Consider the following 71616-nt stretch of genomic DNA (forward strand, 5'->3'; position numbering starts at 1 on the left):
TTAATACATACTTTTTATATAGTAGATTCATTCGATATCTCACATTTCATATTCCTGAGACGTCTCTAATTTCTAGTTAGTTCAAAAAGTAATACTTGAAGGATGTATATATCAATTAATGATCTGATTTTTAAAATGTAGATTAAACTTAAGAACTCTAATATAATGATTGCCAACACCAGATTAATGGTAATTAGAACATTTTGTGGTTATAATTTGATCTTGTATGTACTCCCTCCGTCCACAATTATTTGTCAGGGTAAGGTCATGCACATCCCTCAAGGAAAATTTAATACAAGGTGTAATTTGACTAATATAACCCTACTATATCAAGAATTCCAAAAGTCCACATAACTTTTCAATTGAACTACACAATCATTAAGGGCAGAATTGGAAAAAAAGTGACTAATTATTTCTTGATTGTTTAAATTGACAATTAATCTTGGACATCTATTTTTAGTATACCTGCCAAACAATTGTGGACGGAGGGAGTACCACTTAAGTGCACGATTCCCAAATCACCTCAAAGATATTTCCCATTCTTTTTATTTTACACTTCATATTATAACATCAATATCAGAATTTTAATTAATTTAAATTTACGTCACGTAAAATATATTTAGGAAAAAATGATTTTTATCATGATTTTCTTTCATATATACCTAGAGAGCTCAACTTTATAATCTCTTATTAAAAATGGATGAGTCGTATCTATCATAGACTAGAAAGCCTTGGAAATTTGTTAAAACAAATAAAGTTAATGTTTTTTTTATATCAGAAAACAACCACAACAACAAAAACATACATGGTGTAATTTCATAATTAGAATGTAAAATTGATTTTACCAAAACTTGTCCTCATTACTTAATTAACAGAAATATAATTAATTTGTCTCAAAATTTATCATAATCAAACTTGCAGTCAGATAAGAGCGGATGTATAATTGAAAGTTAAATATGATAATTCACTGGATAAAACAATAATTCATGAAAAATATATGCACTGAAAGTGGCAAAAAAATTCATTGTAAAGCTATCCAATTAGACAGACTTTATTCTTAAGGATAATATCGACAAAATAACATTCCCTTGAATTATTGTGATTGTCATCAAAGATGAGATAAGAATCCAGAGTTACGATAATATTGACAAATTAACTTCGTAAAATATTTCAAATTATGGAAAACTACTAAATTTGCAGACATCAAACATTACAAAAGTTACTTATTATTAAAATTTTCAATGTAATGTTCATACTACGACTTATTTTTATTTTTTTGTTTTTCTATTCGATCTGATATTTGATATTCGATATAAAGTGTAATTAATTTAGATTCGCACAGAGTTTCTCGGAGAAGCTCTTTCTGTCCAATATTTTGCATACATAAGGCTCAAAATCAAAATTTTTGATTAAAAAAGTAACAGTTGTATTTGTTGCGCCATATCAAAGTTTTTTGATTAAAAAAGTAACAGTTATATTTGTTGCGCCACATCCTTTGATAATGTTCATCGGAAATTTGAATGGATGAGTATGATATAAATTCTATCTATTACAATACAAAAAAGAATGTACTATATTATTGGTCTATTCCCCTTATCTGGTGCTGGATATATATTACTAACACAACTAAAGAGCAAGTAGCCTTCTAGAAAAATATGGAATTTCTATCTTTGTAGTCCAAATTAATTTGAGACTTTATGCTTAGCACACTCCAAAAGAACACCTCAAGGGTACACATAAATTGCAAAAGTTTCTTTGTTTCATGTTTTTTTCTTTTTTTTACTTATTCCTCACGATGAGGACGTAGTCAGTGATGACATTTTGTATAGCACCCTTTTAGTGCAAGGCAAAATCTTTTTTTTTCAAACTATATAGTATAAAAATAAATCTAGGCTTCTGCCTTCTGGATCTATTAAATTATTGCCATATAACAAACAGAAATGAAAGAGACAGGATGGTTATTCAATTCACTACTCAATTATAAATGATGAAATCATTAAAAATTTGACTTTTTCGAACTCAGTTTCTAACTCACCAAAACAGATCTCTTGGTTTTGGATTTTCAAAAGAACAATATTTATGTTGACTCATATGAGTTTTCTGTATCCATTTTGTTCTAACAAGACCACCCACAAAGCAAATAATCCTAATTAATATACTGCTGGTCTTTTCTTTTCTTCTCATTTTTTGTTCTATTTTGGATTGGACCTAGCTAAAAGATTGAGCAATGTAATTTAAATTGTCCAAAGGAATTATGATCAACCATCTACGCCAATGCCAGGCCATATAACAACGTAGCTAGTGTGATCCCACAAGTGGGGTCTGTGAAACGTAAATACTAAATTGTATGCAGACCTTACACCCCTGCCTTTGTGGGTTGGAGGTTTCCGATAACCAATGCTAGGTCCTATGATCATGGAAAATGCACATTGTATCAGAAGATTGCAAAGGAGGAGTGGAGCCTCTTATCTATTTTGGTGTACAATTAAAGGTCTCATAAAAAAATGACTAGGTGTTCATCTTTTACTACTACTACTAACAAAAAAAGTTCAGTAATGAGTAGATACAGGCACTCGAACGAACAAAAATGATCGTTACAAGTTACAACCTATCATACATTAGGATAATTAGTTTCTGTAAGATGCAGTATTTAGAGATTTTAGACATACTATTTTGTTTCACTGTCCTTTGTCATATCAACGTCTTCATCATCCTTTATGTATTTCTCCTGCACAGCTGCAACTGTAAAATTGGAATGTCAAGGCCAACCATGTGAACCAATCAGCAGAAAATCAAATCAAATATATTCCACAATTTATATCCCTAAGAATCTCTTTTCGTTTATGAGGACCCGCAGAAATAGAGCTAACAACTGACAGGCCAAGATAGGAAAGTACAAGCACCAAATTGATCCTAAATGTTAACATTTGGTTCTGGACAATCCAACAAAAAGAAATTGGTTTTGGGAAGTGTAGAATCATGAAGAAATGAAATAAAATCTCTACTTCCTTATTGGGATCAAATGAATGATCTATACTACTCATAAAACCAAGTACAAGTAGAGGGAATTGATGAGTTCAAAGAATGGTATTCATTTATATGTTAAACGGCGTGAAAAAGGATATCGGTAGTAGTCCCAATCAACAGGACCAACTGCAATTTTGCTGAATTCAACAGCACTTGCATCTATGCCAACAAATATGTATCCATTGCTTTTGTCAATTAGCTTAACTAGATTCCCAACACTCTCTTTATCCTGAAATGGTAAATAAGCTCAAAAAGTTAAACACTATGCTAACAAAGAGTATAGAGGATATATCTCAAAGCCGTGAAGTTGACACTCTCAATCACATCCTACCTGGATATCTAAAGGTGTGAAGTTGACGAGTCCATAATCTTCTATCACCTCACAAAGCTCCTTTGTAAGCTTTCTGCATTATTTAAGTATCAAAATAAAAACACAATGTTAAGATAAAATCTATTTCAAGCTTCTGCATTTTCTATGTATTAAACCCGAAAACACAAAGTTTAGATATAAAGATCCTTTCTGGTTATTTCCATTATGTCAAGCACTATGATAAATATCCAAATCCATGTCTTATTATTTTCAACAATCCATACTTGTAGCAATGAAATCCTATATATTCCTCCACCAAGTAATAAATTTAGGATATATTTTTCTTTTCTCTATAAAGATTAAAGGCCCAGAATTACCCTTTGTTTACGTTCATTGAAAAGTACATTAACATAAATACGACAATAAGAAGTGGCAACACAAAAGTGTGTAAACTATAAAAATGGGTCAAAGTAGATTGTTCCACACTAGCAATTCAATGACCACCCACCTTCCGATTATAAAAGAAAGTGAAGGGAATGACACTTAAATAAGGTGATGTAGATGCAAAAAACTCAGCACATAATAAAGAAGACAAGAAAGAAAACTGTGTTTTGCTTTTATTCTTCTCCCTCCATTACCCTCCCTTAATTTCTGCCAAAGATAGAGAGGTTCAACACATTAAACTGACACAACATTTACAAAAACATGAAACGCTCTCAAAATTGTAGTAGTACAGCATCAAGTGCAGAAGTTATTTACTCATCAAGCTTGTAGAATATATAGAAAACCTCACTCCAGCAACAAGATTTACTAAAATTTCTGTCCTAGTTTGATTAGAACAGTTAGAAACTACAAAGTAACGACAATGTGTTATATTGTGCCTGCAAGAATTAAGAAGAGTTGAAGAGAAATCAGCTATCATTTGACAGTGTGTTCTAAAAGGAAGGTTGAAGCACCTATACTTAGCAGAGCGAGGATCCTGACTGATCTCATTCTGCAGATATGATAAATCTTGGACATCTGTGTAGAAGTCTAGGTTAAAAGCTGCAAGAACAAGAGAAATACAGAATAAGCACTTCATAGTAGCCACAAAGGTGTTTCATACCTATAACTCATCTCCAACAGAATATTCCATATTCCAGAAAGATATTCTCCAGAAGAATATGATGAACTAACCTAGCTTTCCGTAGCTTTCAATTAGATCAATCTTTGACAAAACATTGACATGAGGAAGCTCCAAGTGTAACATGGTGGATAAAGAGAGGAGCAATGCACTCACGTATTTCCCTGGATCACTGCAAAGATGGGCATCAACCAAATGGACTGCAGTCAACTACATTAAACAAACCAAACAGTTAGCAATTTGGCTTTAACGAGAAGCATAATAGTGAAGGATGAAATAGATGAGATAACTCTAAAAAAGAGACTAACCCTTAGATCTAACTTCTTTATAAGTTCCATAATCATATTCTTCGCATTGTCATGAAGGAAAAATAGTTCCACCTGACCCGGAAAATCAAAAAGTAAATAGTGCTCTGCAAAAATAAATAGATAAAAGTCAGAACAAGCTGAGGTGATTGCTCAGACCACTGCAGTTTCCACATAAGACGATGGGTATACTGTGATTTCCATGAATGTGCTGAATCTCAAGAGCTCGAGGTGCTCAAACAACTTTGCTAAAAATGCCAATACTCGAAATTTTTCTAAGAGTAACTCATCAAAAGAAAGTTAGCAAACTCAAGCAAGTAAAATATTGTTGTAAATGAGCATATATTAATAGAGTTTTTTAGCCCAAGTGTGTGTTATAGCTCCATTACATTCAACACGTTGACTCAAGTTTAGATTGACAGAAACCATTACAACTAAATACATAAATTATCAAATCTCTGAAATCCAAGATGTATATTGTAATGCCAGAATAGGAAGGCAGTTAACGTCATCTATGTTTTTCTTATTTACAGTATTTACACTATCTATATTGGTTGTGAATTAAAAAAATTCCTGGAAAATTGGAGGTTAGGTAAAACATGGTAAGAGGTAGGTAATAAAAGGAGCAGAGAGGAAAGCAGACAGATTAGCTGAGAAATATGGTACCGATGCAAAAAGACTGCTCTTCCCACATGGAACTGAAACTTTGAGACAGTTGTAAGCTCCCAGATATACAGACAACATTAAAGTGGTATAAACACCTCCATGATGGAACAAATACCAAGCCGGTTCCAGATAAGTATAAAATGATTAAATGATAATAAACGTTGATCTCAGTCAAAATTTACTAACTTCAGATTGAATTGTAACAACCTTTAAGGAGAGATTTTAACTTAGACTCCAACCAGTCAATATTCTTCTCGAGATAGTCCATGCAATATACAAGCCCTACAAAAAGAATAATAAAGCTATGAGTTAGAAAAACAAAGTAAGAATTGCATGAACATAATAACAATTCAAAGCATAGAAAACATCATCTACATAAGGAACAATATTTCTGCACCAAAATTAGATAATGGAGGTAGTCCAAGAATCTGAAGCAACATATTGTAATGGCACAGGTCTAATGATATGGTGGTAGCATCTACAAGTTTAGCCACTTGGAACTTATTTATTAGATAACTGAAGGAAGACTGATCTTAATAGAAGGGTGTAAAGGCAAGCTTACCTCCATTGGGACCAAGAGAATGTTCAACCATTACATCACTCAGCTTAATTAGATCCTCAATATTCACAGCACACTCATATCTTTATTAGATAAGGAAGAAAATAATCATATATACTGGTTTCCTATTTAATTATAAATGAACAATCTTCTCGAATTAGACATCAAAATATGTTATCCCGACATGTCAAAGAAACACAACTTAAGTGGATACGGTAAAGCATCATTAGCGGGATCCAAATTGATAACAGCAACTTTCCTGCAATTTAAACAATCAAAAGAGATAATATCAATGTAAGAGATCATATTACAATTAATTCTAATGTCTGCCGCCAATATCTGGCAATTACCTACAAATCAATCAGTCAACTACGCCTCCACTCCCAACTACATGAACCCAATAAATCCATTCCACTCTAGTCCTATCCTTTCTTCCAATATTAAGTAATTATATTTTACTCTTTTCCTTACTGACAAAGAAGTTTCTAACCACACTAAGAAGTCATATAAATAGAAAATAACCTGTTCTTTTAAATCATAGAAGCATAAATTACTACAGTACCATTAGCACTCAATATCAATAATATTTCTGGCATTGATATAAGAAATCAGATACTCATAAAACTGTTCTTTAGAACAAAGACTACAAAAAAATTCCAAGAAAGCGTAGAAGATTGTATAAATGAGCAGAAAACAGAAAACCCAAAAGGTTGAAATACGTTACCGTCCGATCAGTTGGAGGAACTGAGACATTCCGTTGCAATAAGTGGTTTTGCCGGAACCAGGGGGGCCAATCACTACTTGACCAAACACCATTCTTCTAAGTTCTAATTCTAACACTCAAAGCTCCTGCTATCTGAAGAAATATTCACTTTGAGAAGTAAGATATAAAGGGGTTACGATAAAGGTTAGTTTGCGACGGAAAAACACAACTACTAAAGCCCAAAGGTGGGTTTCAAGAAAAAGACAGGGTATTGAAGTTATTTAGATTCGAACTCGGAACTCTAGTTACTTCTGCCACCAAAGGAGAAATCTAATTTCTTCTAGATGGGAAAGCAAGTTCTCTTGTACTACAACATGTAAAATTTATTTTAGATATTTTAATAACAAAAAAATATGATATGTAATTTTTCTTTTATTTAATTTTTAACTATGAAAATTATATTGAAATGTTAGAATTAAGGTCAATTCCCTCATAGAGAATTTTGATACACTGGAGTTTATTAACTTTCATCGAATCCTAGTTTAGTGGTAGCAAGCTGAGTAAATAAGCTACTTCTAAAGATAGTGTGAGCAGCAACTCCCAGTATTAGGGTTCCAAGCTTATCTAACTAATAAGTGGAAATCAGCAACCCAAAATTGATTCCTAACAAATTGTCAATTTTGCTTTTTTTCATAAGGTAACAAATTGTTTAGCTTTTCATCAGCTGTTGCGTGCTAGCTTAGAGCGTGCAGTGTCTTAGAAAACAGGAAAAGCGATAGATTACTAATGACCAATGGAGGTCAAAGATTGAATATGTACTGAGTATAAAAACATTGATGAATGGATGCACCGACCCAAAAAAAACACCCGATGAATAGGTGCATTGACAACAAAAAAATTTCTCGAAATTGATAATCAATTACAAGTATCCTGTCATCTACAGTAAAGCTAACACATTTATGGGAAAAAAAAAGAAGGAAGGTATGAAACAACACACAAAACACATCAAGATAATGTCCTTCATCAACAACTACTCCTTGATCAACCAAACAGAGCTCACCACCAGAATGTTTATGCAACGTATCATTCAACATTGCATTTAGCTTCTTAATTGCTAGAAAACTTACATCAGAATTTCTACTATCTGTTAACTCTTGCGCAGAAAGTGCAAGGTTTATCATGGAATCACTCGCAAACAAAAGCACGTCTCGTCTCTCCACACCAGCTTAGTTTCACAACAGCAGTAGCAACAGGATTATGCAGCTGCTTTCTTATAATCATCATCAGTACATTATTCACAATAGAAGCTCCACCCAACCATGTAAAATTTTGAACTCAAAGCATGAGATGACTAAAAACTTTATACAACTTATGCAGGTTTCCAATATTTTCCAAATTCACTTCATTCCGAATGTCATTAATGAATCTACTTGGACTTACATGTAAGTCCAAGTAAATTCAATTTAGTCTCTTTATTAAGCATCTCTTTTTATAACCTACCAGCTTTCACGCAACTCGATTAATTTCCGAGATATGTGCCACCTAGGTATCAGATAACTCTATTGAAAAGAAATCACCTAGTACTTTTGTCTCTAACATGAGACCTAATGATTCTCAACACACTTCATTGGTCACACCTAGAGTGTTTTCTCTTTATTAAGCATCTCAATAGAATATTATACTTGAACAATATCATCAATGCCTAGTGTAGTTACTAATTAAACTTCAAAAATTAGGTCGAATACCACAAATAAGAAGCAATTTCAGAATTTCGTACAGCTGGAAAATGATTTTCGCTAGCTTTAATTTACACTCATTATAGGTTCTCTTTTTCTATCAACAAGCGAGCAAAAGGTTAAAAAAAAAACAAAGGGACAGAGAAATCGCACCAGCTTCAAGTTTCGTGGAGTGCAGCCTGAAAGTGGAAGGGCTTCGCCGCTGCCGGCCGCCGGGGACGAGAGGATTTCTCTGTATTTGTGCGTAGAGCGTTTTGACTTGTAGTGATTTCTCGAACTGCAAATATACCTGGTGACCCTCTCTTTTCATACGCCCTACTTATAATTACACTAGAATTGAATATTTTAATCAACAATTTTTTTTTCTATTTCAAAACTATATTCAATTTATAGTTACGGTATTCCAATCCAAAACTACACACTATAATATTTAATTAAAAATTACAATATTCAATTTGAAACTATAATAAGTACTAATAACTATACTATTCAATTCAAAATGCGGTATTTGAACCAAAATTATATAACATTTCATTTATAATTATAATATTCAATTTAAAAATGTAACATATGATCTAAAATTAAAGTGTTCAGTGTAGAAATAGAATATTTAATTCAAAGACAATATTCAATCCAAAACTTTCAATTAATAAAAATTGCAAATTATACTTCAAACTATTATAATTATAATAGTCAATTCAAACCGATGATAGTTGATCAAAAATTATTATATTCCTATTTTAAGTATATTCAATTATAAGATCTTTAAATTTATATGAACTTATTGTGTAATTACATAGGGTGAATTTTATGTTGAATAGTCCTCAAAAGTTTCTTCAATGAAGATGTCAATACTAATTATACAAGTATGCTATTATATAGCTCAAGTGGGAGCAATGTGATATCGGATGTCCATTATGTAGTTTTATGATTATAGGATGTCCAATATGTAGTTTTATGATTATAGGCACTCATACTCAATATTATCGATACCAGGAGCGAACTCACGTGAGCGAAAAGTGTTAAGTGACAATCCTTCCTTGATTATTTTTTGACTATATATTAATATATAGCAGGAAAGACCAACCGCAAAAACAAATTAAAAGTGATTCTCATATTCCCCCAGATAGCTACAAGCATAAATCGGCTTTATGAATAGAGAAGCTGTGGAAGCCCAAAAACAATACAGTAGTTGTACACAATCAAGCACTCATATTCGGTATTGAACACAAAAACGCATTAGTATTTAGTGATGACTAGTAAGCATCGACTGACTTCTTACTAAAAGATAAATTTTCAACAAAGATTTGTTGGGGTTTCCCTAAAAGAGAAAACCCTCCAAAAATTGGCGTATGCCACTTGATGCAACGCGCACACGGTATTCTTTAGTAAAAGGCGAAAGAATAGTTCGCTATGTGCTCATTGCGTGGCTGCTTGATTTCAACAAATGGCTGAAGCAAACTTTAAATATTGGGCGAAGATGTTCGCTTCACTGCTCGTCCCGATGTGGGAGCAGTTCTGCTAACAGTCTTGCTACCTTTGTTCTTATAGTGTTAGTACCAATGGTTAATGATTCCTATTTGAGTTTTCTAGTAGTTACATATCAATTTATGTCGTATCATTTTTCTTAATGCTTATCAAGAAAAAGAGTGATACACTTCTATTAAAAAATGAGATTCTTTGTCAAATTCGAAACAATTTGTTTTCCTCTTTTGATTTTAACCTTAATAAAAAGTTCTATACCATTATCGAAAATTCAAATATCATTGTCATATCTAGATCAAGAGTTCTTTTGTTTGCTAGTGGCCGACGTCCAGTATTCATATTGATTTACGATTATATTCAGATTCTTCGCATTGTGAAGTTCTACCTCGGATAAAACTCGCTCTTGATTCCATACTCATATGAATTGAACCCCAAATTTTGGATTAAAAAAATACTTTAACACTCCATTAAACAGAACATATTTGGTTTATATCACTTATTATCAAATGAGTCTTTTTGCAGTGACTAGTATGTCAATTGTTTGTAATTAGTTGAATCTACTACACTCAAAGAATAAAGTTCTTTTTTTACCAAACTTTAGGTTCTAAGGAACAATGATTTATTAAATGATTGTATTTCTAAGGGACCTCGACTTCTCAACGTATTTAGATTTATATCTGGAGATTAGACTTGTAAAATTTCAGAAAAATATATTTAAACTGCTCAAAATTGACATTTATGAATAACACATTTCAATAAAATACTTTACAGCTATTACTTATTTTCTACTCTCTTATTGAAAAAAAAAGAAAAGAAAAACAGTACAGTGGGTGGCTATGACAGATCAATAATATGATTATGCCATGTGACAGATCCCTTTGATGTTTTTCTTTTTTTGTGTGTGAGAGTGGGGTTAAGTTCCTCCGGTATAGGAAATTGAATTTGAAAATCATGTCTAGCATAACTCTAGATGGTCTAGCACAACTTTCTTTTAGGTTGTTGATAAGTTTATGGTCCACCAAATAATAATATTTTTTGAAAAAAAAATCAAAGCTTTTAGAGTAGGTTTGAATTGACGTATTTTAAGTGTTTTTCAATTAAACAAGCTTCTAAGTAATGTTGTAGTATTTGGATATATTAAAAAAAGTTTATTTTAAGCCAAAATAATAAAAGTAAGCCAAACGTCATAACTTAGAAATCCTAACTTGTAACTTTTAACATAGGTTATAATAAGCGCATCCAAAATATGTCTCAATTTATAGACACTCTTTTCTTTTTGATCGATTCCAGAAAAAATGTCAATCTTTCTCTATTTGACAACTATTAATGACATCATCCTCGTTTTATTCTGATTGGATCTCATATAAAACTTTATTATAAAGAAAAGTCAATTAAAAGTAAGCACTAAAGTGACTATAACAAGGGCAATTTGGTAAACTTAATAAACTCTTCCCTTAATTCTTAAATTTCATTATTTGTTCAAATAGTGTCATATAAATTGAGACGGGAGAGTTGTGCATAATTGCTTTGACAGCAAATATATATTCCATGAGAGTGATATGATGATGATTCATGTGGTGCTTGCTAATATCAATAGAGCAAAGAAAAGATCTCATTCTACCAAACTGGGCTCCAACAAGCATGTGAACTTTGATGCCTATGCAAGTAACAATCACTTATTTCATTCCTTTATTTTCACTGTTTTTTCATCCTTCACCAATTATATTAAGGTTTTCACCAAGCAAAATTTGATAATTTTTGATATTTTAATAAGTAAGCAAAGAAAATTGTCTCTATAAAATTTATATACTCCACAATTTAGGCAAACACCTATAAGTTGCGGAGGAAAGGAGAAGACAATCAATATAGAATCTCACTTATCAAACTTGTTTTCTACTCAATAAGAAAAGTCACTTTCTTGATTTATAAGGAACTTATTTTCTCACTATATTTTACCAAACAGGCAAACACCATATGTCTTAGCATATACTGCAAATGAAATTTTTTAACCTCAACTTTCTGTAGTTCCAAGAAAAAAAGTTAGGAGTATATATATATTTACAGATAAGAATCTTTAAAAAATGATAAAAATATTGGAAATAAAGAAAAAGAAAAAAAAGTCTGCATAGTTGTTAGGTGATGTATACTGGGGACAAGATGATAAAATGTCTATTTCTCTAATTACTTAAATTGCTGTTCTGAGCATCATCATCATACTTTCTCAGCTGGCTTCTCATCCTTATCTTCCATCCATTCCTCTCTATTTTTTCCTCCAAACACCAAGTGCTTTGCTACAGAAAATCAGGAAAAGAAGTTGATTATAGCCATGGCATTTGCAGGAACAACACAAAAGTGCATGGCTTGTGACAAGACTGTCTATCTTGTTGACAAATTAACTGCAGATAACAGAATCTATCACAAAGCTTGTTTCAGATGTCATCACTGCAAGGGCACCCTCAAGGTTTCTTCCTATGACTCTTTGCTTTTTTTTGTTGATAATTGTGGTGTTCGGATGAGTTTTTGCACAATTCGACTAATTCCACATGATACCTGCTAGCTAGACAGATAGGAAGAAATCTTATAACAAAAATACTATAGATTTTTCATGTACTTCTAGCTTCTATTTTGTCTTTCATGGAAATCCCATAGAGATAATCTGTCTGACATAAGAATTTCTTGTTCAGCTTCAAGTACTTTTCTTCTTTTCCTCCTGTTCCATACACAGGTTTTGGATCAAACAACAACGACAAATTCAGTGTAATCCCACAAGTGGGGTTTAGGGAGGGTGGAGTGTACGCAGCCTTAATCCTACCTTGTGAAGGTAGAAAAGTTGTTTTCGATAGACCCTCGGCTCAAGTAAAGCAAAGCAAACAATATGTAAAGTTAAAACAATGAAGAAGAGAATAATAGCAACAACAAATAGTACGGTTACTGAAGCAATCATCAGGATCATTTTATGCAGAAATTACTATAACTCTGTAAATTGGTCTCTGAATAGGTCTATGTGACTTGTTCAGAGTCAAAAGAAGTAGATTTGAGTTTTCTATTCAATATTACTAGCTTTATATGTCTTATCCACTCTGGAGATGCTATAAGTTTTATCAGTTTCTGTTAGACTTTTAATATTCAAAGCATTGGAGCTTAACTTTTACTGTTCTTCAACTGTATCTAATTGGCAGCTTGGCAACTACAATTCCTTTGAAGGAGTTCTTTACTGTAGACCACACTTTGATCAGCTCTTCAAACAAACTGGCAGTTTGGATAAAAGCTTTGAAGGTAGAGGTTAACATGGATTATAATTCCAAATAACTTTTGCAAACAGAAAACTTATTGACAATTCAAAATGTTACAGGGACACCAAAAATTGTGAAGCCACAGAAACTCATTGACAGTGAGGTAATTGACAATGAATGATCAAGCTTACTGACATAGAACATTTATGTTGCTCGGACTCTTCAAAAATGTCAAGGGGTGCGTACTCTCCAAAACTTGTGCATTTTTGGAGGATCCGACACGGGTGCAGCAACATTTTGAGAGTCCGAGCAACGTAGCAGAGTATTACCTTCACTTACTAAATGCAAGTTGTATCTTTGAAACAGAAACCACAGGTAGCTAAAGTGACAAGCATGTTTGGTGGAACAAGGGAGAAATGTTTTGGCTGCAAGAACACTGTCTATCCAACAGAAAAGGTAACACCACCAATAGGCAATAAGTAATCTTTTGTGTAAAATTTGTTACATATTCCAAAAGTTCACAGCTTGTATAGTTAACACTATTTCATGCTAATGCTGTGCAATAAATGTTATATTAAATCTTGATTGTGTGTTTATAGGTATCAGTTAATGGTACACCATACCACAAGAACTGCTTCAAATGTAGCCATGGAGGGTGTGTAATTAGCCCTTCCAACTATATCGCACATGAAGGACGCCTCTACTGTAAGCATCACCATATTCAACTTATCAAGGAGAAAGGCAACTTAAGCAAGCTTGAGGGTGACCATGAGACGATCACCGCAATAACAACAGAAGTTACTGCAGAATCATAAACAACCGAAACACTTGATCATTCCTTAGCTTTCCGCTATCATGTCTACCTGTCTCCTAAGTTCAAGAATCTGTATGTGCTAGCGTTATTTCGCTGAGGTCTTCAGCAGCGTCCATTAATGTGCTTCCATTCTGCAGCCTATGTTTTCTCTCATCTTCCATTAATTTGATGCTGAACTATAATCTACTTCTGTGTTAAGATTTTTGACCTTTGTTTCTTGTGCTTCACTTGTATCGTGTGGATGTTAAATGAGATTGAATATAACACAGTTTTTTTGTCCAGTGCCATGAAAATCTTTGCAACATACTCTTTCCTCCTCAAACTAGATATGGAATTCCTTGAATCGCACATGATCCAGATGATGGAAGGCGATTCTTTTCCAATTTGACTGCACTTATACAGATCCTTTTGAAGAAATCTAGGTAGTAAGTTTCTCATTTTAAAGGCAAGAAAAGATACCTCAACAGCACAGATCCTAACCCAAGGAATAGAAGAAACGTTTTACCTACCATTTCTCCATTGCCGTTTTTTCAAGGCTAGAGTGGTATAGCTGCTAGTAAAGTAGAAATGTAGTTGGTAACTAAGAAATAAACTGAAAAGTTTCAAAAAAATTCGACAACCTTACCAGGAAACAGCCTCTCTACCTCCACGAAGTAGGAGTAAGGTTTGCGTACACTCTATCCTTCAAACTCCACCTGTGGGATTAAACTGGTCACTGGGTATGTTGTTGTTGTTATGATGTTGCATTTTGCACCCTGCTTGAAACGACTTTTCAGCCTCTTCCATCCTCTCTCCTACTTGATAATGTCATGGATGGCAATTCATTAAACTATTAGCACTCTGAAAACTTGACAAGGGAGAAAGACAAAATTTTGTAAAAAGAAAGGCAAAATTTGGCACAAGAAAGTACAACTCTTGGATATCCTTTCCACGTAAGGCAATAGATTTTGAAACAAACATACAAGTACTTGTGAAGAATCAGAAACTTCTCAGTACACAACAAAAAGAAAAAGTGAAAGCAACAGTGATCAGCAAGATGTTTGAAAGTTCACAAAATTCACCAGCCATTCAATTCAGGAAGTCCTTAAGAGATCTATCGTGAGACAGAAGCAGCCAGTAGCTAACCAGAAACAACAATAACACATCCAGTCTAATCCCACAAGTGGGATCTGGAGAGGTAGATCATACACAGTTACAAGGCCATTGTGGGGTAGAGATATTGTTTTCAATAGACCCTCGGCTCAAAAGGAATGTTTTCAAAGCAGAGTTGCAAAGAAAAATATGATAACAAAAATAGCAAGATACAAAACAAATTAAGCAATCCTGCTAATAGCTAACCTCAAATTACAATCAACATCGTGGGAGAGGTAACAAAGATATAAAATGCTACACACAGAATGAAAACTTTAAATGCTGATTAATGAGTAGATCAAAGTTCAACATGATAGATAATCAAGTATCAGCAAATTGTCTTTACACCCTGCCATGTCAAAATGAAACTGAAAGAATCCAAATGGGAAAGTATAAATAGTAGGAAAGGAGTTGAATCCATTCCCAGAAAAGGAAGCTTGAGAATACCTAGGTTACATTGCAATTAACATTCTACTGTCACAAGATGTTACAACAGAACCACAATTTTCCTAACATAAAAAGCCTACTAATATGTACAAAGAATATAAATAGGAACTCCTGCTGCACTTTCTCTCTTTTGTCTATTAATGTACACAGCAAGATCATTCACCAGAAATATCTGCTGCCTCCATTATCCGACCATTCTGAGCAATACATCTCAAGTCTATAACGTGATTGTCTCGCAGAAACCCAAAACCAAAGGTTCCATTTTCATACTGCCAAATCCTTCCCTCCGCCTGCCTAGGATTAACGGGGCTTCCTGCCAGATCAGGAATAACCAAGTCGTAGCTTGAGTTCATGCAAAGCATGCACAAAATTACTCTCTTATCAGCACTAGGCAGAATCTCACATAAGTCATCAGCTTCAGCAAGGGGCTGAATATGCATGCGACTCTCATATATGTTTTCTTCCTCTGAAGATAAAGGTGACTCAATGAATGTGGTATTCAAAGTCCAAAATACTGGGGCATTGGCAGAAAGAGGTTTACATAATTCAACAAGCCTTCTGCAAGCAATGCCACCAATATCATCATATGAGACAAGGAAGAACTCCAAAGTTGTTTCATCGCGGAATCCCTGCAGTGAAAAGCAAAGCCAAAACATCACATGAGCAGGCCTTTTGCAGTTAAGCATTCCCCAATTTTGCGTTTCAGCAAAAGGGAGGTACACAGTATGTACAAACTGGCAAACTAAATACTCTGCAATTCATGCAGTTCAAACAAAGGTCAATGGAGGTTACCCATGACTCATGAGGGTGATGGGTTGATCTATTATAGAAATTATACACCTTAACTGATAAGTATTTAGTAGCACAGTAGTTTGGCTAAACAGAGATAATCAGAAGAAAATGATCACGCGGGGATGTACATCAGACATAGTCACATTACCGAAATTAATCAAAACAGTTCAACTTTACACCCTATAAATTAGCTAGAACGAGACTCATAGATGATAGAACATGATAGCTGAAGGAATCTTTAAAAATCCTGCAAAAATTGATACATCATTGATTGGAAATATTAGTAAACCTATATCTTTAGGGTAAGGACTAGAAGGGATACAGCCGCAAGCACTTACAGCTGAAAACCTCCAAATAGGCAGTAGGACACTTGAGCCATCAAGCAAGACCAGCATTTAATTTAAATGTACAAGTCCAGATCTATGTCTTGGTTGAGAAGTAAAATCACTTGGAATTTCGGAACCGGAAGTTACCCTTCAAGTTCCGGAAGGATATTTGGAACTCTTACTAGTAAATTGGTCAAATGATACTTCTTACCAAGAGGAATAAGCTGGAATACAGAAGGACCACAAAAATACCAACTATGATCAACCTCCTTCAGGTCATTGTCTTAGAAAACAGAAAATATAATAAGGATATTGGTAAAACAAGTCAGAAATCACTCTTCATGTACATAATGGTTAGTGGCATCATAATGTTAGAACTAAGATAACTAGAGCAAATTACCAAAACTTAGGGGGTTTAAAGCACAGCTCCCCTGCTTAGAGTAATTTTTAGTGTCATATACCTTGCTCAAACACTTTATGAAGATTAATACTTTATATCAATTCGACACTCAGAATAAATACATGCATATTACCCGGTTTACAATCACAAGCACTTACAATCACAAGCATTTACACCTACTCAGAATAAATACATGCTACACATGTTTAAATATTTTTTTTCTCCCAGGCACTAATCCCGATGTAATTTTTAAAAATCATCTCACTACCCAGAAAACCCACCGGTGGTCCTTCTGACCATCGGAATTCCATCTCTCTCTTTCTTTCTTCTTCCAAATTGCCTCCATCACAACCTCCTTCACCCTATTGCGACCCTACCCCAAAAATACCCATCCCCAAAAAACATCTCACGCGCTCCCACGCGCCTCCTTTCTCCATCAGAATCCGACGCCACGCGTCTCACGCGCCGTCGCGAGGGAACCCAATCGTTTTCACAGGTCATCAGAATCTTCTTTTCCGGCAATAACCTTTTCATATTTTGGGTATTACCAGGCACGCTACTCCAAATATTTTCTCTTCCTAACGAAGGAGGGCAGAACCCCCTCCGGCGACCTTCTGTCACCGGAATCCTCATTCCTTTATTTCTTTCTCTTCCCTTTTCTCCCACTCCCAACCTTTCCTTTCCCTCGTACTTCTTGAAATGGAGGAAGATATGATCTTTTTCGCAATGGGTTTCAAGTCTTTTGATGTAGCAAGAGATGTATCTCGAGCAGAGACATGGTATGACTGGACTGAGAGAGGAAGAAGAATGATGAGCAGAGCAAGCTTTAGTCAAAAAACGATGGAATGGATTTGTTCGATTCTCAAGGAAGCGTCAAAGGTGAAAGGAAACGTAGTCAGAAGATGGAAAAGGCAGGAGCATGTGTCAAATGTATTTTGTGCAAGGAACTTTAACAACAAAGGGAGATATATAAGCATTATCAACATACAAGGAAAGAACAGAGCTGTAATAATAATTCCTGAAATCACATTCAATGCTGGTTGGTGGGACTTGGCCACCAAAATTGAAAAATTCATTAATGGCAAAGCTTTTAAGACACCTAGTAAGAATTACAAGATGTTTGATAAAGAGATATCATATGCAGAAACTATCAGGAGGAGCAAATGGTCTTCTAGAGAGATCGAGACAGCCATCATAGAGGAGGAAGGAAACACCATCATTATTGACGGAGAACCCGACCAAAACCAAAATGAACTCTTAGGGAGAAGTCTCGTTGGCAAATTTCCAGAAAATGGAACTGAGAACCCAACCCTGTCGGAAGTTCGTAGATGGGTGAGCAAAAACTGGACCCAAACTCATGGCATCAACATCTACGAGATGGGACACAATCACTTTCTTTTTGAATTCTCTTCCATCACTGTTGCTGAGCATATTCTCAGAGGAAGATGGCTATGGATGAACCAGAGCATACGGCTACAATGGTGGACGCCGACCGTGGGTGCAACTCAATCAAGAACTAAAATCAATCATTCTTGGATCAGATTGGTGGGCCTCCCTCTACATTTGTGGTCACAAAATGTGTTCAAAACAGTAGGAGATTTTTGTGGGGGTTGGGTGAAAACAGAGGAGGAGACGGAACTACGCAACCACCTCAAATGGGCAAGAATTCTTGTCAAAAACAACGAAAAGCCCATTCCGAAGGAGGTGAAGGTAGCTTTCGGGGGACATGGTTTTATCTTACAAATATGGGATGAGACACCGATGAGGTTCTTCGTCGAAGAAGAAGACCTCGAGGTCGTAGGTGACAGGAGGGCCAAAGTCTCGATCCAGCAGGTAATACCCAAGGGAGGGGCAGCGAAATCCACGCCCTTGACAGCTGGGGGCAGGAATAATCACGTGGGGTCTTCAAAAGTTTTTGAATTCTTTAAAGGGGCACGTGCCCTGGAGGAACATAAAGGAAAAGGAAAAGAAATCAAAATGTTGGGCCCAGACCCACTGGCCCAACATGCTGCTCAGTTAAATCAAAAGAAGGCCAATAGCAGTGAAAGGATTTCTGAGCCATTAAACGATGAAATAGAAGCAAATCGCAGATTCCTTATGGAACAGAACAGAGAAGGCGTCCAAATTCCACTTGAATTGGCAGATGAGGGCGGGATTTTCGAATTTGGTGCAATCCTGAGAGATGATGATGATATGTCCATCATTCAAACAGAAGAAAGAATAGATCAGGAGATCCAAATGTTAAGTGACATGCAACTGGATCAGAAGGCAGAGGGGGAAGGCACAATTGAAGACATTCTACCACTAAACTCTAACGAGCTTGGAACTGATACATCAGCAGAGAATGAAATTTCATCATGGGTCCAACAAAATATAATCAGACTTAGCAAAGAATTTGGGGTACATTTCATTGGATGCGAAGAAGTGGCCTTGAACCTCTTCATGGCGATCGACAATAAGAGACAAACTATTGAGAAGGGCGTGGGAGCCATAGTTCCTATAACTCCAGTAGGAAAGGTCCCGAACGAACTCAAGAATTTGGAACCAAAGAGTAATTTTGTGAGCTATGGAACAAGGAGTAGGGGGGGTTGCTTTATAGACGATTTAAATGAAAGTTAACATAGTTTCATGGAATGTGAGGGGCCTCAATGATCCAAGTAAGAGGCTGCAAATCAAAAACTTGATGAATAAATGGAGGGCAGATGTAAATTGTTTCCAGGAGTCAAAAATCAAGGGAGATATAAGCAGGATTGTAAAAGATTTATGGGCAAATAGGAAAGTGAAATATGCACAACTAGAGGCACGAGGGACAAGAGGTGGCATCATTATCTTGTGGGATAGTAATATATGGGAGGGGGAAGTATGTGAAGTAGGGGCTTACAGCATCACTTGTAAGTTCACAGGGAAGACACAAGACTTAGGATGACATTTTTCTGGTGTTTATGCTCCAAATAATAGAGAAGAAAAAGAAGAAGTATGGGGAGAGTTGGGGGCAGTGAGGGGTCTATTTAATGGACCTTGGGTGGTGGCTGGGGATTTTAATGTAGTGAGGTTCCCATCTGAGAAGAAAAACTGCAACAAATTCAATAGGGAGATGGAAGAATTTTCTGAATTTATGGAGGACATGGAATTACAAGATTTACCACTTGTAGGTGGCAGATTCACATGGAGGAGAGGGGATGGATATGATATTGCAGCAAGATTAGATAGATTTCTGATATCTGAAGAGTGGGAAGTAGCCTTTAGAAAGATTAAACAATCAATCTTACCTAGAGTAACTTCTGACCATAACCCACTATTGTTGGAGTGTGGCAACTGGGAGAGATCAAATTCCTTTTTTAAATTTGAGAATTGGTGGCTGCAGACTAAAGACTTTAATGAAAGAGTTAAAGAATGGTGGAATTCTGTAATTTATGTGGGAAGGCCGGATTATATCTTGGCCTGCAAGTTGAGATTACTGAAAGATAAGTTGAAAGAGTGGAGCAAAACAGTACATGGCAACCTAGGTATGCAAAAACAGAGCATCCTTAACCAGCTAGCTGAGCTGGACTTGATACAAGACCAGAGAATTCTATCTGATGATGAGTCCTATTTAAGAGCAGTGTTGACAGTGGAGTTTGAAGAAAATGCCAAGAGAGAAGAAGTGGCCTGGAGGCAAAGATCTAGGGCCCTATGGCTCAAAGAAGGGGACAGGAACTCAAAGTTCTTCCATAGAACTGCTAACTGCCATAAAAGATATAACAATATTGACAAACTGATCATCAATGGCTCCAGTGTGATTGAACCAGCTGAGATCAGAGATGAAGTTATTACTTTCTACCAAAAACTATACACTGAGACAGAAGTGTGGAGACCCAAGCTCAATCCTAGAGTTCAATCTAGGATCAGTGAAGTAGACAATGCAGCTCTGCAAGGCCAATTTGAAGAACAGGAGATTAAAAATTGTGTGTTTTCATGTGCAGGGGATAAGGCACCAGGCCCTGATGGTTTCACAATGGCTTTCTTCAAACAATGTTGGGAAGAGGTAAAACAGGAAGTGGTGGCTGCCATTCAGAATTTTCATGATCAGAGCTACTTCGAAAAAAGTTTCAATGCCACTTTCATAGCCTTGATTCCCAAAAAGGTGGGTGCAACTGAATTGAAAGATTTCAGGCCAATCAGCTTGATTGGAAGTATCTACAAAATCATTTCAAAGGTTTTAACAGAGAGACTCAAGAAAGTTATGCCAAAGCTAGTAGATGAGCAACAAATGGCATTCATAAAGGGCAGGCAAATCATGGATGCAATCTTGGTGGCTAATGAATGTGTGGACATGAGATACAGATCCAAAGTTCCCGGAATTCTATGCAAGCTAGATATAGAAAAAGCTTATGATCACTTAAATTGGGAACATATGTGGACAACATTAAGGATGATGGGTTTTGGCAACACCTGGATAAAATGGATGAGATTCTGTATGACTACAGTGAAGTTCTCAGTTTTGATCAACGGCTCCCCAACTGGTTTCTTTCCTTCCGAGAGAGGATTGAGACAAGGAGACCCCCTATCTCCTTTTCTCTTCATCTTGGCCATGGAAGGTTTAAGTGATATGCTGAAGAGTGCTCAGGTGAACAATAGAATAAGGGGTTTCATTGTGAATGAAGAAAACTCTCTGGGAAGTTCTATATCCCATTTACAATATGCTGATGATACTTTGGTATTTTGTGATGCAGAGAAGGAACAACTAAAGCATCTAAGGGTTATCTTCATATTGTTTGAAGCAGTTTCTGGACTTCATATAAATTGGGGAAAGAGTTTTATCTACCCTGTGAATGAAGTCCCAGAGATTAGTACTTTGGCAGATATTTTAGGTGGTAAGATAGGGGAACTTCCCACCACCTATCTCGGAATGCCTCTGGGAGCTAAGAGTAAGTCCATGAACATATGGAACTCTGTGGTGGAAAAGTGTGAAAAGAAGCTAGTTAACTGGAGAAGTCAATATTTATCTTTGGGTGGCAGAGTCACCCTTATCAATAGTGTTCTTGATGCCATGCCAACTTACATGATGTCCCTTTTTCCAATTCATGGAAAGATCATCAAAAAGTTGGATGCTATCAGAAGAAACTTTCTTTGGCAAGGTAATGGTGAAGGGGGGAAGAAGCATCACTTGATCAAGTGGGAGATTGCTATAACCAACAAAAAAGAAGGAGGTCTAGGAATAAAGAACTTGAAAGCACAAAACAAGAGTCTTCTGTTAAAATGGCTATGGAGACTGGCAGCAGATGAGCAGGGCCTGTGGAAGGACATCATCATTGCAAGATATGGTAGGGAAGGACCATGGACTACTCAGGAAGTTAAAATTCCTTATGAAATGGGACTATGGAGAACTATCAGAAATCAATGGCCAAAAATGTGGGGTAATACTGTGATCAAAGTGGGCAATGGCAGAAAGACCTTGTTCTGGAATGATGTATGGGTGGGGCAAACACCTTTAAGGCAACAGTTTCCGGACATTTATAATCTTAATCAACAGAAGCTAGCTACAATTTCACAGATCAAAAATGCACAAGGCTGGAATCTGTCCTTCAGAAGATTCCTCAATGACTGGGAAGTGGAGAGAATGATCCAATTCTACAATACTTTGGAACAAGCTAAGAGCCTTAATTTTGAGGAAGATAGATTGTTGTGGAAGATGGATAAAGATGGCAAGTTCAAGGTGAAATCAGCATACAAGCTACTGGATATCTCAACTGAAACTAAGGAAGGTTGGCCATGGAAGATGATCTGGAAGGGGAAGATACCTCATAAGGTGGCTTGTTTCACCTGGCTAGTTGCACATCAAGCAGTTCTGACTCAGGACAACCTTATGAAAAGGGGAAGGCAGTTATGCTCCAGATGTTTTTTTTGTGAAGCTGAAACAGAGACAGTAAACCATCTTTTTTTACACTGTAAAGTGACTGAAAAATTATGGCAATGGTTCATTAATCTCAGGGGTATTAGATGGGCCATGCCAAGACATACTGTAGAAGCTCTAGCATGTTGGAATAGGGATGGAAATCAATCAGGACACAAGGAGAGATGGAAGATTGTCCCTGCATGCATCTGGTGGACAATTTGGAAGGAGAGAAATCAGAGATGTTTTGAGAACAAGAGCATTTCCTTCCAAAGTATGAAGATGAACTGTCTAGCAACATTCTACTTTTGGTGTATTCAATCTGTACCTAAGGATATAGGGGACATCACTCTGTTTTTAGATAGTCTATAATGGATATAGGTGATAGATTTGTTTTGGATGTTCCTTCATATTTTTGATGTAACTACTTAGGAGCACACTATTGGTGTACTTCCTTCTGTTTATAATACCAGTTAACTTTCTCAAAAAAACTCAAGGCTCTACCTAGTCATCTCTATAAAGTTTCATTCTTTACTTACTTTTACTTATACTTATTAAGGTCAGCCTTTGATTACACCTTAACCAGCTACCTAGTTGTCTCTACAAAGTTAGAAGCTTTACTTCTACGAATGTAAATCTTTAAGAACAAAATCAAAGGCCAAACCTTAATTTCATAAAAGAACTGCTGATAAAGATCAAGTTTTTCTCTAACAGAACACTTCCACGGGCAAGAAACAGAAGAATAAATTTGCAAAATTATATATAAGCAAAAAGTATCAGGAACAAGACCTTCCACAAGCCCTGCAAAGGCCTGGCTGGCGTAGGTGAACAATTCACTATTTTCACATAATTTTCAGGCTCCCACTTCCTTCTTCCCTGCCTTTCCCTCTCCCTCCTTCTCTGCCTCCTCGCCGACCCATTTCCACCAGGACTTGTCTTGTTAGCAAAATATTGATAAATATCAGACATCAACCTGTCCGGCAAACTCCCAGGGGACACACATAAATCCTCGTACTCCTCTTCCTTCATATTCCCTGAGCTTGAAACTTTCTTAAACCCTCTATTCTGTGGAGAATTACACGAGTACCCAAATGCAGTACCATTTTCTTCCACAACAACATGAGTTCTTCCCACGAAATTCACATTCACTGGAACCAATTCACTCTCCACAACACCCAAATCATCTAAATTCATGACATTTTCCGATAACTCCACCTTCCCCACAGGGTCAAGATAATTAACAATTTCACCCTTAGAGGTAATACCCATCCATAAAAATGGCAACTTTATCACTTCATAAGTACCAGTTCTCGAGGGTTTCACCCTCGAACCAGCTATATGAAACGGACCCCACTCAAAAAAGATCAAAGGGGAATCAGATCCAGCACCACTCCGGCGCCAAAACCCAATGAGATTCTCATACTCCAAAAGAGTATTGTAAAGAAGCTTGTACGAGATCTTACCGTTACCCCATTTGTTAATCTGGGTTTTGGATCCCCATTTGCGGTTACACATGGAAAACCAGAGTCTTGGGTCATCACGGCAGAGAGAAACGAAGCGTTTTGAAGTACAGGCGAAATTGGAGATATCTGATGGAGTGAGGAATGAGAGGATACAAAGCTGCACATCTTCTGGGAAATCAGTGAATGATAAAGAAATGGTGTGAATTTCATCTGGTTTTGCCATTTTTGTTCGAATTTGGTACTTGGATTTTCTTTGAAATTGGTGATTTGGGGGTTTTCTTGATGAGAATAGTCTTGGTTGAGAGAAGATTCAGATGATTAAAAAAAGGAGAAGATTTTGATGATGGAATTATTCTATTTGGGAAATGGGATTATTCTCTTCTGAATGTGTGGATTCAGCTTTGAAGGAAACTTGCACGGAAAAAATGAGTAGTAAATTCAGTTGGATTTTTTCATTTTTTTACACAGGTTACCAACTACATTAAGTTTTCAATTTTAGATATTACCTCAATTTTTTTAAAATATTATTTTTGAATAGTATAAGGGAAAAAACTCAAATATGCCATTGAATTGGAGTAAACACTCATTCATGTTATTCGTTAAAAGTTCTGTTTATCTATGTCGTTTTCGTTTGAAAAAAATGACTCATCCATTTTCGTTAATACATAATGACATGAATGAGTTTCTCAAACGGAAATGACATAAATGAGCCAAACTTTTATCAAAGTTCAATGACATATTTGAGTATTTATATATGAGATAAACCCAATTTTTTGACTTGATTTTTTAAGTTTTAAATATTTCAACTAATGCAAAAAATAATAACTTGATAATGTAATTATGATATCTCACTTTACTTTTACATCTCACGTAGATATTGAAGAATAAAGTCTTGATTCAATTGTGCGAGATTTCGTAAATATTTTTTTTCTTTTATAAAAAAATTAATTAAAGAAGGAAATTATAAGATGGAGGAATCAAACCTATTGTATATTCGTATATGAGATACATAAAATATATATTTTATGTTTGGATAGGAAATGTAATTATTTTGATCGATTGGCTAAATAAATAACGTTGCTCTTCTTTTTAAATTGAAAGATTGCACGACATATTTATTTAACTTTCTCATAATTTGTTACATCTATCATGTTTGTGACCCTTTTTTTGTGGTGGTAAGCTTAACACAAATATTACCAAGAAAAATATTTCCATAACATTTTTTCAAATAAATGGTTGTCCTTCAAGTTACATTACTTGAAAAGTCTTATCAGGTATCAATGGCACTCGTCTTGGACCTCCTGAAGTCTTTGCTCCTGTGAGATTGTTCGCCTGATAATGATTTACTACCATCCGAAGGATCTCTCATTTGTCGCGGTCTCAAAGATGATTTTCCAGAGCTCTTATGATGATCAACAACCTCAAACATCTGATTCAATGTATCTTCTATGTATTCCGGTGAAGGATAAGACTTGACATGTAAAGAAGACGCGAAATTGTTCAAGAATTCGGTATATGCAGGCACAACAAGCTTCATTGTAGCTTCTCTCATTTGCTCTCTCAAGTCTGCATCAGGGATGTGATAAAAGCTTTTATGTCTTTGAGTAATGTCGTCAAATCCTTTAGTGAACGCATCCATTTTCCCTCGTATCATAGCAGTAAGTCCGTCTTTGTCAACTCTTTTAAGTTCTTCTTTGTCCAACATTCTCACTAGAGGACTCCAAGCTTGTTTTTGATATGAATAAGCTGATTCTTCAGCCACAATTTTGTATGTCTTCTTCATATACTGATCTCCTATGAGTTTTCCGAGTTCTGTACTTCTAGTCCTCATGTAAATGTACCAATATGTGTTCATGACAAACACGTGAGGCAATACTTTGTCTTTGTACCTCAATTTCTTAGATTCAACATTCCTCCGTATGGCATCCACAATGTTGAACATGGCGTCTTTGAGCAAGTTTTCATCTGTTTCGGGGGTTGAAAGTACTCCAGCTTTCCATATTTGTTCAGTCCTGAGGACTCTGATCATTGTCGCGCTATATGCATCTGTTAGAAGGTATTTTAGATAGTTAATTGCATAACGAACAAGTTTTGGAACCGAACCATCTTGAGGTGGAAGAACATCCTGATTAGCCTCAATTTGAAGGCCAAGCTCAAAGAAAACTTTGGTAGAGGAATGTACAAGCAGTTTCTCCAGTTCTCTAAATCGCGAACAGATATCAGCACCAGCTTCACCAGCAAAAATCTCTGAGAACTCGGGCTTTAACTTTTCTAGTGATTCGAACATGTCTAGCAGTTTAAACAGCTTTTGAGGTTCTTTCTTGCTTCGTGCAACCCCTTCCCCGAATCTAAAGAAGACAGCCATTATCTTGTCTGCTATCTTGACGAAACACTCAGGCCATATTACTCCATCCATTATTGTGCCTAAGACTTGGCAGCAGAGTTTCTTTTCCGATACAAACACATTCTTGATAGCAAGTTCAAAGTGTTGGATCCAAAGGGATATCGCGGTCTCTAGGCACGCCCATTCCATCTCATCAATTTCTTCCAGACTGTATGTTTTTAGGTACTCCGGGTTCAGTCTCATCAATGCTTTGGCTGCTCTTTTATATCTTACCTATGGGATGAAGCAGAATACCATAATCATTATTAGTAGCCATACATTAAATCTTAAACCATTGAGCAAACTCCAAAACTGTTGGAATGAAATAATACTCCCTCCGTCCCAGTGGCAGATTCCGGAATCACCATAATTAATCAACATAAATGAAGCTTAATCGCGTCTAATTAATGTCATCTAATGAATAAGATATATGTTACTAGAAGTTTTTAACTGTGATTCAACGCCTATATTTAGTCAAAAGCCAGTGTTGAAGACATAATTAAGTAAATAATTAAACATATTTTCTCACTAACAGATTAAACTTTTAGCTTTTAGATGAAATGATCACATCATTTAATATGTTGGATAACACTAACATCCAGCCTATGGTAAGGCCCACGAGGGGGCTGGGGTGGCCTAGGTCAGAGTCATGATTGAACATGGTGCTTGCCTGGTGGGCATAGTCTTGCTATCAGTTAGAACTTTTGGCATGATGATAAACGTTTGATCCTAACAACATATAAACGTTTACAGTCATGGATTCATATACCTGTTGTATAAAATCAAGGAGAAAGTTGTTACCTTCACAAAGATATCAATACATATATCAAGACAGTCATTTGCAGCCAATGTCTCAGAGATTCTTGTAAGCACTTCAACTTCTAATTCACTTCCCAAATCTGTAGACACCGTATCTGCTGCAGCAACAACATCATCGTGATCATCATCATCATCGCGATCACTTTTTGCCTCAAAAAAATTCCTATGCCTCATTTTATTCAACAAACTCTCATATTCATCTTGCAAATTCAACAAAGCATCATCAAGCAGTCCATCAAATCTCATAGCATCAACTTCAGTTTCACAAAGAGCTTTAAGTGTAATCAAAGTCTCTTTCAATCGATGCGTCCTGAATTGATCAGTTGCTTTAGTCCTGCTTAAAAACTCGACAACTTCTTGCAACTTCTGAATAGCTGGTTCACACTCTCTACTAATTGAACTAATCGCCTCATTCAAATCATCCACCATGTCAACATACTTGATCAACTTCTCCATCCTCTTGTTAAACGATTTCTCGTTAGCTAATTTAGAAGAAAGTTCAAGAAGCTTACGCTGGAGGGATTCAGAAAGTTTGAAACTTTCAAGAAGTGAAAGAGCTGGAGAAATTGCTCGGTTGATCTTCGTATCGAGTGCCTTATTAGCAATGGAAAGTGATTGTAATGGAGCTATTCTTCTTGAAGCAATGGATAGATTTTCTTGCATTACATTAAATTTATCTTCTATTTCAGATAAACTTGTTTCGACATTGAATGAGAGTTGAAGAAGGTTGTTGAGATCAGAACAAGTTTGTTTAAGCTTGGAAATAATTTGATCATCTTGTTTTAGCTCCTCCATTGACATTTTTTTTTTCAGTGATTGATGATGATTCTTGATTTGTGGGGTGTAATTAATATTTCATATAAAACAATGAGGGTCGTTTGTAGCTGGATAAGAAATAAGTTATTCGTAGAATCAAATTTCTTATAACTTATACGACATTTTGATTACTAATTTATGCAAGAAAGAAAGTGGAATAACTAATACAATATATATATATATATAACTAATATTTGCATAGATTCCGTCGTAACTAATCCAGCTACCAAACGAGCCCGAGGGTATCAAAATGGTGGCAAAAAGAGGAAGAAGACAGGAGAGAAATTACCGAGGACTAAGTCTCGATGAGAACGAAAGAACAAATGGCAAATACATATAACAAAAGCGACACAATTGACATTCCTAATTGATTTTGCCGTCTTATCATATTATATGTCTTTGCTTGTCGGAAGTGAAAACCTTTGATGACTTTTACCTTTTCATTTTTCTTCTTTACTCTGTCCGTTTCAAAATAAGTGTCATTTTAGTTTATTTCACGCTCATTAAAAAATTAAGAAGAAATAAGTTTTTACTAATAAAAGAGTGTAGTTGGAAATAATTGTTGGCTTTGTCTTGAATTTCTAAAATGACACTTATTTTAGAACGGAAAAAGTAATACTTAAACAATGGTGACCAAAATCAGTTTGTGTGTTTCAATTGTTTCCATAGGCGTCTCTTACCATTTCTTTACTAGCAGAGATTATCATTTAAATGAATTTTGACCCTGAAATATTAATTTGGCCCAAAACAGAGAATGGCCCAAATGAAGCCCAAAAGCAGGAGCTGGAACCTTCTTAGGCCAACAAAGCAGTAGCACTTGCCAGAAACTAATTTGTCCATTTCAGCTGTTTCCCGCTCATTCATAGCGTAATTTCACACGATTTCGTTCTGCAATGGCGAGTTTTCTCCGGCGTCCATTCACAGTCTATCCGATCTTCACAGGTTTCTTCGACGAGGTTTTCTTCTTCGTCGAAATCAAACCTGGTCAAGTAGACACAGTCTAGAATTCGCCAGGAACATCGTCGTCGCAGAGTACGTACTTCATCAACCTTATTCTACTGTGAATCGTCATTGTTGCTTTTTTATTCGTGCTAAATTCCTCTACAATACTCTTAATTACTTGTCTGCTGTTCGAATTTCAAGTTCAATATTTGGAAATACTCAGGAGTTAGGTCGTTTTATGATGTTGATTCTAAATTAAACTTACACACTGAGTATTTTATGTTTCATTGTGAAGAAATATTGTGAATTTTGCTTTCATGAGCAGATTCTGAGCTAATACCTAATCAAATTAACCACTAATGATACTCTTTATAATTTTATGTAATTTTTAAATATGTTATTTTTTTAAAAATAAATATATAACTGATGTAGGAATGTAAACAAAAAAATAAGGAAGAAATCAGCAGTATTTTGGTCTTTGCTAGAATTTAAACGGAGACTTCATGTTGCTGGTGGGAGACGGTAGGTATACCATGGAAATAGTCGGAAGCTGGCTCAGGCACCACAGTTATAAAAATAATAATTAGGAGTACATAGTTTGGTTCTCCTACTTTAAATCTTGTTTATTCTTTTTGAGATAGAAAGAATATTATAGTGTGAGTAGTTAGTAACATCAACCTGCTCATAGATTTCACATTTCATTTATTAAGGAATAAATCATAGGCACATTATGCTCTACGTGTCAATTTTCTCCAATTTGTGTCTCAATCAATGGTGAGCACTAAAGACTAACGAGAGTTGTATATACAGTTTATTTGCCTCAAGTTATACCCCTGCCATCAAGTAGAGAACTTTATAGACTAGTAATGTAGTTATCTGAGTTTTCTTTATTCACTACTAATTCACAGTAGTTAATGAGAAGATATGATAAATTTTAAGGTATTTACTATGTTGAGTCGCGTACCCCAAGCGTAGTGGCTGAAGACATTAGGAAGTTACTTAGCACACTTTTTGGTCCTGCTAACTCGTAATATTTCCATCTCAAATTACTGATAAAAAATATTTCCATCTCAATTTGTTTGACTCACATTGTATGTCTCTCTTAAGGTGCATGTAAAGTGTGTAAGAACAAGTTTTGAGTACTATTGGTGTACGTGAATTTGGCAACTTTTTGTTCTGCATTATGTAACTTAGATTGGTTGACAAACTGCAGATACGCTCGTCTGTAAGCCAATAAAGGGAACGTTGTTAACTTGAAATAAAGTAGGCATCGATATAGAATTTTTGCATATATTTATATCAACTTAGTTCCATTTGAAATTTTTTATATTTCTTGTCAAAGCTATTAACTCCATTACTTTATATAGTTCTTGTCAAGAAGATCTCCAGAAACATATTTGAGAACAAATTCAAGTATTTCCTGTTTGTTCTTTAGTTCTGCCTTCTTTTTTCTAACGAAATAGGGAGAGATTGGGATGCTTAGTTGTCAGTGGTTTTTGCACGTTTTCTAATTTTGAGTGTTAACCATGGAAACACTGCAATTCATTACTGCTTACTATCTATTCCTAGTTGTCCTTTATTCACATCATACGGCTGAGATTTGCTCTAGCACAAATTACTTAAATTTGTTGTGATGGAGTATACGTGTTCACTTGTGGGAATGAAGGGTATTTGGTCTTTTAACACATGTATTTTTCCCCAATTTGAATTTCCATCGATGGGGTTGTTGTCGTCATTTTCACTTTCCCCTTTCCTTTCTTGACTGAAGAAGCAGACGCAAGTGGTTTGAGCTTGGGACTTCCATGTTGGAGGTCTCAAGTTCGAAACCCCTTGCCAGCGAAAGCAAGGGGTTTGCCTTCTAGGTCGAGCTCGTCGCACCAGGCTTGCCTAGTGCGGGTTACCTCTCCTATGTGGTTTGCGAGCTATTGCATAGGAGTGGGGGTTTTATCCTGTGCGCACCCAAAGGGTTAGGCTGCGGGTTTTCCTTGTCATAAAAAAAGAAGAAGCAGACGCAGATACTGAGGAATAGAGCATACCATTCTCATCCTCACCCCTTCACCCCCTCAAGTTGAACGGGCAAGGAGAGATCCCCAATTTGCCTAGAACGGTGTGGTGAGATGGCCCAGATAGGGCTTTGGGGAAGGGATCGGCGACCTGAGAAGAGGCCAGAACATAAGACAGAGAAATCAGGCGTGTGAGGAATTGTTTTCCGTATGAAGTGGCTATCGGAGTAAATCAGAGTCGGAGATCCCATATCAGCAAGAAGACAATTGAGCCATGTCATATCAGCCACAACTCTTCTCATGGAGCGATACTCAGCTCCCGCTGAGGATAAGGAAATGGAAACCTGTTCTTTTTGGCTTCCAAGAAACAGGTGAGCTTCCAAGAGTGACAAAAAATCAACTGACTGATCAACGCAAATCGACACACGATCCCCAATCTGCATCGCGAAAGCAACCAATTTGACAGAAAGATCACTTGCCAGAAACAGACCTTGACTGGGATTGTTCCTGAGGTATTGAAGAACTCGCAGTGCAGCTGAAAAATGAGATGTCCAGGGACCCTGTATATACTGAGAGAGATGCTGCACTGCATAGCAAATATTTGGTCGACTATGAGTGAGGTAAATCAATTTGCCAGTAAATCGTCCATAACAAGTAGGATCTATCAAATTATCTCCATAATGAGCTTGTAATTTTGTTGTAGGATCAAGAGGTGAAGAAACAAGTGGCAGATGGGAGCAATCATATTCGGAAAGGAGCTCCAAAGTGTACTTCTGCCGAGTAATAATGAGACCATGAGGCTGCCTTAAAATCTCAAGTCCCAAAAAAATAATGTAAGTCCCCAAGATCCTTGATTTTAATTCAGTATCAAGGAATGTTTTGAGTAGAGTGAGTTCATCTGAGTTGTTACCGGTCAAAATAATGTCTCATCCACATAAACAACAACTTAAGAAATTGAATCATCATCCTTTAAAAAAAATAAGGACTAATCATTTATAGAGGAAATAAATCCCTTGAAATTGAGAGCAGAAGTAAGCTTAGAATACCATTGGCATGAATCATGTCTTGAATCATAGAGAGATTTCCCAAGCTTTCAAACATGATTAGGACTACGAGAAGACATTCCGGGGGAAACCTCATATAGACCTCTTCTTGTAATTTACCATGTAAAAATGCATTATTAACATCCAATCGTGATAAAGGCCAACCTCTTTTGACTGCTATAGATAAAATGCATCTTATGGTGGTCATCTTCACAATTGGGGAGAAGCTTTCATTGAAATCCACACATTCTCTTTGGATATCATCCCTAACAACAAGTTTTGCCTTTAATCTTTCAAGACTCTCATCATACCTTTGCTTTTTTTTTTTTTGAACACCCACTTACAAGGGGAGTATTTTTTCCCTTGAGGTAGTTGAACTACTTCCAAGTCTTGTTAAGCCTCCAAGGCTTCAAGTTCACATGCCATAGCCTGCTGCCACCCAGGGTGCGTAGCAACTTGTGCATATGTAGATGGTTCAGCCATAGTAGAAACAAAATTAAGAACTTTTTGATTAACTGAAGAAAGTGTTGAAAAAGGGTACGCAGGAGGAGTGATAAAAGATGTAAAACAAGATTAAGATTAATAAGAAAAACTACATTGCACATATAGTCAGATAAATAAGTAGGCTGTTTGTGCTCTCTACTGAATGGTAGAAATAGGAGATGAACGGAAAAGGGTCAAAATTGCCCCTGAACTATGTGAAATAGACCACTTATACCCTCCATTACATTTTGGGATCAAAAATACCCCCGCAGTTATCCGAGGAGACCACAAATACCCTCAAGAGTTAACACTCCAATTTTTTAGTGACGTGGCAAGCCACATGGGACTAATCCCTCCACCTAAGCATTGCCAACTAAGATTCACTACAAAAGAACTTGACTTTTAGTGGCGACAAAGTCGCCACAAAATCCCAAAATATTGCCACTAAAGGTTATGAGTGATTTTTAGTGGCGACTAAGGCTCCAACAACCATTCGCTAGTAAAACCTATTTTTTCAACAAAAAATATGATAATTAATTTTCAATTGCGACCTAGTTTTCTAAAATAAATAACTTGCAATATCCATATTAAAAACATCCAATATTATTACGAAAAATAATCAAAATTACTTCTCGATTCAAATCTCCTACTATATATATATATAATGCATCATTGTACATTTTATACATTTACATATGACATAAAAATAAAACATATAGTGTCTTCAAACTCCTACTTAATCGATATCATATTTGGTTTTTTAAAAACAATGAAGAAAAAAACACAAAATTAGAATTTAATGTTAAAACTTTTAGTGACAATTTTCTGGGCTTTTGTGGCGACTGTTGTTGCCCGCTAAAGGTGTAGTTCTTTTGTAGTGAATCCTAGTTGACAATGCTTAGGTGGAAGGATTAGTCCCACGTGGCTTGCCACGTTAACAAAAATTTGGGGTGTTAACTCTTGAGGGTATTTGTGGTCTCTTACGATAACAGCAGGGGCATTTTTTACCCCAAAATGTAACGAAGGGTATAAATGGTCTATTTCATATAGTTCGGGGGCAATTTTGACCCTTTTCCGGGAGATGAATGTTTGTGAATAAATTCAGAGGATGAGCTAATGAGCTCCTTAATTCTATTGCCTAGTCTATAACAAATTAACCAACTCTAGTGGACCCTTTATTATCTATTCCTAGCTGTCCTTTATTCTCATCATACGACTGAGATTTGCTCCAACTCAAATTGCACAAATTTGCTGAGATGAGTGCACGTGTTCTCTTGTGGGGATAAAGGGTATGTGGTCTGTACACATGTATTTTTCCCCAATTTGAATTTCCCTCGATGATGTCCTCATCATCTTCACTTTCCCCTTCCCTTTCTAGACAAAAGAAGCAGATGCAGATACTGAGGAATCGAGCATGCCATTCTCAACAGCTTACTGGAAATTACTGTTCTTATTCTTCCAGATGAAACTTAGGCATTTGGTTATATTAGTTATTTAGCCTTTGTTTTTTTCATCTGAAGCAATATATAGGTCATACCTCTAGAGTTCACAGTTTACTGGAAATTCCTGTTCTTATTCTTCCGGATGAAACATAGGCATTTGGTTATATTAGTTATTTAGCCTTTTTTTTCATCTGAAGCAATATATAGGTCATACCTCTTGAGTTCATTGACAAATATGCCTACTTATTTTGCTGGTCAGTTAATGGATCTGTGGATAGACTAACTTTTTCTTGAACATTGATTCTTCAGGTCATTGTTTATTCACCTGCAAGAATTGCAACTCAACAAGGCTCTGGAAAGGTTGGGAAGTGGAAAACAAATTTCTTGTCTACACAGAAGTACCCATCACTCTTTACCTTTTCATGATAAAACATTTATATTTTATTCTCTGAGAACACTTTGGATATTTAAGTATTATCGATGCAACAAATCCTTGGAACTTGTATTTCTCTATGCGAGAACTTTTTCCCTAAGTGTTGGTACTCTCGTAAGCATTTTTTTCAGCATGCCCAGCATCTCAGGTCTCTAAAACAGTGCAATTTCAAAAACTGCCTCTGTTTTGCCGATGTAGATATTTTGTTTCTGATACTATTTTTAATTAATAGAACTGTAGCCAAGTATCTGTTTGATCGCATCTTTTAGGTGGGAAAATCCATTGATTGGATGGACATCCACAGGAGACCCTTTATCATACGTTGGTGAGGCAGGGTTATCGTTTGATAGTGTAGACGCAACAAATGCATTTGCTGAGAAACATGGTTGGGAGTACATTGTATGACTGTAAGTCCTTTTGAACGCTACACTGTCCAATTTTCTTGTTTCCTTTATAAATATATTGCATCAGAGATCTTATTGTGCTTTTAGACAATCTGTTGTTATTTCCCTGTAACAGACATGTGGGATTAGAAAAGGTTTTGGACTTGCATTGCATGCTTCCAAGATTGTGATGTAGAAAGAGTACCAGAATATGGATAGTACTTCTCTTAAGAGTTTCTTCAAGAGTTCTTGAGGTATTTATTAGTTAAATTAGTGAAAGAGAAAACCGTGATGAAAGATATCAAGTTGATCAGATTTCTAGAGAAGAAATCGAAAGAGAGCCAGCCCGGACTTATCTTCTGGAATGACTAATAACTTTAATGCTGAAGTACTGATTTCATAGAGTTTGGCTTCATTAGAACTTGAATGTCAAATTGATTTCGTTCTAATTGTTACTACATGATACATTAGCTTGACTATGTTCCAAGGTCAATTTTGTTGGTCTTGTTTGGAGTCTGATATACAGAGCCTCGTTTAACATTGACATTATAAGCAGGCATTGTCACTACATAATACACTAGCTCAACTATGTACCCCAAGGCCAATTTTGTTGGTTGTGTTTGCAGTCTAATGTACAGAGCTTTGTTTAACATTCACCTTATACACAGGCACACATCACCATAGAATCCCTTCTATCATTCAAGCTTCTAAAATGAATGGATGAGCGCTTCTGGATTATCAACAGTGAGTTGTCGAATGGTCACTCAAGCTTCTAAGATATATGGTCTGGAAGGTGAGTGGTTTATATTCAAAACCATTTCAACTCACTTCTAAGTAGTTTTCTAGAAATTGTTAATTTATAAGATATTTGTATGAATTTGAGTGATTTTATTGGAACAAAAAAAATATAAATGACTTTATTAGGTAATTTCATTAAGTTGAGTGACCATGAGGAACTAACTCCAAAAATTAGATAAATGACTTTACTCAACTCTACTAACCGACTATCCTTCAAAACATTTGTCATTTTTTACTTCCACAAGCTCCACTATAAGCGGGCGGGATGGTATACCAAATCTTCTCAAGAGGTACCCCCAGAATTTTAACTGGTTAGTAGCTCCTAATTGTGGGTGGCTTAACTATAGTTGCTTGGAGAGCTTAAAAAAGAGGACCAACCACTGGACATTGCAAAAAAAAAGGACTGCTGTACACCACCTGGCTATTACACATGAAGCACCTGCGGCATAAATTACACCCTCTTTTCTGTAGGTATCGTGTGTGAGATATGCGTCATGGGCCAGCAGCCACATAAAACAGCCAACAGCCACATAAAACAGTTAAAACAGTTTAACTTCGTACGGGATTTAGACTTCCAGATATTTTTTTCATCCAATTGGGAAAGCCCTATACCCCCATCCCCATCGTATCCTCTTTCGATAGGAAAGAAGAGGCCTTTTCCCTATCTCGGGGCCCAACCGCTGGAGGAAGGGGCTTCATTTATTTGGAAGCAGTCCCCTCCACTACCATCTCTCCTCCACCCACCACACACACACAATGTACCAATATATTTTTTAGTTTATTTATCTTTTTTAGTTTATTTCGAAACATTAAAGAATATTTCTTTTTTTTTATCAGCTTTTAAATTTAACATTCACATGATAGGTTTAAGACCATAAGATTAAAAAATATTTTGATATATATATATATCTTTAGTTTAAGACCATAGAAAAATAAAGTTTTTTTTATCAAAAATAAAAAAATAACTTTGAATCTTAGATAGAAAAAAAATAAAAATAATTAAAAGTTAAGCCTTTGATTTATTTTTAACTTTAGGTCACTAATTAGTTTGAGCCGTTGCGTTTACATAGAAGTTCCATTCTACCGTCCCTTCCATGTAATGTAGTCGTGAGAGACCCCACCTCCCAATCTTTCCAGCGATCCTGAGAGATGCCACCTCCAAATCTTCCAAGAAAACCACAATTCGAGTCTCCAAACTTCTTGTCAACTTTTTCTCTGACAATGTCGTTACATTAACTTTAGAATATTTAAAGATGAATCAATCTATCTACAGTTAAATAAGTCAGATTTTACCAAATTAAATCTATTATAGGAAGTTGATTACGTATAGTCAAAGAAGTTTCATACACCATTATTAAATCCAAGACTACCCTTAAAATAAAGCATTCTCAATCATACTTGTTCTTGAAGTGGAGTTTTATACGTGTCTAGCTAGATACAGTGAATTTTATGTCTATCAACTCTATTTCTGGTTAGAGTCAAATCAAAATCATATGCAGACAACTTCAAATGGAAGGGTCCCACTCAACTCTATTTTTGGTGGCAACTTCAAAAATCAAATGCCACCGCTGCCTTCAAGAGATGCTAGAAACTTCTGCTAGATGGAGATCCTTTTATCATTGGAATTCTAACACGTATTCGGCCAATAATATTCTTTTGCCATCAAATAATCATCCTCCAATAAGAAAAACATATTACATTAACTATGCATTCGAAACTTTAGTCTGTTGTCTGTTTTGTTTATTGATGTGCTAACCTAGTAAAATATGCATATGCACAGACGGAGAACAAAAAGAAAGAAGACGCATACACTTGACAATTGACACATAGCTTTATACTCTTAAGCTGGAAATAACTATTAAACATAATTGAACTACCCTAATTTTCCTACTTTCTATATGCTGCTACTATATTGCATAAGTTTTTAACCGGCATTTTACAACATTTAAACTAGTTAAACTGTATATACAATTGACAAAAAAACTGTTTAAATATTGGAAGCAGCTGATTCGGGAGCATCATCATCTGTGGTATGGAACCTCCACTCAAAGACATAATCTTTGGACTGGCAAGCTAACTTCACAGCATTGCAGAAAGCTTTGACTGAATTCTTTTTCCCTTGTGCAGCTCCCCATTCTATCTTCACCCAGCAATTGAATCCATCAGATGACATTGGCACACTGCAAGATGAATCCAAGAACTCAAGTATCACTTCCCCACCAATTCTCTTGCATACATTCCCAACCATGTAGTCCAGCCAGCAACATTCAGGTTGACCCACCATCTCTTTGTATGCTGCATTTGTGAGCCTTACTTTGTTATTCGAGTCCGATATTACAGCTGGCAAAGCCTCTGCTTCAACTTCTTCCTCCACCTCCTCTGGTTTCTTCATAATTTTTTTGTTTGTTCCACCACCCTCTGGAGCTTCCTCCTCATTGATACACCCAATGGAAATACTTGACCCAACTGGGCGAACTGGCTGCGGGGTTATAACACCCGGGCCAGGGGTCTTAGGACCTTGCAATTGGGGCATGAAATCTAATTCTTCAGGGCAATCAGCTGCCAAATTCAAATCGATTCCTCTAATTTCCTCTCCAGAGTTTTTCTCTACTAGCATAGGAAGAGTAGTGGTAGTACAAGCCATAAGAGGGAGTGTTATGGAATTTGATGGAGTTGTAACAGAGGTACCCAAACCACATTTAAGAGGGAGAAGATTTGGGATTAAAGTGAACTGGGGAACCACATTTGGTCTATAAGAAGGAGAAGCAGCCATCACCTGATAAGTAGGAAATTGGCCAGCAGGAAAGTAATTAGCTCTGGCTCTTTTCATAGAAGGTGGACCAAGGGCAGTCCTTCCTCTCTTCCTAGTCCTTGTTGGCCTTGCTTGCAATTGAGGCCATACATTCCTCAAGAAAGGAGACTTTTGAATATTTGGGGGCAATCCAGTAGGATTATCCTCAGAAACAGGACTAGTTGGAGCCTCAGGCTTTGGTGCTATTGGCCTGTATCTAGCCATGATCTCAGCTGTTTTTGAGGTTGAAGGGTAAGGATTCAAAGTCTGCATCATTTTTTTTTTTTTTGAATAAAAAAGAACCCTTTTCCTCTTAACAACAACCAAAAAAAAAAGAACCAAATTCAGAAAAATAGAGAGGAGAGTTGAGGGAAAATTAGTGGGACTAGAGTAAGAGGTATAAGAAGGGTGATATAAGCCAATAAGAAAAGGGCAAAACATGAAAGAAGAGAACAGGTTGAAATGACACTTGGAAACATACGGTGGGTACGTGTTTGAGCTACTTTAAAACAAAAAAGGACATGTGGGATTACAAGAGAGTTTTGAACTTGCATGCATGCTTTACACTTATCACACCCTAAGCCTTACTCCTAGCTGTCTCTCCCTTCGGTTATGAATGAAAAAGTAGTATCAAAAAAGAAAAGACACCTCCTTAAAATCTTCACTCATTACTAATTACCCATTTTGCTTTTTTATCATATTTGAAGGATGAATTTATGTACTATTAATTAAAAAAGCATAACGGATATGAAAAAAGAATAAGTTTTGTTTTTTTTGAGTTAATAAGTTGGGGTGAGGCAGTGGGCTGCTTACCAATCAGACGGTGGGCGCTCATCTCATTGCACCGAAGAGAAAGGGCCTTTTGTGGGACAACGCGTGTTGACGTGGATCTCATGCATGCCTACACCTATCAGAATTTTGTTCTTTTTGGTTCCCTCTCTGCCTCTTGAAAAAAAAGAAAGAGGTTCAATGTACTGAAATCTTTTGCCTTACCAAGACTTTTAATTAGTTTTTAGAAAATTACATAGATTGTGAATTCGAAGGTAAAAAAATGAAAAGAAAAGTAAATAAGCTATCTATTTTTATGAAAAGAAAGAAGATGTTTGTAAGTTATTTGAGTAAGTTACTTTAAAAGGTTGCTTGCAAAGCAACTTATGAGTTGTGTGTAAACTATTTCACAAAGTTGTTTGTAAACTACATGAAAATTATTTGTGAACTTTTTTTTCAGGAAGTTGTTTAGTAAGTTACTAGTTATTTAGTTTCTTCTTCAGAAAACTAGGGAAGTACGAAATAAATCTTCATAGTCACATTATTCGCTTTTTAAGGTTGTTAACGATTTATATTCTTACACTTCATTTGATACGACAGGCTGGTTAAATTAGTACTCACATATAGGTTAACCAATAAATTAGAAAATATATGTGTAAAGAAATTATGTGTTTATAAGTAAAGCAGCATTAACACATGTCAATTGTCATGTTATTATTTTAAAAGGTGTCATTAAAAGATAGAGTAATATGTAAAGGTTAAGACTAAAGAATTATAAACAAAAGGTGTGCGTTAACATGTTAATGAAATCGAGAAAACAAGAGTTAGAAATTGTGGTCAGTAAGTTATACCAGATGAAAAAAAGCCTCTGGTTCCGACTTCGGTCTTTTTCTATGGGTTTTTTTGTAGTCTTTTTAATTCGTTTAAAAGATAATTATTTTAATTTTTTTTCTTAATTTCAATATTTTATGTGACATATTATGATCATAATATTCATTTTTTAAAGAATATTATATATATTTAATTTAAAACTATAAAATTTAAAGAATTTAAATTTAATGCGTAGTAAAAAAGAAATAAATTAAAATATGTGTTTGTTTCGAAATGTTTTTGCTATTGCTGAATAAAAGTTTGCTGTGATTGGAGGAGATTACTCCAGGATGTTACATGTGGCACCTCATAGGAAAAAGCTAAGTTCCTTTTTAATAATACTCACTTGATTACTTGTAAAGCGTGCCTTCGTGATATTCCTTTTAGTGCTATCATTTTACGATTTTGGTGTAATACATTTTGAATTACGGTCATATACTATGCTTGTTTTTTTTGGAAATCGCACGGCTCTCATCTTTTCAATTTCTTGATTATTGAACTTATAATGTTAAAATTGAGAGTAAGAAGTTTTTATCATCTGAGTAAGTTTCCCTTGTTTATAATACACTTTATCTATATTGATTGTTTTTTTTTTTTTTTCACCTTTTGAGATTGATTTAAAATAATATTATTATTATAAATAATTAATATTTTAGATGAACGGTTAGTATAATTTAAACTCTTATTCAAATTAGTATGATGACAAAAGAAAATATATATTTTATTTGAACTTAATATTTCCTCACTCGATGTTGGTTCATTGATTTGACTTTAATAAATTCAATGTCTGCCACGCCTTATTCTACGTAGATAATACGATATATTCAGAATCAAAACGAAAAATAAAATGCATTGTTTTTTCTTTTTGGAAGAATTAATAATATTCACTTTATCCTGTAATTTGAATCTAAAAGTTATCGATTAATAATGAAAATGCTTAATATAAGATTCCTTGTTGTGAACCTTGATTTGGAGATAACTTAAGATCAAATTTATCGAGTTTAATTGGGAATTTTTTGGAGCACGTCCATACTTGTTATATACATACAGACATTTGTAATTAAAAAATATATTATTAAGTGACTTAAAATATTTATAGATAAATTTCTTGAAAATAAGAATTTTCAATCTTATAAATTATCTGCTAATAAAAATAAATTACCTATTACTTTAAAAATAATTTCAGTAAGTTCGGATTTTCACGTATTATTGGTTGATCACAATTTTTTGATTTTTTTTTATAAATAAATTTCTCAAAATTGAGAAAAATAATGTTTCTCCTTACTTCCAACACACCTTATCTTCACCCTACCCAGTAACCTCCGTCCCTACCACCCCACACCCCTACCAACTTCACATAATATTTATCTATATTATATACAAATATTTTCAAGATGATATTTTTTATTTACATAAAATAAAAAAACAAAAAATTCACTTATTTTAGTGAAAAACATTTTTCTCAACATTCTTATGAATTATGATTATGATGATATATACGAAAATGCTTTCACTAAATTAAAGTAACGGGACTTCTGCTTAAGGAGCGGAGACGACCCAAAATGAGTTTTCTTTCTTTGTTATTATATATTAACCACGAGTACCCCCATTAATTTCAATTTATTTGTGCTATTTTTTTTTCTTCAGTTTAAAAAACATATTTCATTTCTTTTAGCAGCTCTTAACTTCCGACTTTCCTTAAGATCATAAGATTAAAAAGTATTTAGTATATTTTATGTGTTTTAATTTAAGATCATAATATTCAAAAGTCTTTCTATATTTTCTTAAACTTTGTGTCGAGTAAAAATTTGTTATCCCATGGGATAATGCATTGAATAAGGATCCTGGATTCCGTATATCAGGGATGAAATAATCCCATTTAACCTTTCCAGAGAATTTTGAGGATTTTAACATTAAAACTAGTCTTTAGTAAGGGTTACAGCACAAGATACTAAAGCACAGGGCTTTTTTCATACATGAGGAGGATGAGTTGTTTTGGTATCAGATACAATTAAATTCATATCTTTCACTCTTTAAAACTAAGGCCAAAAATATTTGTAACGGCAATATACTCAATTAGTTTCATATCAGTATGTTTAATTATAACAATACAAATGTAACGTTCATTCTTTTGCTACAACGAAAAAAAGTCAATATTGTCAATGCATGAAGTAGCGCCAATTTTCAACTTTCTCTAAAACCAATCTCTAAGTTTCAATCATGTCTAGTGGCAACAATGGAGCTAAAAAGGCTGAAGAATTACATCCTCATCCAGTTATGGAACAACTTAAGAATGTACAATACTGTGTTAATAGCCCACCACCTTGGGGTACGTGCAAATTTAAAAGTTACGCGATTTAAGTTATATACAGTGACCAGTTATATTGTTTCCTCTTTCAATTATTGTTTATAAGGATTTGAACTAAGATTATGATAAATAATATGATAATGCAGGGGAAGCATTGTTATTGGGGTTTCAGCATTACATATTGAGTCTTGGTAATATTGTCTTATTTCCAAGTATCATAGTTCCTCAAATGGGTGGTGGCAATGTAAGAATTTCTTTCTACTTCAAAAACTCAAATTTTCAAATTTTAAGTTTCAACTTCAAAATCTATAGTCAAACATATATAAAAAAATTTTCCCCCTTTTGCCACTAGATAATTGATCCTGTAGATTACTATCCTTTTATTGATTCAACTGATTTTCAGCCAGTTTTTGAATTGTAGGATGAGAAGGCAAAAATAGTACAGACATTGCTTTTTACTTCAGGAGTGAATACATTACTCCAATCCTTATTTGGGACCAGATTGCCATTGGTAATGGGAGGTTCATATGCATACTTGATACCAATGATCTCAATTATCCAGGCTAATAAGTTCTCAGTTCTTCAGGATCCTGAGCTGGTAATGTAACATTAGTCCCTCTCTTTTTTTCTTTTTTTTTGAGAGGGGTCCGAGGCAAGGGGTGTATCCAAGATTTAAACTTGATAGATTCAATCTTAAAGTTTTTGTTGTTTAAAAGTGTCGGAGCTAAAGGGGTGGAAAGGGGTTCATCCGAATTCCCTTAACTGAAAAATTACACTATATATAAAAAGGTAAATTCTTTTACGTATGTATAATAGATGATGAACTCCTTGGTGAAAATCCTGCCTTTGTCATTCTATCACTGAATCATTGCACTCCTGAAATTATGAGTTTTGAGTTTAATATTTGTTGCAATTTTTCGCCGCGTGTTGAAATTAGAGGGTTGAACTCAGTGAACCAGGCACCATTTACCTATGGTTGCTTGTATGGACTGTGAGTTGGTTTGTGTTGGTGGGGATGCAGGTTGTCAATTGAGTTGATGCTTCTTGAATTTGTTTTCATGATTGATATCCACAGAGGTTTATGCATACAATGAGGAGCATACAGGGCGCTCTTATTGTTACTTCTAGTTTCCAAATTCTACTGGGCTTCCTTGGCCTGTGGAGAAATGTTGTAAGGTGTGTGCTAATATGATCTTCTTCTTTTTTCCAGTCTTGACTCTTGAGCATGTGGCATCAACTTTACATCGTCTTCTTTTTTTGCTGCATAATTCTGTATTTCTTAATTTGATTCTATAATTTAGGTTACTTAGCCCTCTATCTGTGGCACCACTTGTTACCTTTACTGGACTAGGGCTCTACCATCTTGGCTTTCCATTGGTGAGAACTCTAATCCTAGATTTTCTCATAAATATGGTTTGATTTAAAATATGCTCTCTGTAAAGATGAGAATCTCAGATTGCTTGAAACAACAATAACAGCCACGCCTCAGTCACAATCAAGTTGAGGTCACTATCAGATTGCTGAAGACATGCTCACTAGTTATCTTTTGTAACCTTTGTTTTGTAGATTGCAGAATGTATTGAAGTTGGGATACCACATTTAATTTTCATGGTTGTCATCACACAGGCAAGTAGTTTGGATTGTACCTTGTTACTAATTCATGAGGTTGTTGAAGAGGATATATTCTGTATTCTCTTTGCCATCAGACTATCCTTTTTTGTGCATTGTGCTTAACTTTCTCCTAACTTATAGATTTCTCATTTGACATGTTGCAGCAAAAGTATTTCATATCGTTTATCCTATTCCTACTCACACTTGATTCCCTGAATGTAACAATGTTCTTGCAGTATCTACCAACATATCTCAAATTAAAGAGGCCCATATGTGACCGGTTTGCAATGCTCTTCTCTATAGCAATTGTATGGTTTTATGCAGCAATCTTGACCTGGAGTGGTGCATACAAGAATGAAAATGAAGCAAATTGCCGCACTGATAGCTCTGGACTCATTGCTGGATCTCCTTGGTGAGATTTCTCTTTATGTGCACATCACCAAGTGGCAATTCCTATCTCTTTATCATGTCTCTCAGGAGTGTGTCTTATGCTGCAACTTGCGTTACTTTATGCAGGATCGACCTGCCATATCTATTCCTATGGGGGGTTCCAACTTTCAAATTTGGAGATGCTTTTACCATGATGATCGCTTCTTTTGTTGCTTCTGTGGAGGTCTGTTCTCTGAACCTCTAATTATCTGTTCACTGTTGATATATAACGCATAGTCTTCGTAGTTAATGCTGTGAAAAAAAATTTGGCTGCTAGAAATAAGTTCTGAATTGTTTTGGTACATTGGTCTTTCATTTGGATAGTGAAAATTACTCTTGAATTTACTTTGAGTACTTATGTTGTGTAGTCAACTGGTGTATTTCATGCATCAGCGAGATATGGAAGCGCTACACCAGTGCCACCTTCTGTCATTAGCCGGGGTGTTGGCTGGCTGGTGAGACCAAATATTCTCTTCTATTCTCGTTGTATCAAGTTTCATTTACCTAATGAGTTTTAATTCGTCGCAGGGGATTGGGACTATGCTAAATGCCGTTTTTGGTGGTGTCACTGGTTGCGCTGCTACAGCGTAACAATCTCCTATCTTTTTAATATGAATTCCCTCATACTATGACTTAGGCAATTAACTATGATTCACAGGGAAAACGCTGGTCTATTGGCAATGACAAGAGTTGGAAGCCGAAGAGTTGTGCAAATATCTGCTGGTTTTATGATTTTCTTCTCCATCTTAGGTATGCTAATCCTAATGTATCTATTGATTCAAAGACAAGAATCCATTACTTGATGGAGAAGGACTGACTAATTTTGTAAAATTAGACGCTTTTCGTCTGTATGCTATCTACTGTGATGTATCAATTTAATTCGTGACATGCTTTATTGTTTGCTAGGAAAATTTGGAGCACTCTTTGCTTCAATACCTGCATCAATCATGGCTGCAATGTATTGTATCTTCTTTGGATACATGTGTATGTATCACTTACATTTTTACTATTTTGTTAATGCAACCTTTTTTTCCAAATGACATTTAGTCCATTGTCCCGAGACCTCACTCGTGGGATTACATAGGGTATGTTGTCGTTGTTGTTGACATTTGATCCATTGGTTGAATTGCAGCATCAGCTGGTCTTGGATTTCTCCAATTCTGTAACCTTAACAGCTTTAGAACAAACTTCATATTGGGATTTTCTCTTTTTCTGGGATTTTCCTTACCACAATACTTCAGAGAGCATCACATGTATTCTGTATCTGGTCCTCTTCATACAAATTCAAGATGGGTAATCACAAATTTTCATCCACTAAACTCTGTTATTTTCAGAATTATCGTTACAAACTAAATTCGTACTAATGTTGTTCTTTTTGAACTGCAGTTCAATGACACAATGTCTGTCATCTTCATGTCACACGCCACGATAGCTGCTGCAGTTGCTGTATTTTTGGATAGGACTCTTCCATTTAGTAACGATGAAGCTCGAAAAGACAGTGGCTTGCATTGGTGGGACAAGTTTGTGGTATATACTAAAGATGTTAGAAGTGATGAGTTTTATAAATTACCATGCCAACTTAATAGGTTCTTCCCACCTTATTAGTCAAAAAAGAAATATCATCACTATTTTGTAAGGGGCTTGTTTCCTTCATAAATTCACTCGAGTTCGAGTTTTGTTCTTTTATTCCTTTAGAATAGCATATGTCATTCTGTTGACATCCTAGAAATCTTGCTATTATTGAATGTCAGGTGTATCTTCAACGGATCCTCAAATGTCATTGTACGAATTTTTTTCCCTACCCTTCCTTAGGAGCTCCCACTTTTTTTACTCCTCGTTGACTCGAATTCATAGACTTATAATTGGAGGTGGGAGGCCCCCCTCTTGTCCATCCATGTCGAAGATGTTCTTTGTATTACAACAAAAATTGTGCCTTATGCCAAAAACAACATAGCACAAAATAATGCTTCTTGAGTCACTTGTTTGGTTACTTGGCTAATGATTATCAAAGAGGATTTCAATGCCAAAAACAGAGAATAAAGCCGTGAAAAATGCTTAATTACAGGTGAATTTATTGATTGATTTTGATTGATGAAAGGAGATAACATTTTGGTCAATCAGTTATGGATTCTTCTCCTAGAAAGTCACTCAATCTATTTAATTACTTTTTTCAATTAAATTTGTTAACATGAAAGTTTTGTTTTAAACCCAAAATTTTAAGAAATAAAAATATATTTCTTTCAGATCCTTGCTGAAGTCTTCACCACCTTTAGCAATTGAAGCTACTTCACGTAATAACCATGAGTAATTACTTGCAGGAGCATTAAGCATGCCATAAAGTTATTAAAGCAATCGCTTGGAGTTTTGATATTTTTAGGGCATAGATATTTTTGATTTATTTTTTAAAATTCAAGCACTAAAACTAATCAATACTATTTTAATATTATTTTATCAACTTATCAAATTCAGCGCAACACTATTTCGATATCATTATTATATAAACTTTTCAAATTTTTGAGTAGATTTTATTATTCTAACTTTATAGTTTATATTTTTCATTGAAATCATTATTTGCATTCTTACTTCATAATGTCCGAGTATATCATATCTCTTTAGACCTTATTTGTAGGATTACACTAAGTAGGGTTGTACATGGTTATGGTTAAAAAGCCAAATCGAACCAAACCGATATAAAAAATTGATATTTGGTTTGGTTTGAAAACTGATACTATTTGGTTTGATTTTGGTTTTACTAAAAAACAACCAAATTGAACTGATAAATTAGATATATAATTTTTATAATTATTTATATATTATTCATAAATAAAATATAAATATTTTGTTAAAGTTTAATTAACTTAAGTCTTTAACTTTAGCATTTGCTTAAGCCCAACACTTAAACAAATATAACAAGGGAATTATTTTTAAATGTCAATATTTTGACATTTAATAGGATCCAATGTTAACACTTTCAATATTTAGTAAAAATGTCAATTTTAATTTATTATGTATCTTATTTAAGTTTTTATTATTTGTTTTAATTGAAAGAATACAATTGTTAAATAATAAAAAGGAGAAATGGGGAGAGACATTTTTTAAAAAGGAACAATTGCTTAAAAGTCTCAGCAGTTACAAAATTTCAAAATTAAATACTAATCGGTCTTCTCCATAGCTGATGAGTTCTATCATTATCGATTTTCAATATATTTTGATTGAAATCTTTTTTTTTTTTTTTTCTGTTTGTTGAGAATTATTTTAACGAAATAGTACAATAAAATCATTGACAAACAACTATGGAGAGGGATTTTTTTATTGGGAGTTCGATCAAATTGGTTGAATACAAATTGGACCAGGTATTAGTCAATTGCTTCATCCTTAATCTTTTTCTAAGTGATTATAAAATTTTGATATGAAAGTTTGTAAATAATTGTAAACTTTATTTGTTTTCATTGTAAATTGTATGTACTATGAACAACGTAGGAAAAATTAGTTTTGGTGGATTTGTTTAATTTTTTGTGGTTGTTGATTACGAAAAATGTTAATGGATTGTTTGAAGATTTTTTGATCGGCCGCTTGTTTTTAATGGTTCAATATTTATTTTGTATACATATATGTTGGCAGATTTCATTGAAATATGCATAATACAGTTTTGTTCAAATTTGTTTTTAATGTTTCAATATTTGTTTTTACTTGATGCAAGGACTATTGTAAATATATACATTTTTAACTTGGATACAAAAAACTGTTAACATCTATAATTTTGTATTTGTTAATGACTTGGGTATTTAATTTTTTTTTAGTTTGAATACAAAGAAAATATGGGGAGTATTTGTTTTTTAACAAATAGTAATGCCATTTGATTTTTTTCTAAGTTAAAGTAAAGATACATATTAAATGTATTCATTGTATTCATGCACTTTTGTTTCATTGTTTTGTATTCATTACTCCATATTTGATGTATTCATTAAATCATAATAATTACTGTATATGTCAAGTTTGATTTATAAGTTACATTATTGTATAAATTTGTTTTTATGTGATGTGGTTTATAAGTTACATTATGGCATAATTTGTATATTTATATGCTTGCCAAGTTAAATATTTTTTCTTACAAATCTAATTTACTCAGGAAAATGCTTTTGCCATTAACTTGGATAACAAGAGCTTGCCGAGTACTACATTCAAGTTCTAGTGCCATACAACACCTGAGAATTTGACCTTGACCAACACATATTCTCATTCTCATATAGTGACCGAAACATGTTTTCTCACAAAACAAATTATATTGTTGCTCAGTAAGATGCTTAGTCAACTGAATTTTAATGTGTATTCCTTTTAAATAATTAGTGATACTAGTTCAGATTGTATTCATTCTTTATTATTTGATTGTTTTGTATTCATTAGTTTTAGCTGTGTTGTTGTGCTCTATAAGTTACTTTTTTACATGTCTTTGTATTCATTATGCTTTGTGTACAAAGTGAGATTAAAATACAAAATGCTATTGAAATACAAAGTGAGCACAAAAAATACAAAATTTGTTGGCATATAGTTAGAATGAATACAAAATAATTAAAAAATATAAAATTGTATGAAGCCTAATTTAGAATAGCATACAAAATTCTGTAAAACTATTTATCTATATTCCTAAAATATAATACAAAATTAAACATATACATAGTTTGAAATGAATACCACCTACAAAATAAATACAAGTTACACCTAAAAAACTCAAATTTTAGCAAGATACCACATGAATTTTGTAATGAATACAAAATGCAACAGACAATAAAAATAGTAGAATACAATTTGATAGTTTAGATACAAATGCAACATGCCATAAAGTTGTTTTTCATCGCTCTGATCTTCAACAATTATATCAACTTTCATTACCTGTACCGGCCACTCTCAATCAAATCAAAGTGAATTCTATGAATTCTCTTTGATGTCCTTTCACCGGAATACACATATGTATGAATGAAATACAATATGGCGAACTTAAGAGCATCGTCTTCATTGTCTGCCCAAACTTTTTTTGTGAATTTGCTCATTAAGTCTGATTTACGGATAAATTCATTACCACCTAAGTACTGAACAATCAACCTATTAGGTTCTTTAGTGTTGAACTTGAAATCATCTATGCCGCCAACACAATTTAATCCAGTAATCAGTGCAAACGTTCTAAGTGTAAACTTCAAATAGTTCCATTAACTCGGATAACAAGAGCCTGCCAAGTACTACATTCAAGTTCTAGTGCCATACAACACCTAAGAATTTGACCTTGACCAACACATAATCTCATTCTCATATAATGACCGAAACATATTTTCTCACAAAATAAATTATATTGTTGCTCAGTAAGATGCTTAGTCAACTGAGTTTTAATGTCATAGTTAACAAAGCAGTGAATGTGGGGTGCATCCTTGGGTAGATCTTTGCAGGCAAAAACATTTTCTTGAGTAAATTAGATTTGTAAGAAAAAATATTTAACTTGGCAAGCATATAAATATATAAATTATGCCATAATGTAACTTATAAACTACATCACATAAAAACAAATTTATACGATAATGTAACTTATAAATCAAATCTGACATATACAATAATTATTATGATTTAATGAATACACCAAATATGGAGTAATGAATACAAAACAATGAAACAAAAGTGCATGAATACAATGAATACATTTAATATGTATCTTTACTTTAACTTAGAAAAAAATCAAATGGCATTACTATTTGTTAAAAAACAAAACAAATGTATAAAGTTTATATGTATCTTTACTTTACTGGATACAAACAAGACTCCCACAATGTCCATAACTATAAAATGATACACAAAGCATAATGAATACAAAGACATGTAAAAAAGTAACTTATAGAGCACACAACACAACTAAAACTAATGAATACAAAACAATCAAATAATAAGGAATGAATACAATCTGAACTAGCATCACTAATTGTTTAAAAGGAATACAAATTAACAAGTTAATATGTATCTTACTTGATTGAATACAAACTAATTGTTTAATAGTATTCTTAAGGATTTACTTTATAAAACCTCTGTTGAAATTTAATTCATGCCACCTGCTTTATATAATGACAGTAAAAAATAATGTGATATTCTTCATGCTGCTTTGCTTTTAGCTTTTGCTATTAACAAAGCAAACAAAAATATCCCCAAAATACGTACTAACAAACGTGCACATTGTCCATAAACATTTGCAAATCTAATCAATATCAATACACATACTAAATGAATTTTGAATACAAAAAAAATATAGATAAAACTGCAGTCTAAAATAAAATTATTGAAAAAAATTGTTCTTTAACAACTTCAACTCAACATGCAAAAATAATTAAATACCTCTTCGTTTCCATCCTCTTTGACAACTATTCGTTCTTCGTTGTCTTTTTCAAGATCCCCACGAGTAGACGAAGATTCTACATTTCCGTTTTGAATTTGAGGAAGGTTTTGCATACCGATTGGGTCCTGTAAATGTTCTGATCGTCTCTCTTCCCTCATTTTAGCAGCAGATCCTACATTATCCGCTATTTCTTAAATAATAAATAGATTAAAGGATGGAAAATAGCTAGCAATTTGTTGATTAAGTTGGATACCTCTAGTAAGCCTCTTGGATTCAGCCAACAGAGATTGAACCCTAACCGAAATTTCAACTACAAACAACAATCTTTAAAGATTTAAACAAAAATAAGATCAGAAAAGAAATCTAAAAATAGGATAAAGATTAATACCTTAATCAAAGGGACTGTTGTTGATTTAATTTCTGAAAAAAATAACCAAAATTTACGGAAGAGATATATGGGCAACTTGAATGTTGGAGGATAATCTGAAAAGATAAAGATGAGAGAGGGATTTTTTTTAAATAAGAGAGAGAATTAAGAATCTGAAAAGATAAATATGTGAGAGAGAAGTTTTTTTTTTTTTTAAATGGGAGAGATAATTAATTGAAAACGTGTAATTGTCAATGGGAGATAAGGTAGGAAGAAAATTAGGATGCATAAAGTTTTTTAAAATAATGACATTTTTACTAATATTTATAAAGTATGGAAATTTTTACTAATTATGTTATTGTTTTTGACTAGTTTACTAATTTTTCCATATAACAATTCTAATCCAAATCCATTTTAGTCATTACCACCCTACTTCACATAATAATTACTCTTTCTCTTAATTGAATCAATTTGTTTGTGTAATAGTAACTCTTGTATTGCTTAATTGAACCGATAGTACCTTTTTTGTGGATTGTTCATGTACTAGGTGTTCAAAAAAATTATTACTTTCAAATCGAATAAACAAAAAAAAAAACTGAATCAAACCGATAATAACCAAATCGACGGTTATTTTTTTTTTGTTTGATTTTGGTTTTAGTCAATAACCGATTCAAATCGAACCACCAACACCCCTAACACTAAGTATGTTATAATTATTCAATTTATATATATTTACTTAAAAAAATAAAGTCAGTCGATGAAGTTTGACTTTAGGCCGCTCAAACTTATTGAGATTGCTTTGACATTAAGATGTTTTTTATTTCTTTTTATTTTTTATCAATTGGGAAAAACATCTAGTACCGGTAACTTGTTGAGACTTGAGACGGCCCATATATTTGATTAAATTTGTTCATTGCGATTTGAACGCAGCAGCATATGGCGGGCAACAGCTCCGCCTCACTGAAGATCAACTCTTGTAGCCCTGCTTCTCCAATATGGTGGACTCTGAAAATGGTGGGTCTTCCTATATTTACAGAGGCTTCTTTTATTTAGTTACTACAAATGAATTCCTCAAACTAGTTGGATTGGGATATTACAACTTGATCTTAATAAATTTTTGAGTGAACAAGGAATTTTCAATAAATTTTGAATTTTGTTTTTGTATTGGGATATTTAACGTGTGGGCACACATAATTTAAAGCCTAAGATAAAAGAGATTGTCATAGTGGGGCCAGCTACTTGCTTTCCTTACATGTTCTAGGTACCTACTTTGCCTTTTTCTGCTTGCCTCATTATCTTGCTTATGGACAAAAACTAGGTCTATCAGAAATATCTTTGTCTCTGAGTTAGGAATTGCACTTTGTAAGACTACACTGAGTATATTGTTGGACATGAACTAATCAAACTGTTGAAGAGTCACATCGGATGAAAAAGGGATGGGTGGTCTCCTTGTATGACCTTGGACAATCCTTTCTCATGAGCTAGCTTTTGGTACTGATATTGGACAACATATGGAATTGTCCACGCACCAGGCAATGAATTGCATAGCAAGTCCTGAGAAGATCTTTCGAAAACTGCTGACTTTTTTAGTTAGAACTGTGATTTAGTCTATAGAATCTTACGCGCTAAGAATTGAGTATGAAAAGAAGAACTTGATAGTTGATAACCTTGACTTTCATCGCCAATTGGAAATTTCCAACTCTTCTTCAAGGTTTAAATTTGTATTTAAACTGTGACGCGCCATTGAACTATAATACTACTCCTTTTGTGTAATCATATTGTCAAGTATACCAATTTATCCTTATTACAGTGAAAAACTAGTCTCAAAATCATCAGGATGGTTGATGCAGTTGTGTCCTATGCAGTTGAAAAACTGGGAACATTCCTCATAGAGGAAGTTTCCCTGCGCCAAAGTCTCAGAGAGAATGTTCTTTGGCTAAGAAATGAACTGTCTTTCATGAAAGCTTTCCTCAAAGATGCTGAAAAAAATCAAGAACCAGATAACCTGGTGCAGCAATGGGTATTTGAAATCACATCCGTTGCTAATGATGTTGTGCATATCTTAGAAGCATACAGTTTGGATGCAGCAAAAGATGGTGATCATGCTGCTGGATTCGTTGATCGTCTTAAGGCTTATGCTTGCTTCTGTCAGAAGGAGGCCAAATTACACAACATTGGGAAGGACATCCAGTCCCTCAAGAAAAGAGTCATGGATATCTCTCGAAAACGAGATACCTATGGTATTACTCATATCAATAATAATGCTAGAGAAGGGCCAAGTAATAGGCCAAATGATCCGTTGACACCCAATTTTGACCCTCCACAATATAAATTAATCATTTTGAACTTCTTCAATCTCAAACGATTTAAAATAATTAGTTTTATAAAAATTCAAAAAAATAATAATAATATATGGTTCGCAAGTTATTTTAAATAGTTTTGTCCCTTTTTATAATCTTAGTTGATATATATGTTTTACATAATTATGTATATAATTAGTATATTTTATGATTATCCGAAAATCGTCTCAAAAAGGATTTTATATTTTAAATATTAGGGATTGTTATAATTTTTTTAATTAATGAGTTTTATGAAATTCAAAAATACCTTCAAATTATTTTAAAGTAATTTTTATCATTTTTAATAATAAGTATGTATATTTTGCAATCACGCTATTTTATAAATATTTGAAAATCATCACAAAGGATTTTACATTTTATTTTACTTTAAGTTATAGTTGTAATTTCGAGTTAATTAGTTTTGTAATTGAATTAATTAGTTTATGATTAAGTTAATTATTTTTGTTTTCGTTAAGATTAAGAAGCTCATTAATTAATTTATATTAATTCATCTTATTTAACTTTTGGCCGAATTCACCAATTAAATTCAAATCAGCTAAATTTTTAACTTCAATTGGTTCTAATTCTAATCCCTTGTAATTGCAATTATAGCCACTTCCTTACCAATTTCTTCAACCACTTTGCAAGACCAAATTTTGGGCCTTTCCTCTCAATTTCAGCCGGCCCAGTTTAATTCAATGCCCAGCCCAACTCTTCATCCAATACATCAGCCCATTTCTTAATTCCACAAGACCCAACCCCTAATTCTCACAACAACAACAATACCAAACGACCCCACTTTGCCTCTTCTTCTTCTCCATGTGAGAACAACGTCCACCGAAACCCAGAAATCCCACCAAATCCGGTGAGAAATCAGCGTGAAATGCAGACTCGTCACATCAATCGCATCTCCAAGCAGCGCCAACAGTGCTCGCCCATACTCTTCGTCTTCCTTTTCTGCTTCAACAGTATGATTTGTTTAAAAAGCAGTGCCAGATGGAGTAATCTCGGCGCTTCACTCATCCTGGCATCAAGATCAATGGATACAATTCTCAATCCGTTGAGAATTGGTACTATTCTAGTTGTTTCCGTCTTCCAAGATTTCGAATTTCAAAATTTGAAATTTATCCAATCCACCGAGTTTCCCCACTAAGTCGTCCATTTTTTTTTCCTATAAATAGTTTTATGCCTTCGTTGATTAAAAAAAAAAATTAAAAAAATTTGGAGAATTGAAAAAGTTGGGAAATTTTTAGTTGGATTTCACTTAGCAAGAGAACACAAAGGGGAGTTTGGGCTCGCAGTGGTGTAGAAATCGCTACCTTTAAGCTCGTTGTTCCCGTTCACTGCCCCGCAACAGGTGATACTCCTCTCTTTTCTCTATTTTCCATCTATTTGCCATCTAGCCGATATACAATTATGCTTATCTGAATAAAATCACATCCTGCCGTTAATGTTATTTAGTTAATCTAAAGTTTTTATTCCTTCATGATTAGGCCGTCTTATATTAAAGAACAATTTTGTTTCGTGAATAGATCTTCATCCGAAATTAGTTTGTTATTAGCTAAATGTTCATTCGGCATCTTTATTTGATAAAATTTGCAGCTGCTTTATTATTATTTTAAAAGTATATTTAGGAAGATGACTATAGTCTCTGTTTTAGTCAGAGATTATGTATATTAAGTGCTCTGTTTTTTTTATGTAAAAGGACGCCATCGTTTGAAGGCATTTTTTTTTTGAAGTGTTACTACCCTTAGCACGTAAGTGTTAGTTCAAGTTCTGCGCCATTTGTTAATTAAATCGTGTATATTTTTTGTGATTCAGTAGAAGTAGTAGGCAATGTTTTAAAATCTGAAAATATATAACTTCATTTTGTCTTAGTTGAAAAAAAAAAAAAAAAAAACAGGTTGCAATTTTTCCTTAATAATTTAACCCTCTATATCCTATACCTACAAATGTGAGTTTTGAATTTCTCTCGGCAGATTATGTTACTATATGCATGGGTATAAGTTTTCTTCAGTTTTAAAGATAAGTCATGTCTTGCAAATAATTTTACTTAATTTAGTCATAATAGTAAGGGATTATTTTCGAGAGCGATATAACTTTGAAGTTGTGTTTCTTTGGCATATTAGACAATATAGCTACATCACTTAAAATCGATTTTGTTGTTCGGTAATGTCCCTTTTGGCGTCCTTTATATGATAAAATTTTCAGCTTGTGTTTTCGTAGTTTAAAGGTATATTAGATAGAGTTGAGTGTTTGTTGTTGATTTTTTTAGAAATGATATGCAGGTTACTTTAATTATATCTTTATTTTATTTATACATTTTTGTAGTAGTAAGAAAAATCATAGATTTTAGACTCTTCTGCTTAATCCATTAATTAGTAGAGTTTGTTGTTTTGGTTTTCTTCCAAGTATTTCGTCAGGCCACTTTAAAAATGTCCAAATATCTTAGTTGGAGTCTTTCGTCCTGCACTAGCATGCTTTATATTTAGATGGTATATTTGATGTGTAATTTTACTTAGCTCTATCTATTTTTCTCTGATATAATATCGTTTAAAGTCGAATGTCTTACTAATCTTTTTACCCTTTCCTTATTTGCATGACCCCCCTCGGTTTGAGTCCATTGGACTCCCTTCTATCTCTTCCCTTTGCATTCTGGATGTGTCATGGAGTCCTGAACTAAGCCATATCGAGTTGAACTCATCATTTCGAGAAATTAGAAGCTGAAACAGGTCCCGGAAAGTCTAAAAGGGGGTTGTATACAAGATATATACATCTATATACATTGATATACATGTCAAAACGCAGGAATACAGGGCTGAGGCGAAATATAGGTGTTTGGAAGCAAGAAATACATGAAAAGGGCTGATATACATGCCGATATACACTGATATACATCAGCTGTATACCAAAAAGGGGATTGAATAAATCCCCAGAAATTACAGCGAAATTAGCCCAAAAAGGAGGCCCAAATTCAATTTCTAACTTATTTAATTGTGTGATTATTTATTTGTTCTTTTTTTATTGCGACTTAGTTTAATTAAATTCCCCAAAAGATAAACCATATTCTTTATGTTAGTTTTCTTTAAAAATAATTCATTTTATCAACTCTTATGCTTATTCAAACATTTTTAGTCAAAACTTTCACTTATCTTTAATTAGATTAAAATAATGTCTTGGTTTGTCCACCAAGTTGGTTCGAATTATTATTTCTAAAAAAAAAAATGATGTAAATAATTTTTAATTAATCTAGTTTTGTTAAAATCTTAATTGACCAAGTTGTTTCAATTAAGATCCAATTTTCCAAAAAATTTAAAAATTATTCTTTATTTAACTATTTTATCAAAGTTAATCGAATATCGTAAAATATTATATATTTTTATGTTGAATCATTTTTTTTTAAAGATATGTTCTTTGAGGGTCTTCTTCATTTAAATCACTTCTTTTTTTTTTTTTCTCATTTCAATTGTTCTAAGTTAAAGTTTTTTTTTTTTTTTTCTAATAAACTTTAAAAAATGTTAGCCAAACCCTTTTTTTTTATTTAATTAATAAATATATATATACTTACTTAAGTCATTTTCTCAAAAAAAAAAAAAAAAAGGGGTTAATCAATTAATAAGAAATGGTTTTCATGTTTTAATTTATCAAATTGGTTTAAAAATGAATAAAATAAATTCTAATTAATCTTGTTTTTATTCTAATCACTTGTATTTCAAGTCAATTGTTCCATTTTGAATCCTTTTCTCTAAAAAAAAATAAAAATAAAATGCGTCATTTATTTAATTATTTTCTTAATCAAATATGTTATAAGTTATTATTATTATTATTTTTTATGTTAAATTATTCTATTTTTTCTAAAAAATAGTCAAATATATTTTAGTCAAGTCGCAGGTCAATCGCATGTTAGCGGGCACTTCGAATGCTTAAACCCTTCTCGAAGTGTAAATTGAACCCCGAACCCTCTTCGGTATTTTCAAATGATTTTTTCTGTTTAAATCTTTGAAAATTATAAGTTTTCTTGATTTCTTTAAAAAATTAAGTGGCGACTCTTTCTAAGTATTTCTCAAATTGTTTTATACTTAGAACATTTCAAAAAGTGATTTTTCTAAAGGTTAGGAAAATTACGGCACAACAGAAATGGCGACTTCCGCTGGGGATTCAATTAGGTTCTAACCATAATGACTTGACTCTCTTTGACTATTTGCTAATATTTGTTGAATTGTTTTACCTCATATGTGTCTTATTTGCTTAAATTGTGATATCAACTGTCATTGCATGCATATCATTTATTCCGTCAAATGACATTTTTTTTCTTTTCACTTAAAGGACGATTATGCGGGCCACAGTCGTTCGTTAACCAAATTGTTCTCGGGACACCCTGACGAATGTAGTTGGCTAATGGATAGTCAACGGTCGTTAATTGTCCCAGCCCAAGTAGTCCGCTTGGGTCACCAATCCACTTCAAATAAACCCCACTCTTAGTCATACTAGGATAGAGCAAGACTAAATCCCTGAAATTTAGCGCATTGGCTTAAGATGACCTAATACCCAAGGCGTGTCGGGTCCATTAGAAAGACCACCTTGAGTCCAAAGGACCCACGGCCCGAACGGACGCTCATACTTACGTGTTTGAAGGATGTATGCGCTATTTGACAAAGTATTGTATCTTGGGTTTGGGGGGTATCTAATTATTTGTATGTTTTTGTAGATGGCTAAGCAACACTTGAGTTTCAAAATGGTCACCGAGACGCCAAACCTCCTCCGTGTATGGTGGTACAATCTCAATGCATATCAGAAAAGAGAACTCTCCATTCACTTAGGTCACCTCCCGTCAATAATGAACCTCAAAGTCTGGCCTAAGTTCATTGAGGTGGTCACTCGATTTTGGGACGATGAGAGGATGGTGTTTCGCTTTGGAGATGTTGAAATGACACCAACTGTTGAAGAAATCAGAGATTGCCTAGACAATGTCGGAATGTGCCAGAAAAGGAAAAATCATCCAGATCACCACATTTTGCTACCAGATAAGCCGACCAGTACAGAACTGAAGAACATGTTGTTACTAGTAAATGCAGACTGGCTAGACACCCCGAGTATTTCGTTTATGAAATTCTACGAACGGTGGGGACACGAGAACTATTATAAGAATTTTCCAAATGAGTTTCTCAGTCGCAGTAGTTGGAGTCAAACTCAAACTTTAGCATTTGTTGTATGCCTCTTAGGGACGATGGTATTTCCTCAAGGTGAAGGGAGTGAAATTGATACTCGGGTTGTCATGGTTGCACACGCCATCTTCGAGGGTGTTGGTAAGAAAGGACAGGTTAAGAAATACTTCAACCTAGCCCCGATCATTCTGGCTGACATCTATCGATCTTTGGGTCAATGCAAAAACGGGTTTCCATTTTTTCAAGGTTGTAATATTTTGCTACAGTGGTGGATGTCTAAACATCTGGTGAAGACATACGAGACTCAGAAACAGAAATTGGCCGAACCACAAAAAGAAAGCCGCCTCGACCATTACGAGTTTCATTTGAGCAACAACAGGTTCAAGATCCACAGCACTAGGGAATCATGGGCCAAAGTCTTCCATGACATAAATGAGGAAGACGTACAATGGATGTTTCAAGATTTCATGTCAGAAAAAATAGCTATTCAGGGGGCTAAGTGTCCTTTCCTAATCCTTCCTGGCATTAGAGGGGTACGACCTTACAATCCTAGCAGGGTAATGCGGCAATTCGGCAGAAGACAGATTCTACCTTTCAAAGGAGACACTAGCCGCTATGTCTTTGACTACAACGGGTGTGACAAGATACCTCACGCCAAGGATATTTGTCAAGAATGGTCTGGACGGGTCAACCTAAAAGAAAGCATGGCAGAAAATAGATATGAAGCCGGGTATGTGGATGAATACAAAAAATGGTTGCAGAATGATCTGCGTGGTACACTTGACCCAACGCCACGCACGGGCCGACAGATTGAAGATGTCCAGGTAAGGCTCCAAATCCAAGCCTACCATTTTCAGCAGGAATGGGACCGAAGAGAGCAAGAGTTTCAACGTAGGGAGCAAGAATACCTGCGTAGGGAACAAGAGTTCCAGCATAAAGAATATGAAAGCCAAAGGGCATTAGCCTTTGCCACGCAAGAGTTAGCTGACGCGAGATCCTGCCTGATACGTTTGGACTTGAACTTGGATGATCAGCTTAACACCCTCCAGGGAGTGTCAATGTCTTCCAAAGCTGTGTTCGCTGAGCCGCATGTGATAACCAACAAGTTTCTCATTCGTGAAGAAGTGGAAAAAGCAAGAGGAGGAGCAGGTCCCTCAGCATTTTAGTTATCTTATTCCCCTGCGTGGGATTGGTGTTTTTGTATTTGCAACTTGTCCCTTCCCTAAAAGATGTATCCCTTTGCTTAACTTTGTAATGAATTCTCTATTGTTTATGAATTCTGTTTTGGGGGTGCAACAATTTGTTTTAAATGGCGCAATGCATCCTTCAATTCGCTAGGCCTACCCTTGGCACAAAAGGGTCACATGCATGTTTAGGACGCGAAATTTGCCTGTTTACTTGTATGTTTAACTTTTTGTGTGGTACGTTGCTTTGAATGAGGACATTTTAGCCCACTCCATGTCAAAAAAATAAAATAATATATATATATATATATATATATATATATATACAAAATTGAAAAATGTCAAATACAAGTCACTACCAAAATGTCTGACCAAAATTCCATGAGTCTTAAGTTTCTCAGTCAGAAATAAAATCCTACTACCAAATCCTAAGCCACTACTCTATCATCTCATGAAAGGTAAAATTGCAGCTAAGATGGAAAAAGGAAAGAGTATCGACATAGAGCTAACTGAGGAGGATTTGAGGATGAAATTACAGCGGCTCAGACAAGAGATCCAAGAAACCAGAAAAAGGAGAATAGAAGTGGAGTTTGCCACCGCAATCGCACGAACAACAAATGCGGCACTAGACGTGGAATTGGCAGCAAAGATGACAAAATGTGCTGTTATAGATGAAGAGACAACTACTGTGCGGAAGAAGCGCGATGCCCTCAAAGAGATAACCGTGATGCTTCAGAAGCCATGTGGAAAACACTCTTTCTTCAGCCAAGAGGCCACCAACTGTGATCCCAAAGGTGCTAGACCTGAAGCTACTGAAGAAGACACTGGGGAGGAAATTATCTATAGGCCTCCTATTCAGGGACGATGGAAGGAAGAGGATGAGAAAACCACCCTCGAAGCATATAAGTTTACCCCCCGTGATTAATGCGACAATCAGAAAAAGAATGGCCTGAGTGAAGGCACATTTTGTCTTTTAGGAGCTTTATTGTCTGTTTTTCACTTTCCTTGTAATCTTCAAGAAATGAATGAATGAAAATGAAACTTCTTTTGTATTCGAACTACGTAGGGCCTGAATTCTCCTTGGGAGATACGTAGGCAGCCTTTCAAGGCCCGGCCCCTATCTTTTAAAATTTTCTTTTCCCTTTCATTCTACAAGGAAACATCGAGCTCAGATCAACAGATTCCAGAAGATGCAACAAGAAGACCTTAGCTCAACGCAATTTAACCTTTCTGAGTCACCAACCTCAACATAAAAACGAGCAAATTCTTGCTTGTTCAAAAGTCAGTCCCCATTATTCGTCGGTTAGCATGTTCTCAAACAAAACAACTTTTATGTGTTTATCTGATTTGTATATGATATTTTGCATTATTTGTGCCGAATCAAAACTAACATATTTGCCTTTGAGTTGTTTTTCTCAACAGGTAGTTAGAACTGGTCTGTGTCGATAAGCTGGCTGATCATCATTATTTCACTAGATCTAAAGGTCCTACAGATTCCTTCCCCAATCAAAGTTCACAAAATGAAGAAGCAACAATGGGTGATAACAACGAAGAAATCAGCCTTACTGATGTCGTGGTGGCTCAACCCGCCCTTGCTGACCAGAATGAACTAATCCTGCAGTTGATGCAGCAAATTGCTGAGATGAGGGTCGAGATGCAGAGAAAAAATGATTTGCCTCCTCCGACTTTTGCTGTCAACGTTCAACCAGACGGAAGACCTCCAACTCAAATTCCCCATCATAACGTGGAATAAGCTCAGAACCCGCCTTTAAGCCCTGCTCGTAATCCTTCCATCATTGACCTTACCACCCAAAACCCCGATTACGCCTCAGCCTCTTATCACACACCACCCCCTCCTCAAAATACCAACCTCCAAGCGCCACTCCCTTCCCCCAATGCAAACCGCCAAACTGGCCTACCCCCTCAAAGCCAAAATGTTAACCGCCCGCACATTTCCCTCTATTACCAAAATCAACATACCAACCGCCAGACTTTCCCTCAAAATTACCAAGCCACTCAAAATGCCCAAAGTCCCTCTATTGCTCCACCACTACCACAAAAGGCCACTTTCCAAATATCGATCCCCAATGAGCATGATGTCCATGGTTCGGAGCTCGACCACTATGAGGAGAGGGAGAGAGAGTGGAGGTCAAAGGAAGAGACTGCCAAGATAGATGTGAAGGAAGAAATTAGAAAGGCCATGAAGGAGTTGAACTGCATTCCTGAGGTCGCCGGGTTAAGTTATGAAGACCTGTGCATTCATCCAAATTTGGACCTCCCGGAAGGGTTCAAGGTGCCGAAATTTGACATCTTCGGAGGAATGGGGAACCCCTTAGCACACCTGAGGGCCTACTGTGACCAACTCGTGGGAGTTGGGAGAGACGAAGCTTTGTTAATGCGGCTTTTTAGCCGAAGTTTGAGCGGAGAGGCTCTAGAGTGGTTTACGTCTCATGAAACGAGACAGTGGTCTAGTTGGAATGCTCTGGCTAAGGACTTCATTGAACGATTTGCCTACAATGTAGAGATCGTTCCTGACCGTTACTCCTTGGAGAAGATGAAGCAGAAGCCAACAGAAAGTTACAGAGAATTTGCATATAGATGGCGGAAGGAGGCAGCTAGAGTTAGACCTCCTATGTCGGAGAAGGAAATCGTCGAAGTGTTTGTGCGGGTGCAAGAGCCCGAATATTATGACAGAATCATGTTGCTCGTTGGAGCAAAATTTGCTGAGATAGTCAATGTTTTATTTAAAAATATATGTAAAAGGGAAATGACTGAGTTTTCGAAAAATCGATTAAACTTATAGTTTAAGAGAAATCGAATTTCCAAAATGACAGAGTCGCCACTTAATTTTTAATAAAAATCAAGAAAAATATTAAAGGGTTTTCAATAGATTTAAACAGATAAAATCAATTGAAAACGGGTTCGAAGTTCAATATACATTCCGAGAAGGTGTTAGGCCCTCAGAATGCCCGCTAACTTGCGGTTGACCGGCGATTTGACTAAAATGACTTTGACTAATTTTGAGAAATTTAACATAAGAATATTTAAATAAATTACAATATTTAATTAATTTTAAGAAAATAATTAGATAAACGACACATTTTTTTTTTTTTTTTTTTTTTTAGAGAAAAGAATTTAAGATGACACATTGGACTTGTGATACGAGTAATTAGAATTTCAATAAAACTAGTTAATTAAAATTTATTTCATTCATTTTTTAAGATAATAATTTGAACAAATTAAAGCATGAGACCATTTTAAATCAATTGATAAAAAGAGAACACACACACTTTTATTTTATTTTAGTTCATTTGAGAAAAGTGTTAACTTAAAACCATTTAAGTAAGCAAAATGATTAAAGGAAGAGGCATTCAAAACATATCCTTTTTAAAAAAACAAAGTTTTAATTAAAATGAAACATGGCCGATATATTTGATTAGTAAGATAAAACAAAAACAAATATAAGAATGTATTAAAGGTAAGCCGATGTAAAGAAATTAACTTATCGTTTGGGGAATTCAATTAGGTTAGTTAACAATTTAAAAGTTAGAGTCAACACGCAATAAACAATGAATAATCATAATTAAATAGTTAAAGAGTAGGGAGAAATTGAATTTGGGCCTCCTTTTGGGCCAAATTCGCTGAAATTTGGGGCTTAGGCTCAATCCCGTTTTTGTATACACTGGTTGTATATCAGTGTATATCATATGAATCCGGCCCATTTTTCTTGTATATAAGGCTGTATACCAAATGTATACAACCTAATCCAACTTCCAGAACACCTGTTTCGATTTTTGGACCTGTATATCGCTGTTTTTTCCGTGTATACCATGTATACAAAATCTGTATACCAGTGTATACCAGCCTTTCCCTGCGTTTTTTGCTTCCATTTACCCTGTATTTTAGCTTCCCTTTCAACTTTATTGGATCGACGAAGCAGAATCTAGCTTAGACTCGAGGATATGCAAAGAGGGAGTCCAAAAGGGACTCGAACGCGATTCATAACAAAACAAAAGAAAGAAACGAATTAGTAAATGGAACTCTTAAAGCAGCTGGAAAAACATACGATGCATAGCATAATTATATATATATATATATATATATGTAAACCACATTATAGATCCAAATAAAATTAAAGACATCACCTTATGTTCCTATGAGATTAATACTAAAACAGGAACGACCCTAATCTAGACTTTAAACTCATGCCGGAAACAAATCCAAAGTGTCGGCTTAATTAAAGAAATATAGACATCAAGCAGCATCGCTCTAAAAAAAGAATTCATTTGAATGCAAAGGACTACTCATATTTTTACTACAAGCAAATGGAGCTGTGCACACATTTCCTAAAAATTATACACTTGAACTAGATGGGGATAGCATTTAATAACAGTAGACAAAACCAAATAAAGTAATAATAAAAAATAAAATAAAAAGGAGATGGAAGGATCACATTAAGTCACAAGACAACTGTAATAAAATTAAACTTGACTGATTTAGGCAACACTAGCGATCTAAACTCGAAATAAGCTCAAGAATAGTGAGACAAATCCTTTAACACTTTCAAGACATGTAACAAGATATGAAAATCACTGTAAGAAAGGAACAGGACAACATCTCATAGCTTAGCAAATGGACGAGACAGATTTAAGGTGAGCATCACGGTCATAAATTCAAGAAGATCGCATACAGAGATATAAGCCCAAACGAGCGTTAATCCATCTTGAAAATGAACGCGCATTACCCCCATTTCAGCAAAAATAAGATGAAGAGAATAATATCAGACTGAACATACCATATAAGCTCATCTCAAAATCCCCAAGGAATAATACACTAAACCGACACAGTGAACTTAAGACAACCAAGGGATTACGAGTTGATTACCTTGTTGCGGGCAGCTAAACCGGGACAATATTGAGCAGGGAGACAGCAAGGACGAGTTTTCACCACTGAAAGGGATTCCGAACACTTCGGCAGACTCCGACAACACGAGAAAGAGGAACCGAACTAATAGACGACTTAGATCTTTTCGAAGTTATTTCGGAATGCTTCTGTTCAACTTTTCTCTCTGTTTGCTAGCTTATCAGATGTCCAAAACCAACGCCCCTCTTTCTTATCCTAAAGCTTCCAAAAAAAATCTTCCACCCCCCAAAAAAAATCCCTTTTATCCCTTTCAACAGTTGACCATATATAGGAGGGCAATAGGGTTCGGAAATGGGGGGAAAACGGATCCAAATTTGGACAAAAGGAGGCCAAATTCAAATTCAAACTTCAAAATTTCTTTCACCAAATTAGGCGAACACCTTTTTCTTGCAATTTTCACCCCATTCCGGAAGAGGAAAGGGGGCAGACGCATGCTCTGTCCCGCTGTTGCGTGTGTCAACGCGTTTGGGACCGTTGCTGTACGTTTTCTGGTCACTTTTGGCGTGAAGGAGAAGGGTAACAGGGGCCAGCGTACTGTTGTCCTCACTGTATTGTTTGGACTGTTGTATTGTATTGTTACTGATCTGCTTGGGCCGGGTAAAGGGGAAAATGGGCTGAAAAAAATAAAAAAAAGGGTCGGTTGGTGTATGTTATGGTGGGTATTGTATGTTGGTGGGCTGGGAAATTGAGGGGAAGTTGGAGTGGGTCGTGTGGGCTGCTGACAGACAAGTAAAAAGGCCCAAATTTGGTCTTTGGATGAGTTTAAATTGAGGTTAGAAAATGGGTATGTTTGTAATAAACATAGCCAAGTGTATTACAAAATTAGCCTAAAATTGAATGTTATGTAGTGAATTTGGCTAAATTTCAAATAAGATGAATTAATATAATTAATTTAGGAGCTTCTCAATCTTAACGAAATAAAGTAATTAATTCGATAATAATATAATTAATTTAAACATGAACTAATCAATTCAAAATCGTAATTATGATTTAAATTAAACTAAGTTAGTAAAACACTTAGTTAAAAGAAATAAAAATCTTTTGATATGATTTTCAAATATTTATAAAATATACTAATCAGACACATAATTATATAATATTTAACTTAATTATAAACTAACTAATTAACTCAAAATTGTAAACTATTAGATAACTAAACAAACTAATCAAATATCTAATTAAACAAAATCTTTTTGAGACGATTTTCCAATATTTATAAAATACACTAATTATATACATAATTGTATAAAAGACATATTATTATTTAAAAATTATAACAAGTGACAAACTATTCGAAACAACTTGCAAATTATTCTATTATATTTTTTTTTTTGAAATTTCTAAAATTAATTACTTTAAATCATTTGAAAATTAAGAAGCTCGAGATTAATTGTTATCGGGGAGGGTCAAAATTAGGTGTCAACAACTGTCCCTCATTTTACTTGAATTGATACAAGAAATTCGAGGAAAATGAATTTGACTAATCCAATTTTGACTGACCACATATTCGTCTTTCTGAAAAAAGGGGTTTTTGGTACGGTCTTTAGGAATTATGGCCGAACCACAGAAGTGGGTTTCCTACATATCTCAGGCTATATGAGAATTCAGGCCACTTGTAGTTCGATATGCTTGAATTTATGCACGATTTTGATAGAATTCACAAGTCATCCTGACACCGAATTACGGAGGGACCGAAATGCTCGAGGATAAGATTTAAGAGCGAATGATTGGAATACAGCCGAGTTTTCAACATTGATTCCGCCTACATATCCCTCAACTGAGGAAATCAGGCTACTTGTAGTTCGACTCCATCGGTTGAAAAAGAAATCTATTATGTTAGATGACCTTTGGTTTTAGAGAAGCGACAAAGTAAGTCGAGTATGATAAGGAGGCTTGCAACCTCTTAACCATGAATGTGGTGCACTTCACACCCATAATTAAGAACTTACACGGACATAATTTCCAAAGCTCTTGGTGCATTGTCACTCAGATTGGAAAGCCACTTTCGATAGAGACCAAAAATTTTCGGAAGCGAAACTGAAACCGACAAACCTAAGAAAAACCCACATGCCTTCTGATAGGGGTGTGGTTTGATTGTGGTGGATGTCGCTCCTCTGCTCGTGTCCTAAGAGTTTGACACTCCTCTTTGGACTATGTCCCAGTTCGCTGCTAAGGAAAAGTTCCACGTTGTGCTGCATCCTTTTTGATGTCGTCTGCACCTGTGGTTTGTTTTAGAGATTCATCCTTTCGGATGCTCTCGACAAAGACTGAGATAAAACTCATTAGCATAAAAATGTAATTCAAATGGTAGATAGCGTCTTTTACCGTGTTGCCACTTAATTGCTCTCTTCGAACATTTGACGTCAACTCCGCTGGGTTTGACGTAAAGCAAATAAAGCTTGTAGATTATATTTGCAATATAGTCTTCAGTGTACTCTTTCTTCGATGTCAAAGTAATAAAATAGGCTGATGTAATATGTTGATAGTTCTTTTGACGTCGTCATTGATAATTCTCTTGATGTCATTTTGTAAAGGAAAAATGATGCAGTCGATGTTGATCTTCTTGTGATGGGTAATTTTTCTCTTGCGATGCATAACTCTTTTCTCGGGATGCATAAATCTTTTCCCCACGATACATGAATCTTTCTCTTATGATGCATAAATCTCTTTCCCGCGATGCATGACTTCTTTCTCTTGCAATGCATGAATCTCTTTTCTCGCGATGCGTGAATCTTTCTCTTGCAATGCATGAATCTCTTTTCTCGCGATGCATGAATCTTTTTCCCGCGATGCATGAGCCTTTTTCTCGCAATGCATGAACCTTCTCTTGCAATGCATAAATCTTTTTACGCGATGCATGAATCTTTTTCTCGCAATGCATGAATCTTCTCTTGCAATGCATGGATCTCTTCTTTCGCGATGCACGAATTTTATTTTATTTTATTTTATTTTTTTTTCTTGCGATGTATGAATTCTTTCCCCGCGATGCATGAATCTTTTTCCCGCGATGCATGAGCCTTTTTCTCGCAATGCATGAACCTTCTCTTGCAATGCATAAATCTTTTTACGCGATGCATGAATCTTTTTCTCGCAATGCATGAATCTTCTCTTGCAATGCATGGATCTCTTCTTTCGCGATGCACGAATTTTATTTTATTTTATTTTTATTTTTTTTTCTTGCGATGTATGAATTCTTTCCCCGCGATGCATGAATCTTCTCTCGCAATGCATGAATCTTCTCTTGCAATGCATGAATCTCTTTGATGACGCCGTCCCCGGTACCGAGCGAAGATAATTCTTCACCAAGCAACATAGGTGATCTTCTGGGGTATTTTTTGGGTGGCGGTATCGTCTCAATCGATAATATAAATAAAAATGACTCTCGGAGGAGTGGTATCATCTCATTTGACAATACGATATAAATGATTCTCCGGGTAGTGCTATCGTCTCAACTGACAATATAAATAAAAATGAGCCTCGGAGTAGTGGTATTATCTCATTTGACAATACGATATAAATGACTCTCCGGGTAGTGATATCGTCTCAATCGACAATATAAATAAAAATGACCCTCGGAGGAGTGGTATCATCTCATTTGACAATACGATATAAATGACATTCAGGGTAGGAATATTAGCGTATCTGATAATATAACGCAGATAAATGTCTTTCAGGTATCTCTAGTTGTTGGGAAATAATAATATTGCTCTCTTTGTGGTTTTCATTTGTTCCATCTCCGAACATAATTGCATGTTCATTATGGACTTCGCCTTGGTGGGAGTTTGAATGAAATAATGCCTTTGACTTCTCCACATTTATTGAATGGAGGAGTATGTTGGTCTTGAGGTAAACCTATAAACTTGTATCCACAGAAAAATTGTTAGTTTAAGAGTGAACTGATCTGTGTCGATCTCTTCGATTGTTTGCTCCTCGTCTCGCTATCTCCAGTTGATATCTCCGATCTCCCGCTTCTTGATAGATAAGACAAAACTTTTTTATGCGAAAATAATTAAAACATAAAAGAAAAGTTTTTAAGAAAAAATAGATTTTCACAAGTAATGTTTTTGAAAAGGTCACTGCCAAGTGTCATGTCACGTCAAGCTTTAGCGAACGTCTTTGAAGTTGGTGTTTTGAGATTTGTCTGGTTACTTGCTGGGAAGTATTCAAAGCTGTTCCAAACTGCCGATGAGCCTGTTGAAATTTTGTGGCCATCCTCAAAATTTCTGTCCCAGTTAACTATCTTGGCTTATCCTTAACCGTTGGCGAGCAAATCACGGAATTTTTGAGATATTCTCAAAAATTCTGTCCCAGTTGCAAATCTCAAAGTGACTTTAGTTTTGACTTTGTTGGAAAAATCTTTTCCTTGAGAATTTTTGAGTCTCTCTCAAAAATTCTGTCTCAGTTTCCATTGTAAAGAGAAATAGAAATCCTTACGGGAAATATGACCGAGCCCTTGTGGCGCCTACGTATCCCGTTGAGGCAGGAATCAGGTCAAACGTAGTTCCCCTCAAGGATTAGCAAAAATAAGAATTTTACAAAGAAATTGACCGAGGTCGCTTACGTATCTCATTATTGAGAATTCAGGTCGAACGTAATTCAAATACAGGGAAAGATTCTAAATAATGCGATTACAAGCAAGTAGAACGATTGCACAGAAATAACAGAAATACAAGCTGAAGTTTCACACATAATATCTCTTGACAGCATCTGAGTTGATTGGCTTCGGCCATTCAGTGCCATCCATCTCCGACAGGATTAAGGCACCTCCAGATAATACTTTGCGGACCATGTAGGGTCCTTGCCAATTTGGTGCAAATTTCCCTTTGTACTCATCCTGATGAGGGAAAATGCGTTTGAGGACCAACTGACCAACCTCAAACATTCTGGCTCTTACTTTCTTGTGGAAAGCACGAATCATTCTCTGTCGATATAGTTGTCCATGACAAACAGCAACCATTCTCTTCTCATCAATTAATGTTAACTGATCAATCCGCTTGCGAACCCATTCAGCATCACTCAACTCAGCTTCTTGGATGATTCTTAATGAAGGTATTTCAACTTCTGCAGGTATAACTGCTTCTGTTCCATATACCAGCAAATATGGAGTAGCTCCAACAGATGTTCTGACAGTCGTTCGGTAACCCAACAAAGCATATGGCAACATCTCGTGCCAACCTCTGCGATTATCAATCATTTTTCTCAAAATCTTCTTTATGTTCTTGTTGGCGGCTTCTACGGCTCCATTCATTTGGGGACGATAGGCAGTTGAGTTTCGGTGAGTAATCTTGAACTGTTCACATATCTCTCTCATCAAGTGACTGTTAAGATTCGCTCCATTATCAGTAATGATGGATTCTGGTACTCCAAACCTACATATCAGGTTGTTCCGAACAAAATCAGCTACAACTTTCTTGGTCACCGACTTGTACGAAGCTGCTTCCACCCACTTGGTGAAGTAGTCAATAGCAACCAAAATGAATCTGTGTCCGTTAGAGGCGGCTGGCTCTATCGGACCAATGACATCCATGCCCCAAGCTACAAATGGCCAAGGTGAACTCATGGCGTTGAGTTCGTGAGGTGGCACCCGAATCAAATCTCCATGCACCTGACATTTGTGACATTTCTGCACAAACTTACAGCAATCATGCTCCATAGTCATCCAAAAATATCCGGCTCGGAGGATCTTCCTTGCTAAAGTGAGCCCATTCATGTGAGTACCACAAACTCCGGCATGTATTTGTTCTAGAAGCTTTGCAGCTTCACTAGCATCAACACATCTGAGAAGACCTAAATCTGGAGTCCTCCTATAAAGGATTTCCCCGCTTGCGAAGAAATTGAGGGCCATACGACGTATCGACTTCTTTTGGTTGAACGTCGCATTCTCAGGATAAGTCCCGTCCTCTAAATATTTCTTGATGTCAAAATACCAAGGCAAACCATCTGGTTCCGCTTCGACGTGTGAACAATGAACAGGTTGTTCTTTTACCTCTATATCCACTGGATCAATATAACTTGTATCTGGATGCTTAATCATTGACGCGATGGTGGCAAGAGCATCTGCCAACTCATTCTGTGTCCTGGGAGTGTGTCTGAACTCAATCTTGCGAAATCTCTTGCACAACTTCTGTATATACCGCACATACGGTGTGATCTTTGGGTTTTTCACGGCCCATTCCCCTTGAACCTGATGAATCAGCAAATCTGAATCTCCAATAACCAGCAACTCGTGAACATTCATATCAATCGCCATCTTCAGACCGAGGATACAAGCTTCATACTCAGCCATGTTGTTCGTGCATTCAAATCGGAGTTTAGCCGCCATAGGATAGTGCTGACTGGTTTCTGACACTAAGACCGCTCCAATTCCTTTCCCTTGATGATTCGCCGCTCCATCAAAGAACACTCTCCAACCCGGGTACACTTCAGAAATATCCTCACCAACAAACGAAACTTCCTTATCGGGAAAATAAGTCTTGAGCGGTTTATACTCTTCATCAACTGGATTCTCTGCAAGATGATCAGCCAAGGCTTGCGCCTTCATCGCCTTCTAGGTC

General features: G+C 35.2%; 7 protein-coding genes and 1 non-coding gene across 8 annotated transcripts; 3 read left to right on the forward strand and 5 right to left on the reverse strand.

The window, feature by feature from the left end:
- Positions 1 to 2668: 2668 nt before the first annotated feature.
- On the reverse strand, positions 2669 to 8741 carry LOC125813005 (GPN-loop GTPase QQT1). Its single transcript, XM_049492497.1, has 11 exons — positions 8583 to 8741; positions 6715 to 6846; positions 6205 to 6249; positions 5994 to 6073; positions 5639 to 5713; positions 4769 to 4872; positions 4514 to 4670; positions 4294 to 4381; positions 3359 to 3431; positions 3125 to 3256; positions 2669 to 2743 (listed from the first exon to the last, which is right to left on the reverse strand). Exons 2-11 carry the CDS (start codon positions 6804 to 6806, stop codon positions 2669 to 2671), a joined length of 921 nt encoding a protein of 306 aa, XP_049348454.1. The 5' UTR covers positions 6807 to 6846; positions 8583 to 8741.
- Positions 8742 to 9744: 1003 nt separating this feature from the next.
- LOC125813647 (U5 spliceosomal RNA) lies at positions 9745 to 9861 on the reverse strand. Its single transcript, XR_007442075.1, has one exon. It is a non-coding gene; the product is annotated as a U5 spliceosomal RNA (small nuclear RNA).
- A 2250-nt stretch (positions 9862 to 12111) lies between these two features.
- Positions 12112 to 14245, forward strand: LOC125813047 (LIM domain-containing protein WLIM1-like). The gene is made up of 5 exons (XM_049492549.1): positions 12112 to 12375; positions 13094 to 13190; positions 13267 to 13310; positions 13514 to 13603; positions 13747 to 14245. The coding sequence occupies exons 1-5, from the start codon at positions 12241 to 12243 to the stop codon at positions 13960 to 13962; spliced, it is 582 nt and encodes a 193-aa protein (XP_049348506.1). The 5' UTR covers positions 12112 to 12240; the 3' UTR covers positions 13963 to 14245.
- Positions 14246 to 15495: 1250 nt separating this feature from the next.
- Positions 15496 to 24863, reverse strand: LOC125812941 (F-box protein At3g12350). The gene is made up of 2 exons (XM_049492422.1): positions 23719 to 24863; positions 15496 to 16168 (listed from the first exon to the last, which is right to left on the reverse strand). The coding sequence occupies exons 1-2, from the start codon at positions 24613 to 24615 to the stop codon at positions 15695 to 15697; spliced, it is 1371 nt and encodes a 456-aa protein (XP_049348379.1). The 5' UTR covers positions 24616 to 24863; the 3' UTR covers positions 15496 to 15694.
- Positions 24864 to 25662: 799 nt separating this feature from the next.
- On the reverse strand, positions 25663 to 28394 carry LOC125813607 (exocyst complex component EXO70I-like). Its single transcript, XM_049493084.1, has 2 exons — positions 27577 to 28394; positions 25663 to 27009 (listed from the first exon to the last, which is right to left on the reverse strand). Exons 1-2 carry the CDS (start codon positions 28387 to 28389, stop codon positions 25663 to 25665), a joined length of 2160 nt encoding a protein of 719 aa, XP_049349041.1. The 5' UTR covers positions 28390 to 28394.
- Positions 28395 to 29261: 867 nt separating this feature from the next.
- LOC125813608 (NADH dehydrogenase [ubiquinone] iron-sulfur protein 4, mitochondrial-like) lies at positions 29262 to 37525 on the forward strand. The gene is given in 6 exon segments (XM_049493085.1): positions 29262 to 29422; positions 29424 to 29442; positions 34633 to 34721; positions 35026 to 35155; positions 37268 to 37294; positions 37418 to 37525. Coding segments are annotated over 6 exon segments (492 nt in total). The 5' UTR covers positions 29262 to 29303.
- Positions 37526 to 37788: 263 nt separating this feature from the next.
- LOC125812971 (uncharacterized) lies at positions 37789 to 39008 on the reverse strand. The gene has a single exon (XM_049492453.1). The coding sequence runs from the start codon at positions 39002 to 39004 to the stop codon at positions 37925 to 37927; it is 1080 nt and encodes a 359-aa protein (XP_049348410.1). The 5' UTR covers positions 39005 to 39008; the 3' UTR covers positions 37789 to 37924.
- Positions 39009 to 42586: 3578 nt separating this feature from the next.
- LOC125812933 (putative nucleobase-ascorbate transporter 10) lies at positions 42587 to 46319 on the forward strand. Its single transcript, XM_049492411.1, has 14 exons — positions 42587 to 42695; positions 42821 to 42918; positions 43096 to 43272; positions 43750 to 43850; positions 43976 to 44051; positions 44241 to 44300; positions 44522 to 44697; positions 44802 to 44898; positions 45083 to 45169; positions 45243 to 45301; positions 45373 to 45464; positions 45621 to 45698; positions 45847 to 46007; positions 46101 to 46319. Exons 1-14 carry the CDS (start codon positions 42587 to 42589, stop codon positions 46317 to 46319), a joined length of 1590 nt encoding a protein of 529 aa, XP_049348368.1.
- The last annotated feature ends 25297 nt before the right edge of the window (positions 46320 to 71616 follow it).

The sequence above is a fragment of the Solanum verrucosum genome, unplaced genomic scaffold, assembly GCF_900185275.1.
Source record: "Solanum verrucosum unplaced genomic scaffold, falcon-dt-bn FXZP01000235.1, whole genome shotgun sequence".
In the NCBI taxonomy this organism is placed as follows: Eukaryota; Viridiplantae; Streptophyta; class Magnoliopsida; order Solanales; family Solanaceae; genus Solanum; species Solanum verrucosum.

Coding starts and splice junctions, on each gene's coding strand:
- LOC125813047 (XM_049492549.1), top strand. CDS start 12,241: ATGGCATTTGCAGGAACAACACAAAAGTGCATGGCTTGTGACAAGACT. Junction 12,376..13,093: donor ACTGCAAGGGCACCCTCAAG/GTTTCTTCCTAT, acceptor TCTAATTGGCAG/CTTGGCAACTACAATTCCTT. Junction 13,311..13,513: donor AGAAACTCATTGACAGTGAG/GTAATTGACAAT, acceptor TCTTTGAAACAG/AAACCACAGGTAGCTAAAGT.
- LOC125813005 (XM_049492497.1), bottom strand. CDS start 6,806: ATGGTGTTTGGTCAAGTAGTGATTGGCCCCCCTGGTTCCGGCAAAACC. Junction 5,714..5,993: donor TTCTCTTGGTCCCAATGGAG/GTAAGCTTGCCT, acceptor TTCTTTTTGTAG/GGCTTGTATATTGCATGGAC. Junction 3,257..3,358: donor TCACACCTTTAGATATCCAG/GTAGGATGTGAT, acceptor TTACCATTTCAG/GATAAAGAGAGTGTTGGGAA.
- LOC125812933 (XM_049492411.1), top strand. CDS start 42,587: ATGTCTAGTGGCAACAATGGAGCTAAAAAGGCTGAAGAATTACATCCT. Junction 42,919..43,095: donor CTCAAATGGGTGGTGGCAAT/GTAAGAATTTCT, acceptor TTTGAATTGTAG/GATGAGAAGGCAAAAATAGT. Junction 45,170..45,242: donor GCCGGGGTGTTGGCTGGCTG/GTGAGACCAAAT, acceptor AATTCGTCGCAG/GGGATTGGGACTATGCTAAA.
- LOC125812941 (XM_049492422.1), bottom strand. CDS start 24,615: ATGGCAAAACCAGATGAAATTCACACCATTTCTTTATCATTCACTGAT. Junction 16,169..23,718: donor CTTTGCAGGGCTTGTGGAAG/GTCTTGTTCCTG, acceptor TTTTCACTGCAG/GGATTCCGCGATGAAACAAC.
- LOC125813607 (XM_049493084.1), bottom strand. CDS start 28,389: ATGGAGGAGCTAAAACAAGATGATCAAATTATTTCCAAGCTTAAACAA. Junction 27,010..27,576: donor GTATTGATATCTTTGTGAAG/GTAACAACTTTC, acceptor TTCATCCCATAG/GTAAGATATAAAAGAGCAGC.
- LOC125812971 (XM_049492453.1), bottom strand. CDS start 39,004: ATGATGCAGACTTTGAATCCTTACCCTTCAACCTCAAAAACAGCTGAG.